Below are 72,089 nucleotides of genomic sequence, written 5' to 3'. Positions count from 1 at the left end.
GTACACTGGGAAACATGCAACAAATGGCTCTTGCTCCTTTATTTTATATATATATATACACACACGCATATATATAATTATAATTTATGTTATATATTGTTATATTTATATTATCATTATATGTATATATAAATTATATATATATGTATATATATATAAAATGAGCTTCCTGGTGGCTCAAATGTTAAAGAGTCTGCCTGCAATGTAGGAGACCCAGGTTAGATCCCTGGGTCAGGAAGATCCCCCGAACAAGAAAATGGCAACCCACTCCAGTATTCTTACCTAGATAATCCCGTGGACAGAGGAGCCTGGTGGGCTGCTGTCCATAGCGTCGCACAGAGTCGGACACGACTGAAGCGACTTAGCATGCATGCATGCATTGGAGAAGAAAATGGCAACCCACTCCAGTATTCCTGCCTGGAGAATCCTAGGGACAGAGGAGCCTGGTGGGCTCCCATCTATGGGGTCACACAGAGTCGGACACGACTGAAGCAACTTAGCAGCAACAGCAGCACACATATATACTAAAGTGAAAGTGAAAGTGTTAGTCACTCAGTCATGTCTGACTACAATTGCACAGACTGTAGCTAGCCAGGCTGCACGGTCCATGGAATTCTCCAGGCAAGAATACTGGAATGGGTTACCAATCCTATCTCCTGGGGATCTTTCTGACCCAGGGATTGAACCCGGGTCTCCTGCATTGCAGGCAGATTCTTTACTGTCTGAGCCAGCAAGGAAGTCAGGTATTTATCTTTTCATTCTTAAAACACAGCTACTAAGACTCACAACTATAAAACCCATGAAACTGATGCTAAATTCAATGTCATGCTTTCAAGTGTTGAGCTCATTATTTTGCATTCTGCTTCTGCAGAATGAACAGCACCGATGCCCTCTGAGCCTGGGCCTTGGGGATAACTGACTGACATCCGGATTCTAATTGGCCTCTTGTCACTTTTTATTTGCTCAGCCATGTGTCTCCTTTCCTGCAGGGCTATAGAGCTGACGGAATGAGTTTTAATTTTCGGAAACCGGGGTTAAGATAATGCAAGAATCAAGCACGAACGTAGTTTTCTGTCATCATTTTTCATTCCCTTTCATATAAAATTAAGACATCATAGTTGATTGATGCGAACATCAATCAACCATTGATTGACACTAACAGCTGATTCATTGGGAAAGTCCCTGATGCTGGGAAAGATTGAAGGCAGAAGAAAAGGGCATCAGAGGATGAGATGGCTGAATGGCAACACCAATGTAATAGACATGAACTTGGGCAAACTTTAGGAGATGGTGAGGGACAGGGAGGCCTAGCATACTGCAATCCTTAGGGTCGCAGAGAGGTGGACATGACTTGGCAGCTGAACAACACAGTTGATTGAACCAGGTGCCTCCATCAGGACACTTGGGGCATTTGTGGAATCAAACAGCTTCACTGGTCTCAAGATGCTCGTATGCCAATTATAATAAAAACAGTGCCTCCCAAAGCCTGATGCTCACCTGTGGGCAATGGCATACAAACAGGTGCGTTCGACCTGACAAGACCTGGCAGAACCACTGGGTGGAGGCCAGTCTGACAGAGGCTGCCTGGCAGAGACTGGCACCTTGAAGCCTGCTACTTGGGGTGGGGGCATCAGAACAGACCTGTGGTATAAACTCATGCCACTTAGATTCTGCAGGAACAAGTTTCCTTCTCTTTGAGGCTGACCCAACGTCTATGGCCACCAGTCCAAGGTAGTACCTGCACACAGACTGAAAACACGCCACAGTCTTCACCATCCCTGTTCTGATTTACGGAGATCATTAAAAAGTAAGGAGAACTGAAGGGACAACAACTTTGTAATCAAAATAATATCTTACTGTGAAAATGCATGCCTTTGTGTGTCGTTAACTGCACTGTCAACCTTCTGACCAGCATCAAGAGTGGATGAGTCAGCAAAGCCAGCCCCAGCTTGGCTACCCTGTATGGCTTTGAAAGTTGATTTCACGATGGAAAATATCAAGCCGACCTTGAAGTTAAGAACGGTGTGCTATAAATGGTGTTGTAAAAACTTCTAAGACAATAACAGCGTTATACACTGTCGACATGATACTGTCCACTGCGGACAAGTGGGCAATTATCCTAAAGTAAAGCTCCCACCAAGCATTATTTAGGGAATTAAAGCATTCTAGAATCTGGTAAAGCTGTGTGAAGTATTTCCTCTTTTACAACCCTGATTCAAATAGGACTCAAGCACATTAGCAATTTGTCATCTTGGGCAAGATATGAAAAGCCTATCTCTTCTGCCACCTTGCTTTAATGTTAAACATTAAAACAGAGTAAATATTATTACAACCCTATGGATATTTCTTAAAGCAAGAATTGAACTCTCAGTAACATTTCAGTGAAAAATAATTCATGCTGTTTCTAGAGCTCTTGAAAGTGTGAGAATTCTGTCAAGTTCAATATTATAGACAAAGGAGCTTTTCACTTAGAGTTGATAATCTTTGACATAGTAAATTTTCTCATGATGATGGTTCAAGAAGTTTAAATTTAAAGAAAAATATGAAATAAAAATGATCATGAATAAATATTTTAAATACATATATGAAAAATAATTAAGCATACCCATATTTTTAGTTCATTTTTGAGGATATTAAAAATATAACCAATATTCTTAACATTAACTCTCACTTTTATGTCATTTTAACTATCAATTTTTAAGTTTCCTAGTTTTAGGGTAGAATAAAGTAACCTTTTTATTATTCATTTGGATTCAGTATTGTTGTTTTTTTTTTTTTTTTCCGTACAAATTGCAAAGAGATTTCCTCAGAGCAGCACTGTTTTATGCAAAACAAGTTCAGTTTATTGTGGCACATTAGAACAAAACAATACTATTAATATTTTATTTGTCTCAGAAATCTTCTCAATTAATGACATACAGAAGAGAATAATCAGGAATTCTGAACATATTTTCCATCTTTTCACACACAGTTTTGCAGAGGTGGAGGAAGAATGAGATCGTTTTCCTTTGTTAAGTCTTGGCATTAACAGAAACGGGGAAAGATCTCAGCCAGGTTACATAATAAACTCTCAAAAAAAGAAAAAAAAGGTACAGATGACCCTATCTGTAGGGCAGGAAGAGAGATGCAGATGTAGAGAATGGACATGTGAACACAGTGGGGGAAGAGGAGGACTGGACGAATTGAGAGAGTAGCACTGCCATATACCCACTACCATGTGTAAAGCAGACAGCTGGCGGGAAGCTGCTGAGTAACACAGGGAGCTCGGCTCCGCGCTCTGTGATGACGTAGAGGGTGGAGGTGGGGGGAGGTGGGGGGAGGTGGAGGGAGACTCAAGAGGGAGGGGTATATGTATACTTAGAGCTGATTCACTTTGTTTGCTTTTTTTTTTTTTTCACTTATTTTTATAAGTTGGAGGCTAATTACTTTACAGTATTGTAGTGGTTTTTGCCATACATTGACATGAATTGGCCATGGATTTACATGTATTCCCCATCCCGATCCCCCCTCCCGCCTCCCTCTCTACCCGATCCCTCTGGGTCTTCCCAGTGCACCAGCCCCGAGCACTTATCTCATGCATCCAACCTGGGCTGGTGATCTGTTTCACCCTTGATAATATACATGTTTTGATGCTGTTCTCTCTAAACATCCCACCCTCACCTTCTCCCACAGAGCCCAAAAGTCTGTTCTGTACATCTGTGTCTCTTTTTCTGTTTTGCGTATAGGGTTATCACTACCATCTTTTTAAATTCCATATATATGTGTTAGTATACTGTATTGGTCTTTATCTTTCTGGCTTACTTCACTCTGTATAATGGGCTCCAGTTTCATCCATCTCATTAGAACTGATTTAAATGAATTCGTTTTAATGACTGAGTAATATTCCATTGTGTATATGTTGTGCAGCAGAAGTTAACACAACATTGTAAAGCAGTCATGCTCCAATGAAAAAAGAAAAAAACCCACCAGAATGTCAATTTATAGCACAGGGAACTCTACTCAATGCTCTGTAATGCCTATATGGGAAAAGAACCTAAAAAAGAGTGGATATGTGTATACATATAAGTGATTCACTTTGTTGTACAGTAGAAATGAATACAACATTGTAAAGCAATCATACATATAAAAAAAATAAAGTCCAATGGACATCAATTTTCAACACCGCCTGTGTGTCTGTGACCTCCTCCCCCCCCCCAACCCCGGCCCCATCACTTCCATGGAGGATAACGTCAAGGCTGAATGTGACTCCTTGCAGGAAAAGGGAGCTGGGTGTGGGGACAGCCAGCTGCTCTGGGCCCATCGAGTTGAAGGCCTGGCTCTCGGGACAGGGGACAGACCTGGGCGGAAGGACGGGAGCTGTGCCCCTGAGGCCAGGCTCACCACAACGTACCGAAAACTCGGCAACAGCAGCTCCTGCCACAGCTGCGGAGGGGACTGAGTACTCTTCACCCCTCTCCCTGCCCTACAGAAAAGCAGCCAGGAAATGTAATGCTCACAACCAAGCAGGTCTTTTCACATTAAATCTCCCTGACAAAGACAACCCCTGACAGTTGAGGGTTGTCCTAGGGAGCCAGGTATGAATACCTCCAAGCACACAGCCACTAGCGACTGCCTCTGTGATGTGACTGCCTTTGAACAGAACAAGGCTACCTCTCTCACCGTCTCGCATCGTTAAAAGCACAGGTAGTCATTGCCTTGCAGGCTCCACTCTTTCTTCAGAGACTGGGAAAGGACAGACAGCAACTATTTGCTTTCAGATTTTGATGTTTGAGAGATGTTATTTATTTTGATGATTTTTTTTCTTTATAATTTTTAAACTGTCCAAAATCTGGAAATGCTAGTTACTGATCTTGAAATTTAAAGTTTTGAAAACACATGGCTATCTCAGAACAGAACCCATAGATTTTAAATCAGAAAACACATGAACTCATAGAGAATAACAGAATAAGACCAGGATTTTGTAACATGAAGAATTACCATTTGATAAAGAATTTCTGATCCTATTGCTGGTTACTAGCTACACTGTCATAATTCAAATAATAATGTTCTACAGAGAATTCATTTTTACCATACACTATTATAAATATGTGAAGATTGATATTGCACTAATAAAAATATATTCTTTATATAAAAGACCCAAAGAAATGGAATATGTACAAGCTTGATGTCTCAGAAGAATTTGCCAGTGGAAAGACCTAAACCTATTGATATATGACTTCCTATATGATAACAAAACAGTGACATCTTCAAAGGGTGCAATTTGAGTAAAGAAGCCTATTATATAACCAGGCCTGTATTTATAATGAGAAAAGTTACTCAATATCTTTTATAGACCCATAAGATCTGGGAAAACTAAAAGGAAAAAACAAATATGCAAAACCCTATTTAGGAAATCTGCCTATTTCTAAGAAACCCAAAAAACAGGCAAGGCCCATAACAGCACTCCATTTGCTGAACTCATTTATTTCAACTGCTGATTGTCAGCAAGGCAAAAATGCCTAAACTCATCTGCAAAAAAGCACTTCTGGTGTCAGCTCACATGTGCAGACAGGCTCCACGCAGGGATATGGCACTCAGGCATCTGCATTCCTAGGACATGGCCAAAGCTGGGTTCAATCTCCAGGAGTCTGCCTGTAAATGGACTCTCTTACCTCCAGGTTGAGCTGACTGACTGAGAAAAAGGACTTCATTTTGTATAAATCTATGACAATCTATCTTTTTAAACAGTCACCACTAATAATCAACTCACAGAGGTCTACAACACTATAACCAGAGTGACGATAAGATGTAAAGCAATACCAATAACATTGGCCAAGTATAAATGCTTCCAAATATTGAGACAGTTGTGCTTACAGCGGCAAATCTTACCTTGAAGCTTGATTAATTAATTACTAATTTTAATGTGGGGTTAAATATACCAGGCCAGAGTAACTCATGTGTGCTGAATTCCATTCATCCTTAAATCTCTGGTTCCACAATTGTTTGGCTATAAATGCATCTTTTGTTCTACCATTTTTCAATCCTTAAGAAAATATGATACACATTTGCAAATTCCTGCTTTTCCTATTTCCTATGGCATTATTATTTTTGCTGTTTGACACCCATTTAACATAATTTACACTGAAGAGCTTACTTTAATACATTAATATAGTTCTGATCCACCATTAATGTATAAGGGAAGGAGGGCAGTGAGGTGAATGGTTAGTATTAGGAGCAGAAACTGTCCAAGGACACTCCCTCTTGTGTGTGAGGAGCTTAAACACTTTACAGTGATGCCAAGAATCACTGGCCACAGTTAGACCAAAGGGAGTCAAGTTACACGCTCATATCACCCTTGGTCAGTGGGCCCGACCTCCACTGAGGACCTGGAACTCACTGCCCTCGGGTATGGAACCCTGCCTCGGGGTGAAACAGAATGGTCCCTGGAGGAAAGATGACTTCTTTCAGAATAACGTCTGTCTAATTGATACAGTGTCATTTGTTCAACAAATATCCCCTGAGCATGTACTGTGTGTCAGGCAGTGGATGAAGAAAAGGGGATGGAGGGAAGGAGAGAGAAAGGGGGGTGGTTTCCAGGAAATGTGGTGTCTCTAATCAAAATAAATATGACATGCAAAAGTTCATGCGTGTGATTGTTCAGTATGATGATTATTTTAAAATTACATTTCAATGACTATAAATATTTGTTCATGTCCTACTTACTTCTAAAAAAGAATTTCTGAAATCAATAAAGGCAAAACCTGAAAAGGATAAAACTTCACAAATCCACCAACTAAAATATATCAAAAATATTTTCACATTTCTGATTTGTTTCTATTCGTTCTTTCTATGTACTCACAAGTTTTGTACAGCTGTATGGTAACTATAACAACGAGCCAAGTTGTTTCAGAAAACAGCTTTGTAACACTTCACACACTTTTATTTTGTCAAAATTTTCATAAAAACTGCCATTCAAATGTATGCAGGTTTGTGTATATTTTAGGAACAATAGAATCTGAGGCCAATCACCTCATTTTGATGAAAAACTTAAAATGGAAGAAGCAGTTATGTTGAAACTATATGACCCAAAGGAAGTAAGACATATAATAAGGAGCTATTATTTCTTTAGTCACTTAAGTTTTGAACACACAAAGTCCTGTTTTTCAAGTCAATTTGTTTTAGTATCAAGATTTTTATCCTCTTTTGTTTCAGCTCATGACCCACTTTCAAACCACTTCTGAGTTATTAATTCAAAATGGTCTCTTGCCAGTCACTAAAACTCTTAATTTATGCAAGACAAAAGCAATTTTTCCTTAGAGGAATTTAGTTTTGCTTATGAAGCTTTCATCATTGAGCAAATGAGAAAGAATAAACTTTATCAAAAGCCCTGAGGCAAAATCAGATACAGTCACTTTAAAAAAAGAGAGAGAGAGAGAAAGGAGAAGGCAGCAGATCTATTCAGTGTAAAAAGTATTACTTGCTAGAAAAAATCACAATGGCAATAAATCAATCTAAGAATCATTACTTCATTTCAGCCAGGCAATCCATCTGCGAGTGTTCTAACACTGTGGTACTTTTAGTAGAGATCTTACCTTATTCCATGTAACTGTTGACTGTGGTTCTCCCTGAGCCTGACTTGACATGTCCACATTCTTTCCATCTTTACACATGTGTCCCTTGATATTCTAGTAAACACTGGGAGAGCTTCAGAAACAACCCCAAATAATGTCATGTGCTATCATTTTTTTCAATATGTGCCAATCAAGTCAAGCAGTTCAAGCAGCATAAATCTGTGGACTGTATTGGTCAATCATTAAAAGGTTTTTTTTTTAATCAATGACTTTGACATCTAAGAGAATAATAAACATCAAACCCAGGGTAGTGGTAATAATGCTAGAGGTGAGAGCAAAGAAAAAGCAAGTAGAATGCACAGCCTTTAATCATATTTGTATATTTATTTCTTAGCTGAGAAGTGGCTACAAGGATTTTCATTATTCTTTCTCAGCATCTTTTTTATCTTTGAAATAAGGATATATGATAACATCAAAAATTTATCGCTGGCTAGGATGAAAAGATTTAATCTTACTTCATTTTCACAAAAAAATACAAATTACCATGACTCACTTAATAATGAAATAGATAGTTGAAATAGTCCTATTGCTACTTAGAAAATCAAATCTGTAATTTTTTAAACACCCAAAAAATAAATCTCCAGGAAAATCTTTTTACTGGAGAATTTTACCCAACAATTGAAAATGAATGGTATACATGGTTGAGTACCTTTTATGTTCACCTGAAGCTATCACAATATTGTTAATTGGGCTATACTTCAATACAAACTAAAAAGTTTAAAAATAAATAAACAAAAAGAATGAACACTGATTCTATACAATGTCATCTAGAAAATAAAAGAAGAAGGCATCTTCCTGACTCTTTTGAGGACATGAAGACAGGAAGAAAAATAAGCAGAAAAAGAAGATACAGAACCAGTACTTCTCATGAGTAAAGACAAAAAATTCATTAGCATAGTGCATTATTCTTTCATAAGAAAGAATAATGAAAATCCTTGTATCCACTACTCAGCTAAGAAATAAATACACAAATATAAAATCCATTAATTGAAAAAGATTTTTACACTATGACCAAGAGACTCTATTCATTTAAAGGTGATATTGTCTGTGTAGAAAATCCTAAGAAACCTATAAAAATACTTCAAAGTGAGCTCAGCAAGATTGCAGGATAGAAGATAAATGTAAAGGAAAAATCAATAGCATGTGTATATTCAAGCAATGAGCATATGGACACAGACATTTTTTAAAATAATACCATTTACAAGTGTTTAAAACATTAAAATATTTAGGCAATATATAAATCTAACAAAACATATATAGAAATTATTTGCCAAAAACTGAAAAATGCTAATGTAAGAAATCAAAGGCTAAACAAATAAAGAGACATATTGTCAATGCTTGGACGTCTCAAGATAATAAAGAAGTCGTTTCTCTGTAAGTTGACACTAGGTTTAACACAATTCCTATCAAAATTTTAGCAAGACTTTATTTGAAGAATAGACAAGATTATTCTAAAATATGGAAATGCAAAGGAACTGGAAGAGATAAACAATTTAGACCAAGAAGAATAAAGTGAGAGGAACCAGCCCACCAGATTTTAAGACTGATTCTACAGCTGCAGTAATCAACACTGTATGGTATTGATGAACGGTAGACACAGACATGTATGTCGATGGAACAGAGTAAAGAACTGCACAAATATGCCTAACTGGTTTTGACAAAGGTACTAAAACAACTCCATGGAAGCCTTTTCAACAATGATGCTGGAGTGACTGGGTATCCATAAGCAAAATAATGAACAGCAAAGTAAGTCTCACCCCTTACACAAAAATTAACTCAAAAAGGACAAAAAACTTAAATATAAAACAGAAAACATTTAGGAAAAAAAATAGGAGAAATCATTGGAATCTAGGGTCAGGCAAACACTTTGCATTAAAATCACAATTCACCAAAGAGAAAAATGACAAAGTGGACTTCACCAAAATTAAAACCTTTTGTGCAGGGCAGAAGAAGATGATGGAGGAGTAAGATGGGGAGATCGCCAGCCTCCCCACAAATACATCAAAAACTCATCAAGATATGGCACAGGTCCTACAAAGCAACCTCTAGGCAACAGCAGAAGACCCCAGGCCTCCAGGGGGACAGGCTAAGCTCCCTGAAATGAGGTGGGAGAGAGGATGAAGACATGAAAAGGGAAAACACGGAGAATTTCTGGAGAGGAGCTTGTGCCCTGAGGGAGGGAGGGAGTCCTGAAACAGGAATTTACGTGAACAAGGAAGCTCCCTTACAGGCAGGCCCAGGGGGAGCTGTGGAATCTTGGAAAACCGAACAAAGCAGGGACTTAGAGGGCAGAAAACGGAGAAAGCTGCACTTCTCAGCCAGTTAATAGCTCACAGACTGTGGCCCCAACCAGACGGCAGGCTCGGGGAACCGAGAGTGGGGAGGCATATAAACCTCGCCAGCACACACAACCCTTGCAGTGCAAAGGGCCGGCCGGGGCGTGCAGAGGGGAACACACAAGCCCCACAACAAAAAGGGCAGGCCGGTGAGACAAAACAAGCGCACACAAGCCTCCCGACGCAGCGGGCACATTGGGGAGCTGAGAAAAGGTCCACCCAAGACCCTACCTAGCAGGCTTCAGCCAGCAGTGCAGGGCAGAAGCACCAGCAATGATCCCAGAGACAAGTGGGGAACTGGCGGCTCTGAAGATATGCTGAGGGGGCCACTTTGAAGCGACTGCAGAAATAGATGTCTAATACTACCAAAACCAGAAGGACTACCCAAAGATACACTGAACCCATAGACACCAGAAAACTTACTATTGGACGCTGAAGTGCTCTTCAGAGAGATGAGATCCAGCTCCATCCACCAGAACACAGACACAAGCTCCCCCAACCAGGAAAACAACACTGGACACCAACCCAGCTCCATCAACACGGGCAGACTCCACAACCAAGAAGAACTACAACTTTGAGAACCTTTTTATTTTTTATTTTTTTTAAATAAATCACACTGTTTATTCCCCCTGAATATTTCTACCTTCATACAAGCCTTTTGTGCTGCTGTGGGGGTTTCCTTTTTATTTTTCTTGTTTAAAAAAAGAATCATTTTAAGATTTTTTTCTTTTTTAACCTTTTTTTTTAACGAGTTCTTTGATTTTGTTTTTTATATATTCAACTGTTTTTCCTATAGTTCTTTACTGGCTGTAGCTATTCATGAATATATATAAATCTTTTTTACATACTATTTATCTAGTATTCACATTCTATTTATCTTTGCTTTTCTATTTTTTCTTTTCTCTCTTTTTTCCCCACTTTTTCACTCCCTCATTTTCTCTGTTCCCTCCCTTCTCTTTTTTTTCCTCCTTTGTCTTCTCCCTTGTTTCCTTCACTCTTTCTTTTTTCACCAAATAAGCTAAATTGTTGAGCTCTCTTTGCTATATTCCCCAATTGGCACTCTGTTCATCTCAGATTTCCAGATTGAACATTGGCTAGCTCTGCTGTTGATTGGCCAATATCATTTTTGGTTTCCCTTGTTCACCAAGTCAATGTCCTGTACTCTTTTCTTTAGAATACTTTGGTCATAACTGTATGTGTGGAAGTGTGTGTACACTTCTCATTATGTCTATAATTACCTGCTTGATCTGCTTGATTTCCTCCCATTAGAACACAGGCACAAGTCACCCCTAATAAGAAATCAACACAAACCACTCAACCAACCTTTCCCTCCAAGAGCAAAAACCAAAAGGAAGAAGGAATACAATATTACTAAAGCCTGGGAAAATGAGACCTCAAGAGGAGCAAGTTAGAAAAAAAAAATTATAAAAAGACAGATAAATACAGCACAAATGAACAAACAAGATAGAAACTCACAAGACCAAATAAACAAAGAGGAAATAAGCAACTGATCTGACAGAGAATTCAGAATAATTTGGAGTAAAGATGCTCCAAAGACTTGAAAATAGAATGGAGAAAATGTAAGAACTATTTAACACAGTTAATACAATCACAAAGAACATAGACGAAATAAACAACAAGCAAACAGAGATGAATAATACAATTACTGAAATTAAAAATACTCTAGAAGGAACCAGTAGCAGAATAACTGAGGTTATTCCTCTGAATGAGGAGTGAGCAGGAAGAGAGAATGGTGGAAATAACTGCTGAAGAGCAGAATAAAGTGATAAGAGTTGAGGATAGTCTCAGAGACCTTTAGGACAATATTAAATGCACCAACATTAGAGTTATAGGGGTCCCAGAGGAAGAAGAAAAAAATAAAGGCACTGAGAAAAAATTTGAAAAAATTATAGTTGAAAAGTTCCCCAACATGTGAAAGGAAATAATCAAGTCCAAGAAGTACAGACAGTTGCTTATAGGATAAACCCAAGGAGAAACACATCAAGACACATATTAATCAAGCTAACAGAGATTAAGCACAAAAAAAGAATATTAAAAGCAGCAAGGAAAAAAGAACAAGTAGCATACAAGGGAAAACCCATATGATTAATAGCAGATCTTTCAGCAGAAACTCTGCAGGTCAGAAGAGAATGGTAGGATATATTTAAAGTACTGAAAGAGAAAAATCTGCAACAAAGATTACTATATCCAGCAAAGATCTCATTCAAAATTGATGGAAAAATCAAAAGTTTTACAGACAAGCAGAAGTTAAGAGAATTTAGCACCACCAAACTAGGCTTACAATAAATACTAAAGGGACTTATATAGCCAGTAAACACAAGAGAAAGGAAAGACCTACAAAAACAAAGCCAAAACAATCAAGAAACTGCCAATAGGAACATATGTATCAATAATTACCTCAAATGTAAATGGATTAAACACACCAACCAAAAGATATAGATTGACTGAATGGGTTAAAAAACAAGACCCATATATATATTGTCTACAAGAGACCCATTTCAGACCTAGAGACACATACAGACTGAAAGTAAAAGGATGGGAAACGATATTCCATGTGAAAAAGTCAAAGTGGTAATCCTTATTTCATAATAAATAAACTTTAAAATAAAGAATATTATAAGAGACAAAGAAGGACACTACATAATGATCAAGGGATCAATCCAAGAAGAACACATAACAATTATATATATGCACCCAACATAGGAGTACCTCAATACATAAGGCAAACATTAAGAGGCATAAGGGGAAATCAAAAGTAACATAATAATGGAAGGAGACTTTAACACCCCACTTACACCAACAGAAAAATCATCAAAACAGAATCAGTAAAGAAGCACAAACCTTAAATGAAACATTAGACCAAATGGATCTAATTTATATCTTTAGGACTTTCCATCCAAATGCAGAAGAAAATACTTTCTTCTTAAGTGCACATGGAACATTTTCCTGGATAGACCACATCTTGGGCCACAAATCAAGCCTCAATAAACTTCAGAAAATCTTATCAAGTATCTTCTCTGACTATGACACTATAAGACTAGATATCAACTACAGGGGAAAAAACTGCAAAAAAACACAAACTCATGGAGATTAAACAATAAGTTACTAAATAACAAAAAGGTTACTAAAGAAATAAAAGAAATCAAAAGATTCCTAGAAACAAATGACAATAAAAACACGATGACCCAAAAAAAAAAAAAAAATTAAAAAAAAAAAAACCACGATGACCCAAAACCTATGGGATTCAGCAAAAGCAGTTCTAAGAGGGAAGTTTATAATAATACTATCCTACTTCAAGAAATAAGAAAAGCATTGAATAGACAACCTAACTTTACATTTAAAGATTTAAAGCAACTGGAAAGAGAAGAACCAAAAAAAAAAAACAAAAGAAAACAAAACCCAAAGTCAGCAGAAGGAAAGAAATCAGAAAGATAAAAGCAGAAATAAATGAAAAAGAAATGAAGAAAACAATAGCAAAGATTAATAAAACTAAAAGCTGGTTCTTTGAGAAGAGAAAGTTGACAAAGCACTAGCCAGACTCATCAAGAAAAAAAGGGAGAAAATCAAATCAACAAAATTAGAAATGAAAAAGGAGAGGTTACAATAGACAACACAGAAAGACAAATGATCATAAGAAAATATTATGAGCAACTATATGCTAATAAAATGGACAATCTAGAGGAAATGGACAGATTCTTAGAAAAGTTCAACCTCCCAACCTGAACCAGGAAGAAATAGAAAAAATGAACAGGCCAATTACAAACACTGAAATCAAAACTGTGATAAAAAAAAAAAAAAAAAAAAACCTCCCAAAAAACAATAGCCCAGTGCCAGATGGCTTCACAGAGGAATTCTATCAAACATTTAGAGAAGAACTAAGGTTGTTTTTCTGAAACTCTTCCAAAAAATTTCAAAGGAAGGAACACTTGAAAACTTATTCTACAAAGCCATAATCACCCTGGTGCCAAAACCAGGCAAAGAAAACACACAAAAAGAAAATTACAGACCAAGATCACTGAGGAACATAGATGCAAAAATCTTCAACAAAAGTCTAGCAAACAGAATTATCAACACATTAAAAGGTTCATACACCATTATCAAGTCAGATTTGTTCCAGGGATGCAAGATTCTTCAATATATGCAAATCAACCAACATGATACAGCATATTAACAAATTGAAAGATAAAAACCATATGATAATCTTAATAGATGCAGAAAAAAAGCCTTTGACAAAATTCAGTATCCATTTATGATTAAAATTCTTCAAAAAATGGGCATAGAAGGAACTTACTTCAACACAGTAGAGACCATATATGATAAGCCATAGCAAACATTATTCTCAATGGTGAAAAACTAAAAGCATTCCTTCTAACATCAGGAACAAGACAAAGGTGTCCACTTTCACCACTATTATTCAACATAGTCCTAGCTATGGCAATTAGAGAAGAAATAGAAATAAAAAGAATCCAGTTCAAAAAAGAAGAAATATAACTCTCACTGTTTGCAGATGACATACTATACATAGAAAACCCAAAATAACCTACCAGAAAATTACTAGAGCTAATCAGTGAATTCAGCAAAGTCACGGGATACAAAATCAATACATAGAAATCTCTTGCATTCCTATATATGAACAATGAAAAATCAGAAAGTAAAATTAAGGAATCAATCCCATTCACCACTGCAACAAAAAGAATAAAATATCTAAGAATAAACCTAAAAGAAACTAAAGAGACCATAGCAAAAATCAACAAAGCTAAAAGCTGGTTTTTTGAAAAAATAAACAAAATTGACAAACTACTAGCAAGACTCATTAAGAAACAAAGAGAGAAGAACCAAATTAACAAAATAAGAAATGAAAAGGGTGAGATCACAACAGACAACACTGAAATACAAAGGATCATAAGAGACTACTACCAGCAGCTCTATGCCAATGAAATGGACAACTTGGATGAAATGGACAAATTCTTAGAAAAGTATAACTTTCCAAAACTGAACCAGGAAGAAATAGAAGATCTTAACAGAACCATCACAAGCAAGGAAATCGAAACTGTAATCAAAAGTCTTCCAGGAAACAAAAGCCCAGGACCAGATGGCTTCACAGCTGAATTCTACCAAAAATTTAGAGAAGAGCTAACACCTATCTTACTCAAACTCTTCCAGAAAATTGCAGAAGAAGGTAAACTTCCAAACTCATTCTATGAGGCCACCATCACCCTAATTCCAAAACCAGACAAAGATGTCACAAAAAAAGAAAACTACAGGCCAATATCACTGATGAACATAGATGCAAAAATCCTTAACAAAATTCTAGCAAACAGAATCCAACAACATATTAAAAAAATCATACACCATGACCAAGTGGGCTTTATCCCAGAAATGCAAGGATTCTTTAATATCCGCAAGTCAATCAATGTAATACACCACATTAACAAATTGAAAGATAAAAACCATATGATTATATCAATAGATGCAGAGAAAGCCTTTGACAAAATTCAGCACTCATTTATGATTAAAACTCTCCAGAAAGCAGGAATAGAGGGAACATACCTCAACATAATAAAAGCTATATATGACAAACCCACAGCAAGCATCACCCTCAATGGTGAAAAATTGAAAGCATTTCCCCTGAAATCAGGAACAAGACAAGGGTGCCCACTCTCACCACTACTATTCAACATAGTCTTGGAAGTTTTGGCCACAGCAATTAGAGCAGAAAAAGAAGTAAAAGGAATCCAGATAGGAAAAGAAGAAGTGAAACTCTCGCTGTTTGCAGATGACATGATCCTCTACATAGAAAACCCTAAAGACTCTTCCAGAAAATTACTAGAGCTAATCAATGAATATAGTAAAGTTGCAGGATATAAAATTAACACACAGAAATCCCTTGCATTCCTATGTACTAACAATGAAAAAACAGAAAGAGAAATTAAGGAAACAATACCATTCACCATTGCAACAAAAAGAATAAAATACTTAGGAGTATATCTACCTAAAGAAACAAAAGACCTGTACATAGAAAACTATAAAACACTGATGAAAGAAATCAAAGAGGACACAAACAGATGGAGAAACATATCGTGTTCATGGATTGGAAGAATCAATATTGTCAAAATGGCTATTCTACCCAAAGCAATCTATAGATTCAATCCAATCCCTATCAAGCTACCAACGGTATTTTTCACAGAACTAGAACAAATAATTTCACAATTTGTATGGAAAAACAAAAAACCTCGAATAGCCAAAGTAATCTTGAGAAAGAAGAATGGAACTGGAGGAATCAACCTGCCTGACTTCAGACTCTACTACAAAGCCACAGTCATCAAGACAGTATGGTACTGGCACAAAGACAGAAATATAGATCAATGGAACAGAATAGAAAGCCCAGAGATAAATCCACGAACCTATGGACACCTTATCTTTGACAAAGGAGGCAAGGATATACAACGGAAAAAAGACAACCTCTTTAACAAGTGGTGCTGGGAAAACTGGTCAACCACTTGTAAAAGAATGAAACTAGATCACTTTCTAACACCATACACAAAAATAAACTCAAAATGGATTAAAGATCTAAATGTAAGACCAGAAACTATAAAACTCCTAGAGGAGAACATAGGCAAAACACTCTCCGACATAAATCTCAGCAGGGTCCTCTATGACCCACCTCCCAGAATATTGGAAATAAAAGCAAAACTAAACAAATGGGACCTAATGAAACTTAAAATCTTCTGCACTACAAAGGAAACTATAAGTAAGGTGAAAAGACAGCCCTCAGATTGGGAGAAAATAATAGCAAATGAAGAAACAGACAAAGGATTAATCTCAAAAATATACAAGCAACTCCTGAAGCTCAATTCCAGAAAAATAAATGACCCAATCAGAAAATGGGCCAAAGAACTAAACAGACATTTCTCCAAACAAGACATACAGATGGCTAACAAACACATGAAAAGATGCTCAACATCACTCATTATCAGAGAAATGCAAATCAAAACCACAATGAGGTACCATTACACGCCAGTCAGGATGGCTGCTATCCAAAAGTCTACAAGCAATAAATGCTGGAGAGGGTGTGGAGAAAAGGGAACCCTCTTACACATTTGGTGGGAATGCAAACTAGTACAGCCACTATGGAAAACAGTGTGGAGATTTCTTAAAAAACTGGAAATAGAATTGCCATATGACCCAGCAATCCCACTTCTGGGCATACACACCGAGGAAACCAGATCTGAAAGAGACACGTGCACCCCAATGTTCATCGCAGCACTGTTTAAAATAGCCAGGACATGGAAGCAGCCTAGATGCCCATCAGCAGATGAATGGATAAGGAAGCTGTGGTACAAATACACCATGGAATATTACTCAGCCATTAAAAAGAATGCATTTGAATCAGTTCTAATGAGATGGACGAAACGGAGCCCATTATACAGAGTGAAGTAAGCCAGAAAGATAAAGAACATTACAGCATACTAACACATATATATGGAATTTAGAAAGATGGTAATGATAACCCTATATGCAAAACAAAAGAGACACAGAAGTACAGAACAGACTTTTGAACCCTGTGGGAGAAGGTGAGGGTGGGATGTTTCAAAAGAACAGCATGTATATTATCTATGGTGAAACAGATCACTAGCCCAGGTGAGATGCATGAGACGAGTGCTCAGGCCTGGTACACTGGGAGGGCCCAGAGGAGTCGGGTGGAGAGGGAGGTGGGAGGGGGGATCGGGATGGGGAATATGTGTAACTCTATGGCTGATTCGTGTCAATGTATGACAAAACCCACTGAAATGTTGTGAAGTAATTGGCCTCCAACTAATAAAATAAAATTTAAAAAAAAAAAAAGAATAAACCTACTTAAGGAGACATAAGACCTGTATATTGAAAATTATAAGACATTGATGAAAGAAATCAAAGATGATATAAACAGATGGAGGGCTAGTCCATGTTCCTGGGTGGGAAGAATCAATGTTGTGAAAATGGCTATACTACCAAATGCAATCTACAGATCCAATGTGATCCCTATCAAATTACCAATGGCATTTTTCACAGAACAAGAACAAAAAAATTTCACAACTCATATGGAAATACAAAAGAACCTGAATAGCCAAATCAGTCTTGAGAAAGAAGAATGGAGCTGGAGGAATCAACCATCCTGACTTCAGACTATACTACAAAGCTACAGCCATCAAGTCAGTATGGTACTGGCAGAAAAACAGAAATATAGACCAATGGAATGAGATAGAGAGCCCAGAGATAAACCCATGCAAGTATGGGTACCTTAGTTTTGACAAAGGAGGCAAGAATATACAATGGGGCAAAGACAGCCTCTTCAGTAATTGGTGCTGGTAAACTGGACAGCTACATCCAAAAGAATGAAACTAGAACACTTCCTAATGCTATACAAAAAGATAAACTCAGAATGGATTAAAGACCTAAATGTAAGACCAGAAATTATAAAACTCTTAGAGGAAAACATAGGCAGAACACTCAGTGACATAAATCAAAACAAGATCTTCTATGATCCATCTTGCAGAGTAATGGAAATAAAAACAAGAATAAACAAGTGGGACCTAATTAAACCAAAAACTTTTGCACAGAAAAGGAAACTACAAATAAGATGAAAAGATAACCCTCTGAATGGGAGAAAATAAGAGCAAATGAAACAACTGACAAAGAATTAATTTCCAAAATATACAAGCAGCTCATACAACTCAATACCAGAAAAACAAACAACCCAATCAAAAAGCAGGGAAAAGTCCTAAACAGACATTTATCCAAAAAAGACATACAGATGGCTAACAAACACATTTTTTAAAATGCTCAAAATCACTTATTAGAGAAATGAAAATCAAAACTACAATGAGGTATCACCTCATTCCAGTCATAATGGCCATCATCAAAAAGTCTACAAACAATAAACACTGGAGAGGGTGTGGAGAAAAAGGAAGCCTCTTGCATTGCTGGTGGGAATGTAAATTGAAACAGCCACTATAGAAGACGGTAGGGAAATTCCTTAAAAAGCTAGGGATAAAACCACCCCTAGCAATCCCACTCATAGGCATATATCCTGAGGAAACCAAAATTGGAAAAGACACATGTACCCCAAAGTTCATTGCAGCATTATTTACAATAACTAGAACATGGAAGCAGCCTAGATGTTCATCAACAGATGAATGAATAAAGAAGCTGCAGTGTGTATACACAATGGAATACTACTCAACCATAAAAAGGAACACATTTGAGTCATTTCTCATGAGGTGGACGAACCTAGAGCCTATTATGCAAAGTGAAATAAGTCAGAAAGACAAATATAAATATCATACACAGGCACATAAAGATGGAATCTAAAAAGATAATACTCATGGATTAATTTTCAAGGCAGCAGTGGAGAAACAGACATAGAAAACAGACTTATGGACATGGGGAGAGGGGAAGAGAGAGAGGGTGAGATGTATGGAGATAGTACTATGGACGTTTACAATACTGTATGTAAAATAGATAGCTAATGGGAATTTTCTATATGACTCAGGGAACTCAAGCAGGAGCTCTGTGACAATCTAGAAGGGTGGGATGCGGAGGAAGATGGGAGGGAGGTTCGGAAGGGAGCGGACATGGGTGTACCTATAGCTGCTTCTTTTTTTTCCCCCCATTTATTTTTATTAGTTGGAGGCTAATTACTTTACAATATTGTAGTGGTTTTGGCCATACATTGACATGAATCAGCCATGGATATACATGTATTCCCCATCCCGATCCCCCCTCCTACCTCCCTCTCCACCCGATCCCTCTGGGTCTTCCCAGTGCACCAGCCCCGAGCGCTTGTCTCATGCATCCAACCTGGGCTGGTGATCTGTTTCACCCTTGATAATATACATGTTTTGAGGCTGTTCTCTCTAAACACCCCACCCTCACCTTCTCCCACAGAGTCCAAAAGTCTGTTCTGTACATCTGTGTCTCTATATGCAAAACAGAAAAAGAGACACAGATGTAGCTGCTTCTTTTTGATGTACGACAGCAAACCACAAAATTCTGTAAAACAATTACCCTTCAATTAAAAATTTTTTTAATTTAAAAAAACCTTTTGTGTTGTGATAGACCTTGTTAAGAGGATGAAAAGACAAGTTACCAACTAAGAGAAAATGTTTGCCAACCACGTACACAAAAAGAGTTAGTATCTAGAATATACAAAGAAACCTTAAAATTCAACAGTAAAAGACCAAACAATTCACATAGAAAATGGACAAAAGGTATGATCTTGCCATGAACAGACTATTCAGGTGACAAATAGGCACGAAAAATGCTCAACATCCCACCCAGTCACTAAGGAAACCAGAAAAATACATATCTGGTTTGTAAGCAGAAAAGCAGTCATCAATAAGAAGGAATTATTCCTAAATCTTGTGGGAGCTGCTCATATAATTGAATACTCACAGTTGTTATTTATTTCAATGTCTACTTAAATAATAGACATTTAAATACAAATCATAACTGAATCATTGACAAAATTTTCTATAGACTCTCACACAGTAAAATTTAAAACAATTTGCCCTATTTATTTCAGAAAGAACAAACATGCTCCTTAAGATGAATGAATGTCCATCCATCCAACAAATGATAGGATCCTTTTGAATAAATCACATTCAAGTCAAATTCTAAGGATTCCCAATATTCCCAGATCTTTTACACTTGAGTTTTTTGTGAATAGCCAATAGCTACATAGACACTTATAAAATCTGTTCATGACTCCTGAATTAATATAGAAAATAAATCCACAGGGGCCATTTAACAAGGACTCTATGATCAATAATAATATCTAAGTGATGACTTTCTCAAAGAACTTTCTGAGATAACCTGAGAGATCCCTTGTCTCTGTTGCTCCATCTTCCCACAATCCCTGCCACTCCTTGCACTTGCACACCCTCTGAAAATACAAGAAAATGACAAGATAAATAATATTTAGCAAAGTGTACTTGTTTCAGGTTTCACCTTGTGTGCAAGTAATAAAGCTTTTTAAAAATCTCCAATTCTTAAAAAAAAAAAAATCTCCAATTCTGATGGCAGATAGTCTCAGGTCCCAACTCCACAAAAGGGAATGTCTGCAAGATATTAGGAATCAGGTCCCAGAATAGCTGACATGGTCCCTGTTCCACGGATGAAGGAATTCAGGCCTGGGGAGGCTGGGGAACAACACTCACAGCTAATCCACAGTGGAGACAGTATGAGAATCTAGGTCACTCAACTCCTGGCCTGCTGCTCTTTCCAAAACATTACACTCGCTCTTAGAATTACCAGGAATCACTTCCAATGAACAAAAATATTTCTACATTAAAAAAAAAAGTGGATTAGTGACACAGTGAAAGCAGGTGGTAAGTAGTCATCTAGTCAAGGCATGGGTGTTGGGAAATGCAATTTCAACTTTTTAATGGTAACTAAAACTCACAATAAGCCAAGTCAGGGTGAAACTTTTGTTAGTCAATGTGGTCTCATACACAAAGTATTTTTTTTATTTCCTGGACTCAACATGTTACCAAAAATAGAAAGAAAAAAAAAACACTAAAATGACCAACTTGCTAGATCATTGAAGAAATTTTGATATAATGGTGAGAAAATCCAAAAGATCTAAACATGGAAAGTGGGAAGTATGGGCTAGAGGAATTAGACTGGAATGGTGTGCTGACAATTCTGGGTCTTTTCCTCTCATGATGGTGGCCAGGAGCCCCACTCTCAATGCTATTTTATTAAAACTCACTCTTTTGGTGGATTTTACAAAATCCATGACCATGATGCCTCTCCCAGAAGAGTATTTTTATTATTCACACTGTTGATGACTATAGGCTTGTTCACAAAAGTGCCCACACTCGGATTCACACCTCTCTTTGAAGCTCTTTTAATTTTTAATTTTATTTATCACTTGCTCAGCCAGTCTAGGGAGTGAAATTCATCTTTGGGTAATTGTGATTTTGGCTTAAAAGGACATTAAAAGAACTAAAGAAAATAGATAGAACATCTGTTAGGATGCCACAAAAAGGGTACATCTTAAAATATTTAGCCTATGCACCAGTCAAATAAAAGAATCCTCTTTTATAAATGTAGTGAATGATTAATGGGCCATTTCAAGGCCAATTAAAAATCTCGATACACAGATCTACAAGCAATACAAGTGCACGGCTGCAAGAGACAAAAGATAAGCAGATGGCAATTTCAGTGCCAACTGACTGGCAGAATGAAACCATTAGCATATTGTAGCTTGAAAAATGAATAGGAACAGAAAGGTGATCAGAGTTCAGTTAGACATCAGCTAATGCAGATGAGCAAACAGAAAAAAAAAAAAAAACAGAAACTAATGCAAGAAAGTAAGAACCGAAAGGACTAGCTGGGTGTGAAACGAAGGAGCCAGTCACAGGACAGATGTCTAAACAGGCACCTAGCTTCCCAAAAGCACCCATTAAATACAAAATAATGCAAGTGAAACAAAAGCTGGCAACATTCCTCCAAAAAGATTTTTCAGTCTCGGCACATTGAAAGTCTGAAAATAATGTCTGGGTCTTTTAAAAGTAATTTCCCCCAGGAGTTACCAGGAAAAATTTTCATTTCTATACCTTCTTTTCAGAGCACAGAAAAGGTTTTCATGATATTAACATTTCTGGGGGAAAAACAATTCTTTACTCAGACATGTCAATGGAAACAAGAAATTATTGATCTATTGTTACTTACAGTGTGAGTTAGTCACTCAGTCGTGTCCAGCTCTTTGCAACCCCATGGACTATAGTCCGCCAGGCTCCTCTGTCCATGCAAATCTCCAGGCAAGAATAGCAGAATGGGTAGCCATTCTGTTCTCCAGAGAATCTTCCTAACCCAGGGATTGAACCCAGGTCTTCTGCATGGCAGGCGGATTCTTTACTGCTGAGCCACCAGAGAATTGATGCTTTGAGAAACAGTTCAGGGCAGAAAACACTGACTGGTGAGTTGATCCAGGCTGGGTATAGTACTGCACCTGGGATGTGGGCATGAAGCTGGGTTACAGGAGCTACTTTATGGCCAAGAAGCAACTGCTATGAGGAGGAAAAAGAGGCCAACATGAAAGGGAATGAATAAGGAAAAGATATCACTGCACCTTGGGTAATGCAGCAACTCTAAGCAGACTTACCCAGCACTGTGAGGGGCATAAGAATAAGCCATACACATGGACACACAGGTACACAAACACAGGCACACACACACCATGCGTTTAAGATATCTAATCAAGTTCTCAGTTACTCTCAGCCAAACATATTGCAAATTGATTCACCAAGTATTCTTGAAAACACCTAAGTTTCAATTTCCATATAAGGTGTAGATTGATTCATGAATGGAGTTTCACCTTTTCTGGGAATTTCAAGCAGAAATTGAAGACTTATTACGGTGTTAAAGGGCTTCTCAGGTGGCACGAGTTGTACAGGAGACATAAGAGACGCGGGTTCAAGCCCTGGTTCAGGAAACAGTTCCTGGAGGAGGGCATGAAAACCCACTCCAGTATTCTTGCCTGGAGAATCCCATGGACACAGGAGCCTCGTAGGCTACAGTCCATGGGATTGCAAAAAGTCGGACACAACTGAACAGACTTAGCATGCACACTCGCATGCAGAGTGTTAAAATGCCTAATTTGGGGGGCTAAGTTTGGGGGAGTCCTTAATTCCTGAGATGAATATACACTGAAGAGTAGAGATATATTGACTTAACCTATTTCAGCAATAAAAACTTGATGGATTTTGACAATATTAATGCCTTATGCATGTTAGTAAAATGATGGATACTGGACAGAGATGAAGATCACAAATACCTTCCCTCACATGCTCCTGAGGCAGCCACAGGGGCACAGGACAGGACACGGAGCCTGTCTACAGACTCCATACTACTACTGTAGTCAGACTACAGTACTGCTTGACCATCAGTATGTTAGGCTTCCGTGCAAGCTGCTGCAGAGAAATAAAGGGCCAGCAGAAGGGAAGGGCGAGCACAGAGAAAGCTACTAATAACCCAGGTAGAAAGGCTTGGATGTGAGTGCCTGACAGCAGAGGTATAAAGAAAGAGAATCTGATATATGTCAGAATTAAACTTCTAGGGACTTGATGAAGAAAAGGTAGCTGAGAGGATGACTGCCTTTAATAAAAGTTATTGCTCATTCTTCATTAAACCAAATATGCTTACTGGCATATTTTCAAGGAAAAAAAAAAAGCCACTAAGTAAATTCTACTTACACAAACCTGAGTTTTTACATCAGACACCACTTTATCTTTAAAATTATCTCTCCCCCACCCCCATTGCTTCTTGGCCTTTTGGCCAAGATCAAGTGCAATATCTGTTCTTAATCAGTTTAAAATTATCTCTCCTTCCCCGGCGGCTCAGACAGTAAAGAGTCTGCCTGGAAGGCAGGAGACTCAGGTTTGATCCCTGGGTTGGGAAGATTCCCCTGGAGAAGGGAATGGCAACCCACTCCAGTATTCCTGCCTGGAGAATTCCATGGACAGAGGAGCCTGGCGGGCTACCGTCCACGGCGTCGCACAGAGTCGGACACGACTGAACGACTAACACTTCCCTTTGATTAGATTGACACAGTTTTCTTTATGTACTCTCCCTCCTAGCATGGAAGTGTTATTCTCTTCTTATTTTTTAGTACTTACATAATTTTTAGGAAGCCATCCTAAGGTACCAAAATCCAGAGTTAGTATTACTCTCCACCACAGAAAAGAGGCGTGGCAATGATTTAGTGATGTCTTCTGTCCTTACAATGTTTCCTTCGTGTGGTCTAACTGTTCACTTCTCCCTCGCTTAAACTTGATCAGTGCTTAATCTCAGTTCATTCATATTTATCAACATGTTTAAAAATGCTCTGCTTCTGCTTCCACCTTTGCTTCTTGCATATCGTATCTTATGGACTCAATTTCCTACTTACTGAGACACATGTATTCCTAGTGCTTTTAGCACATACCCCTAAGCTTCTAATGAACTCACAGTGTAAATTATGAATGAATTAGGTAGCTTCTAATGAATTGACAGTGTGTTTTTTTTTCCACCTGCTTATGTTAAACAGATATTTATTCAAAGTAATTGTTATGGCTTTCCTGGTGGCTCGGTGGTAAAGAATCTGCCTACCAATGCAGGCGACATGGATTCGATCTCTAAGTCAGGAAGATCCCCTGGAGAAGGAAATGGCAACCCACTCTTGCCTGGGAAATTCCATGGACAGAGAAGCCTGTGGGGTTGCAGAAGAGTTAGACATGACTTAGTGACCGAACAATAACAATTTTCTACACTATATTTGACTTCTCATGAACTTTCAGTATATGTTTTATCTTTCTATGAAAAAAAATGCTCAGTAATAACAGTAAGTTAAGATGATATCTGGATATTAGACATTTCTTGGTATAAATCCTTCCCTTTCACCTGTAATTTTTCTATATGACATGATTAGTATTTTAACACATATTTCCACTTCTACTTCACTTTTCCCTCATTTTATGTCTTCCTTTTAAATGTTTTGGTTTCCTTTTTAATGATTTTAGTTTCTTTACTCATTGTATTTAAAACCTTTACATCCTACTGTCCATCAGGCAACATGATTCTTGACTTGTCCCTTTCTGAACACTAGTCAGTGCCCTTGTAACCTTGAACACATAATGACTGAATTTAAACTATAAGAAGCCAGAGCAAGCAGTTTTAGGATGTTATAAGCAGCAATTTCTGTTTTCCAAGCACTCCTGAACACTCTCCAGATGGAAATAAATTGGAGTCTTCTATCAATTGAAGTCTTTTTCCCGGGCTAGATGCCAGATTTAATAGTATTCATAATCACCTTCTTGCCAAATTGTTTTTAACCTACATTTGTTTTTTGTAAGAATTAAAAACACATTCTACAAACAAGTCTGAGTTTCTGACTACAATTACAAATTCAAATTATATACAAAAAAATACAAACTATTTATAATATATCTTAGAATATTACACGAAGAAAAGCATAAAAATTCATACTTGATTATATGCTGACTTGTAAGTAAATGGAGCATTAGAAAAAAAATTTCCATCAAAAGCTACCATACAAGTAAGCTTCCAAAGATCCCAAATGTCACACTCATACCTACACATGGGCATGTACACACACACACACAAGTATGTATGCATGCATTTATATTTGTTGATTCATATTTAAAACTATAGATGAAGTGATGTGTTAGCCACTCAGTCATGTTCAACTCTTTGCGACCCCATGGACCGTAACCCACTAACCTCCTCTGTCTATGTAATTCCCCAGGCAGGAATATTACATATAAGAATATATAAAAAGGTAGATAGATAATTTATAATTTATATTAAAAACTTGAAATGAAAATCAAATAATATCCTAAGAAGTAATAGTCAGCTCTTTAAGAAAGATCTGATAGCTTAAATAAAGCTGTTGAAAACACATGCTTGCTTAATGCAAAATTTGCATTATCTAAAATATACAAAGTGAGATTAAAACAAATTTTCATACTTTAATGATATCTGTGGTCCTATCTTACATGAAAGAAAACATGGATTTCTTGGATGTTTCTCCTAGCAATGAATATTCATGGTATTTGACCTAAAGTTGGGAAATATAATTAATTATTAGCACTAAGTGACACTAAGTTATAAATGGAAACTTTAATATTGGTCACAATATCTGTGATCTTGTTGAAACATAATTTTCCTCAAGATTTTTTCCTCTAAAACTTGGGAGTTGGATTAAATGACCCTCAAGCATTCTCTCAGTTTTAACAGTTTATGATGATAAAAAGAAAAAATTCCTTAAATAAAAATGCAGATGATGAAAAGGAAATTGACCATATTTTTCACTAAATCACTAAAAAATCATTTCTGATATGATGCTCTTCCAAAAGCAAGTTTATATAACACACTTTATAGAATGCGGACAAAGAAAGGCATTTTACAGGCAGGAAGAAAATTACACACTGCCGCTGAATTTCTCCACTGTAACCAACAGGCGCGGCCGCCAGCGAAGTCCTCTGGGGTGTCCACACGTGGCCACCTCGGGCAGCGTCTCAGTGAACTCCCCCGGCCACAGGAAGTCATGGTCACACTACAGCCCTGAACCCGGATTCTTGGGCTGGGGTGCAAGGCTTTCAACTGTTAAGTGACAATCGATGTTTATTTTAAATCTCCTGAGTTAAAGTATTTGATTTCTTCTAGTTTACCTTCTCTGTGCATTTTGACTCCAGTTTTAGTTACCAATCAACAGGTAAAAGAGAGGCTCACCTGGAGACATATTCTCAACAGAGTAGATACATTTCTATATTTTTATGTTCCTTTCTATAATTTTTAGCTCATGTATGTATTTCTGGCTGTGCTGGGCCTTCATTATTTCAAGGGCTTTTTCTCTAGCTGCAGTGAGTGGGGGCTACTCTCTAGTTGCAGTGCACGGGCTTCTCTGTATGCTGGCTTCTCTCGTTGCAGGGTATGAGTTCTAGGGTGTGCAGGCTCAGGAGTTGCAGCCCTCAGGCTGCAGAGTACAAGCTCAATGGTTGTGACACTCGAGCTTAGTTGCTCCAAGACATGTGGGATCTTTCCAGACCAGGGATCGAACCTGTGTCTCTTGCACTGGCAGGCAGATTCTTTACCACTGAGCCACAAGACAAGTCCTACATTTCTATATTAATGTGATTTTTGTAAAGCACTGTATTCACTGATTATACATAGACAACTTAGATGAAATGAACACACATTTGCCTTTTAAAGGTGCTCCTGCATCCTTATCCCACCAGCTGTGCTGAACAGAAGGCACCCGCCTTCTGACAGTGTCCAGTCAATAGCCACCGAACAGAAAGTCTGACTCACCAGGCCTCTTCACTGCCCCGCGGGCAATTTCAAAAAGTGAAAATGAAAGTGTTAGTCGCTCAGTCAGGTCCCACTCTTTGTGACCCCACAGGCTGTAGCCCGCCAGGCTCCTCTGTCTACGAAAGAAAAAAAAAAGCATCAGATAAATTAATCTCTTCTATTTGAAAATAGAGGAATATATCACTTGACTTAGAAAATCCCTTTCACTTAAAGGTCTCAAGGTACTTTTTAAAAAGCATTTCTTTAACTTTCCCATAGGTGTGTGAAGAACACAGTGGTCGTGAGTTAGAAATGATAGAGAACAGGTGGAGAAACCAAGGCAGGTGCACACGCAGACCCCAGTGTGACTCCCAGGGAGGAACCCTCTGGGTGAGGATGACATCAGTGTAGGTCCATCACTTGTAACACGTGTGCGAGCTGGTGGGGACATTGACAGGGAGGCTGTGCACAGGTGGGGAAATCTCAGTCTTTCTCTTCAGTTTTGTTGCAATCCTAAAAGTCCTTTAAGAAACAAAGTCTATTCAAGCACTGAACAAATGAGAATGGGTGTGTGTGTTACCGCACGTGGCTGTGGTGCAACCCATTCTGACAAGTGAGAAAACCTCTGGCGGAAAAAGAGGGTCATCTGGAGAGACCAACAGGACAGGCGGAGGAGGAAAGCCTGAGGCAGTGACAACAACCAAGAAGAGAGGGAGCATAAACCTGGAAAAATGGGCCAGGACTGAACGGATGGTCCCCGAGATCGTTCATGATCCTCTAAACACAAAGATTCTGAGCACTATTTCCAGGCACCAATTAAATAGAAACGTGTCACCCCAGTGTCTGATTTATAATATTTAATCTTCACCTCCCCTTGCTCACAGTCCTTGGACTGCAACAGGATCAAACCAGTCAATCCTAAAGGAAATCAACCCGGCATATGCATTGGAAGGACTGAGGCTAAAGCTGAAGCATCAATACTTTGGCCACCTGGTGCAAAAAACTGACTCACTGGAAAAGATCCTGATGCTGGGAAAGACTGAGGACAGGAGGAGAAGAGGGTGGCAGAGGATGAAATGGTTGGATGGCATCACCAACTCGATGGACATGAATTTGAGCAAATTCTGGGAAATAGCGAAGGACAGGGAAGCCTGGTATGCTGCAGTCCGTGGGGCTGCAAAAAATCAGACACAACTTAGCAACTGAACAACAACCACCTTCGCACCCATGTACTAATGGTCCTGGATCTGGGCACATGGCATCTTAAGGGCAAGGGCGGCAGAGCGGCCTCGGGTGGGAGACGCCCCCTGTGCTCCCTTCTTCCACATGGTGCCCAGCAGCTGGCATCGGGAGCAGGACGCTGATTATCACCTGATAATTTGTGTGTTTTTGGTGTGCAGGGAAAAATCACAAACAGGAAGACACCAAGAGTGCTAAGCGTACACACAGATGGGGTGAAGGACAGATCAGAGCAGAGGAGTCAGAGTCACCTGGCAGAGCTGTGAGATGAGGGGACTGGATGGGGATTTCGTTCAGTCTGCCTAACGAAGGAAGAAAGGAACTGAACTGACATCGCATGAGAGACGAGGAAAGCTTCGCGGCTTGGCCAGAGGGTCAGGCTATCTTTGGAATGTCTCTCATCTCTTCTTTAATAAAAAGTTAAAGAAAAAGGAAGTCTTGGGAATCTTTAGATTTATCAGCAAGGAAATTGCTGAGAACCGAGGAAAATGTCTGTCTTCACCATTCTCTTTGAAAGTCACTTCTAAGAGAACACATGAAAGTGCAGTGCACGATCTGGGGCTGCGTGAATCTGGAGCTCACAACAAAAGCTTTCTACCTAATGCGCTGGACTCACAAGAACCTCTCTTGGCAAAAGGAGATAAAGGCACACCATAGACCGGGATTTATTTATTTTGGAGAAAATCATAGATTTTTGTACTTATGCATTTGCTTTCACTTATAATCTCTTTAATGAGTCCACGTGAAAAGAGCTCCCAGCAAGGATGTTAGACAATTTGTTATTATGCGAAAATCTGAAAAATGAAAAATAACTTTTAGCTACCACTGAGTAATGATGAGTTTAAGGGGCAATTTTTTTTCACTTAATTATGAACGTAAATACATTTAAAAGTATTGTCCTATACTTCTCAATGTTGTACATTCATAATCTTTGATAATTAAAAAAAATTCAATAACAACAACAAAAAAGTATTTGGGGGAGAAAGGGTGAAAACAAAGCAGAATGTCAACTATGCAAGGATTTGTTTTAAAGAGTTACATGTACTCATCTCTCGCTGTTTGATATTTTCTCCTTGCTCCTTTGAGTTTTTTGTTTTGTCTATTTAGAGATCACAAATGCTGAAGAAAAATTCATAGAAATAAGGTTTTAAGCAGATAGGAAATCAAGATGGATGGTGTATTCATCAAAAAGAGCAGCACAATAAAACATTCATGATGCAGCAGCCTGCAGAGGAGCGCAGGTTACGGGGACGTGGTGGATGGCAGCCCTGTGCACTTCAGCTTTCAGCCAGCTGACGTTTTACTAAACTAGAGTCCCAGCTGGTGCTGCTGTGGTCTCTGGTCCCTCCAAGCCAGTCCCCTCCCCGGCCCTGGTTATGCTATCCAGGGTGCCTCCAGGCTTCCTCTCCCTGGTCAGATTCCACCAGGAAGTGATGGAGAAAGTTGAAGGTAGTGGAGACCCAGAACACAGGATTTCCTCCTCTCTGCTCCTCGGACATCCCTGCACCGTCTGGCCATCCCACTTCCCCTGCTGTGGCCAGAGAAACTATGGCTGCACTGGAATCAGCTAGGGACTGTTGGGTCTCCAGCACCAGTGAACGCATCTTCCACAGAAATCACAGGGCTAAAGGAGACAGCAGTCTCCACAGCACAGAGGAAAGACAACTCCAGGCCACTCACCTCTGGAGCCTGGAGGATGGGAGGAGAGACCCTCAGACATGTTTAGGAGATGCCAACAGTCATCCATACCAACTTTTCGCTGAGTCCTCCTTCACAACAAGTGTTCCCGCCTCAAAATGAAGTGAGGTCATCTGACCACGCTCACTCATCAGTGCCTGTAGCTTCACTCTGACTGTTTTACCTGTTAGAAGTGAAGGTAAAGGGCAGCCACCAGAGCCATTCTTTTTATGGCTTTAGAGACATGATGCACAGCTGAGTAAATAAACATGTTCCCCTGACTCTTTCTATTTTGATTCCTTATACTCATCTTCCCCCACCCCACCCCATTCACCAAAGTCCTAAGCAATGATTGGAGAAGAGCAACGGACAGTTAGGTTAGGGAAGATGTGCATGAAATTCCTTCCCCACCACAAACCCTAACCCTACCTTAGGGAATACTGGAACAGAATCTCAACAGTGGATGGAGAAATAGCTCATAGCACATGGTGGCTCAACCTTGGGGAAAGCCACATCATTTGGACAATTTATGCATGTTTCATTTTTGCCAGGCTACAAGCTCACTTCATTATTTTACAACTAGTGTAGTTCAATGTGATAACAACATAAAAATAACTGTTGTTCATTCTCTCACCATCTTTAAAAGGCTGGAAATTGCATCAATAATCAGAGAGAATACGATATTATTTACTTTCTGAGACAGTGGGTGGTGGTGGTTTAGTCACTAAATCATGTCTGACTCTTGGGATCCAATGGACCATAGCCTGCCAGGATTCTCTGTCCATGGGATTCTCCAGGCAAGAATACTGAAGTAGGTTGTCATTTCCTTCTCCAGTGTATCGTCCTGACCCAGGAATCAAACCCAGGTCTCCTGACAGTAGACCAGAATTAACTGTTTATCCAGCAAAACAAATCAAGGAAGAAAAAAAAAACACAGCATTTCCATCATTACTGATTTTGAATCAAGGTATATAAATACTGAAAAATCACTGTCAAAACCTTTCCTTAATTTTATGTAAATGGTGACAAAATGTTCCAAATTCATGTTATCTCAGCATTAGTCTGTGTCATACACTTTATTATATTCCCCAAATCAAAGATTACTTCTACTTGTTAATTCTGTAACTGCTTGTCTCCAACAGATTAAAGATCACTCTTTAAGTCTCAGTATCGTCTATAAAATTGGGACATGATATGATAATAATAATTATTATTTACCCCCTGTACTACTGTCTCTGCAATAGCACTAAAACAGTAATATTGTTTGGGGAGTCTGTTTAGCAGGGATGCAAAAATGTATGCCTGTATTCTGTTTTTTCTTTCTTTTGTCCAGCTTCCTGAAGTTACTCTTCAGAACATTTCTGCAATGTTTCTGGTGATTTCTGCTTGCAGAAGCTTTCCTTTGATTGCTTTACTCCCAACACAGACTTAAAGAGCACTTCTTCCTGTATTGTGAGGGTTGTGTAATTGTTTGCTGTTGATGTCCTCTGTCAAAGATACTTGGTCAAAAAAGTAACATTGTGGCAACATCCTCCGCCTGGAAATTAATATAAGAACTGACCGCTCTCCTGGGGTAGAAACATACATGTTAAGAAAGGAAAACTGTGAACGAGTTTTCTTAGGAAAAATTTCTGAGGAGAGAAAAATGAATCTTCGGCCTGAATTTTAGGTGAATGTTCCAAAAAGCACCCATTGGAAATTAAAGAGACTTCTGAGAAGGAGAGAAAACTTCATACTCAGCTAAGACTCCCTGAGAAAGCCTCTTAAAGATGCCTCGGCCTTGGTAAGGTGAATGCCTGGTAATGAAGTCATTTCCTGGGCTGGCCGGCTCTGGGTCCATCCATGACACTTCATAAACCCCCTAGCAGGACGTGGTTAGGAGTCTGTTCTCTCCAAAGCAGCAAAATCAAGGTGTTTGCAGGCACAGCCAGTGTTCCTTCTGGACACAAAATACCAAGGTCTTCTTCTTCTTGATGTTTTACTTTTTAAACTTTTTTACAGACAGAATCACTAAAGATTCCAAAAGAAGCATACAGCAATAGAGATGCAGATGTAGAGAACAGATGTGTGGACATGGAGGGGGGTGGAAAGGGGAGGGTGGGATGAATAGGGAGAGTAACACTGACATAAATACACTTCCATGCATAAAAAAGACAGCTAGTGGGTAGCTGCTGATAGCACAGGGAGCTCATCTCGGTGTTCTGTGATGACCTAGAGGTTGGGACTGAGTGGGGAGGGTGGCAGGGAGGCTCAAGAGGGAGGGAATATAAGTATACACATGGCTGATTCACACAGGTGTACAGCAAGAACTAACACAACATTCTAAAGCAACCATACCCCAGTAAAGAGAGAGGAAAAAAAAGAAAAAATAGGGCACTAGAGCAATACTGTTTCAATTTTATAAAAATAAAAGTGTATGTAAATATGTATCAAAAACAGAATAAAAGTACATACACCAAGGAAAAAAAAAAGCATGCAAAACACTTGGCTTGATGAGGTTAGGGTACATGTGCAAGATAAACACAAGGAGCCGATGAACCAAGGATGCCCAGATCTCACCAATCTGCAAACCGCAGGTGCCATTGGAGAAGAACAGCCCAGCTGTCAGGGTCCCTAGTACCAACTAGGAGTTATTAGACCAAACATCAGAATCCTGAGCAGCTTGGCAGAGGCCTTCCTGCAATTTCCTGCCTGTGTGCATCAAGCTCTAAACCTGCTTGAGCATTTCAAGCCATGTGGCTCCAGCAAATGTGCAGAGATTCCTTTCCTTGGCAATGTGCTTTTAAAAAAAAATAGTTTATGATGCTTAAAGATACGGCTTATCTACCAGAGAAAAGCCTAACTTTGGTAAAGTTCCAGGATTTTCCACCCATTCCTTCTGTTCACAGGGAAGATGAAAACAGGGGTTCTGTGCTGCCTGTGTGGGCCTCCTGCCTCGCTTAGAAGGCTGTTCCCATGCAAGTGCAGGGGGGAGGGGGAGGGCCTGTCACAGGACTGTCCCACAGGGCTTCCATCAAGTCCCACCAATGAGGACCTAGTCTCTGTATCCTGCTGCTGCTAAACTAGTTATGTGAGGATGTGGGGTGACAGGCAGAGTCTTCCTGAATTTCTTCATACTGAGAAGAAAAGCTGTGACAAATCTAGACAGCATATTAAAAAGCAGACATTACTTTGCTGACAAAGGTCTGTCTAGTCAAAGCTATGGTTTTTCCAGTAGTCAAGTATGGATGTGAGAGTTGGACCATAAAGAAAGCTGAGCACCGAAGAACTGATGCTTTTGAATTGTGGTGTTGGAGAAGACTCTTGAGAGTCCCTTGGACTGCAAGGAGATCAAACTAGTCAATCCTAAAGGAAATCAGTCCTGAATATTCATTGGAAGGACTGATGCTGAAGCTCCAATACTTTGGCCACCTGATGTGAACAACTGACTCATTAGAAAAGACCTAGAAAGATTGAAGGTAGGAGGAGAAGGGGATGACAGAGGATGAGATGATTGGATGGCATCACCGACTCAATGGACGTGAGTTTGAGCAAGCTCTGGGAGTTGGTGATGGACAGGGAGGCCTGGTGTCCTGCAGTCCACGGGGTTGCAAACTGTTGGACAGGACTGAGCGACTGAACTGAACTGAGAAATACCTTAGTAGAATAATTTTACTTTAATATTTAACATCTTATTTCAACGAACAATTTCAAAGTTAAGAGGAAAAAAATTCTGATTTGAAACTGAGCTGTGTACACCAATTCACCTCATTCTCTTTCGAGATTCCACGGAAATAACAGCCCAGATGGTCAATGCAAATAGATAAACACATAACAATCAAAAGGCCAGAATGGGGGAGATCACCAACAGGCAGAAGATTTCAGCAAATTCTGGAAACACATGAAATTCATGGGAGAAGGCTGACAGATGAAATGGATGAGATGCTCCTGCTCAGAGAGAGCCCTGAGGCAGGAAGCACTTGACTGTCTGGGCAGAGACTCCACCCTCGAGGGTGGGGGCAGGCATGGAGGAGGGACTGCAGAGGCCCTTGGTAGAGAAATACAGCTAACTGGTACCTGGAACGCCTATAAGGACACCAGCTGCTAACAGGAAAATATATGTACATGCCCAGTTGCTTCAGTCCGACTGAAGTATCTGACTCTTCGCAACCCTATGGACTGTAGCCAGCAAGCCTCCTCTGTCCACGGGGATTCTCCAGGCAAGAGTACTAATGCAGATTGCCATTTCCTTCACCAGGGGATCTTTCCAACCCAAGGGATCAAACCCAAGTCTCCTGCATTGTAGGCAGATTCTTTACCATTGAGCCACCAGGGAAGCCCAGTAGGAAAATATACATATATAATCCTTATTGTTAGTATAAATGCCTCTCTAAAGAAGCTGAACAAACTGACAGAAGAGAAGTAATGGATTTTGGGTGAAGCTGGACTTGAGAGAAATTCCCTCAGAGTATGTTGGGAGGAGAAATCTATAATTTTCCCACCCAATTATCCAAACTAAAACTCCCACCAAGGGGAAATTTTGTAAGAAAACAGACCTGCCTAACAGAGGGCAGGAGACATTCAGACCACCTCCCCAATATCTTCAGTTATGAATAGACAACCAAGGAGAGCAAGAAGGAGCAGGTTAGTCAGGACCAGGACAAAGACAGGCCAAGACAGACAGAAGAAAACTAGGCAGGACTCTGAGTCCACCCATGTGTCTATCCACACATACTGTACCCTTTTCCTCCCAATAAACACTCTACTTGTTTCACTGCTTTCTACCCCTATGTGGAAATTCCTTTCTACACAGCTGACGCCTGCCCCCCTCACCTTCCCAGGACCATACCCTTCATCACAGGACTCCAGCAAGACAAACACAGCTAAAGTGTATTAAAATAAATTAATTAATTAAAAAATAAAAAAAATTTAAACTAAAGGATGTGATTATATGTGTTTTGATTCCTCTGCTTCTCTATGCAAACATGCACTGGAACAAAGACTTGAGGAAGTGGCTAACTAGCTTTTAATTTTACCATTTTGTATATTAACATTAAAGGACATCCTTGTAGAAACCTTCAAACTACTAGTTCACACTGTTTTTCAGATCTATTTTAATTTAGGTAGATTTCCAATTAAGTTGAGCTGTGTAATTCTTCATTTGCTTTCTTTTTGGAAAACATACCATATTTTCAGGACTCGAGCAGAGTCACCACTTAATGCCTCGTCCAGATTGTAAAAGTGAATATTCTGGTTTACAAACAACGTAGGCCTGCTTTTCCTCTTTCCCACTTTCTAGGCTTCTTTTGAACAAATTCTTGATTAGAATTGTCACCATAAATAAAACTGAAGTTTAGCAGAGGTACTTTTCATTAGCACTATTCCCTCCACCACCATCAGCCGTGCACCCTGTGTGGTCTGCATGGGTTCCTGGTCCCCAGACAGAAGGTCCCGAAATCAACAGAGCTCTCTGCTGGGAGGGTACCTCACATACCGAGCCCACTACAAGCAGGGTCAGAGAAAATGGACGGGTTAAAAGAGCACGCAGTGTTTTATTTGATATCATACTGTGATATCAGGAACAAGTCATACAGTTACACTTCTCATCAATAGAATTGTATTCCACAGTAATGAAAAGAATCGACAAATATTAACTTTCACAGTTGAATATTTTATATGAGCAATTTATACTAAGTCCTTCATAAGGAACGCATAGCTTCTTCCAGCACAGACCTACTAAGAACCTGCTGATCACAGCCTATTTTTTCCCTCCAGTGTGCCCCTGGAATAAATCTCCCTAGGTCCAGACTCACCTACCAGGATGCTGGTGGATTGAATGCTTTCTGCGGAACTTCAATCTCATACACGGTAGGATACACCACTAGTGTTTGAATTCACTACTAATGAATGTGGAAAATGCACAAAAGCAGATTTTGTTCCCAGCAGGGAAATAAGACAACCCAGAGAGTTCTATCTGATTATAAACCAGACGTCTTTAAACTGTTTGTCCACATAATTTGACAAATTTCTAACAAAATTTTTTCAAAAAATATTTTTATTACTTTATACTATTTCTAAAGTGTTAGTCACTCAGTTGTGTCCTACTCTCTGTGACCCCAAGGACTGTAGCCTATTAGGCTCTTCTGTCCATGGAATTCTCCAGGCAAAAATACTGAAGTGGGTTGCATATGATATTTCCAGTTTGGTTTGTTTGACGTATGTTATGGCTTTAGCCCTGTCAAGTAAGGAGAGATTTAACTTCAGTTTTCACTGTCTTCTCAACTTGATAACATAACCTGCCTACCCTCTCCTGTAACCTTATTTTTACTATGCTATTGAAAATCCTGACATTTCTAGGCATACATTACAATTAGATAAATGTAAATGGTGACTTGAAAGAATCTGAAATCTGTTTAAATCATTTCAAAGAATTTCGACATTAATGAATTAGTAGCTATTTCTTCATATGTTGAAAGCAGAAAGCCATCACTCATATAATTTTGAAAGTGAAAGTGTGAGTCTCTAAGTCGTGTCCAGCTCTTTTCCATCCCCTTGACTGTAGTCCACTAGGCTCCTCTTCCCTTGGAATTCTCCAGGCAAGAATGCCGGTATGGGTAGCCATTCCCTTCTGCAGAGAATCTTCCTGACCCAGGGATCGAACCCATGTCTCCCACATTTCGGGCAGACTCTACTGTCTGAGCCACCTGGGAAGGCAGAAAGTCATCACTGTTGTCATTTTTTATTTTTCCAAATACAGCCTCCTCAGACAATTTCATCTATACCCACGGCTTCAGTTAGTACCTCTATGCAGCAGGCACGCAAACTACATCTCCAGATTAACCCCTAAGATCTAGATTCATACACCCAACAGCTTTTTCCATATCCCCTGGATACCTACCATGGTGCCTCAAACCCAGTGTGTCCAAAACCAGGTCATCATCCTTCACAGTACCTGCTTTGCTCAGCTGTTACTGTCTGGTCAACAGAGCCACCATGTAGCCACATGTGCAAATGAAAATGTAGCATCACCACCTCTGCCCTCACTCCATTGTTCTATTCGGCTCCACATCATTTTGATTTTGCCTCCACACATCTCCTGAATGCATCCCAGTCTCCTCCCACCCACTGCTTCCAATCTAGACCAAACTTCCCCTCGGGTGCTGTGACATAAGAACCGCCCTGTTGGTCCCATATCCTGTGCCCCTCTCCTGTGCAAACACTTCTTGAAGCTCTTAAAGCTTTCAGTTTATAACAAAGGTACAATTAATTCCTTGATAGAGCCCAAGTCCCTCCATAATCCTGCCCAAACACGCTTTTCCAGCCTTCTCTCCAGCGTCTCTTGCCTCTTCCCACTCCACCCTGGCCTCCCAATCTCGTATTTGCTATACTCTGCACAGCTGTCTTCTCAGCCTGGTTACCTGTCCCTCCAGGTTTGCCCGCTGAATTCCTACCCAGGCTGTGGGTCTCAGCTGTGTCTTCTCCTCCAGTAAGCCCTCCCTGAGCGCTTGTCAAGTCCCCCTACTCCAGGTTCTCACAGCAACACACAGTTGTGGTTTTATTATACCTGAGCAAGTCTCTGGCCCCCATCTCTCTCCCCCAACTAGATTCTGAGCTCCATGAAGACAGGCCACGCCAGGGATAAGCTCATCTCCACATCCCCAGGGTCTTAGCACAGGCTTTGTAGACAGCCCTCAGCTTACAGAGAATGAATAACCAGCCAGTGTTTTTATACAAGCTTCACCTACACAAACATGAACTCTTAGCCACATCCTATGGAATAAGACAGAAGATGGGTTTATGAACCTTAATAAAAAATTAATATAGGCTCAGCATCCTATTTCCCAGGGGTTCAGTGGTAAAGAATCCACTTGTCAATGCAGGAGACCCAAGAGACATGGGTTCAATCCCTGAGTCAGGAAGATCATTTGGAGAAGGAAATGGCAACCCACTCCAGTATTCCTGCCTGGAGAATCCCATGGACAGAGGAGCCTGGCGGGCTACAGTCCATGGGGTCACAAAGAGTCAGACACTGATTAAGAGATTGAACAACAAAGCCTCTGAGAAGGAGCACCGAGGTGGCAGCTGACTTGGGGATCCACTGTGTCCTGTTCCCACATCCACATGCTGGATGTGCCCTGTGACTCCAAGTCTCCATACAAATCAGGTAACATTAAAATATGCATTTTCAAGCTTCACTGGACAACAGCAAGTAAGAACGATGTGTTACAGCAATAAATTATTCATACAGTTTAGAAGTTAATTAGGCTTCTGAATGGAGATCCTTATTTCAGAGCACAGTAAATTATTCTAAGTGATTTTAAAGGAAAAATAGACTGAATTATCATTATCCATTAGGTTCAAGAGAAAAGCTTTCTAGTATCTTCTTTGCATGCTGTGCCAGAATCAATGACAGTGGACACTACCAAGGTGTATCCTACAAGGATTGTGTTTATGCTTAAATAGTTAACATCAGTTAAAAATCACACAAGTTGGACTCCTTAAGAACTTACTTCAATCCAAAATCAGAACAGTTATCAAAAAAGTCATGATTCTAATACACTTAGCTATAATCCAATTGAGAATTGTAAAACTCTTACTTCAAGTCTATATATTTTTTGCCTGAACTAATAGCTATAACTGACTTGATGGACATGAGTTTGAGCAAGCTCCAGGAGTTGGTGATGGACAGGGAAGCCTGGCATGCTGCAGTCCATGGGGTCATAAAGAGTTAGACACAACTGAATGACTGAACTGACTAACTGAATAGCTATAAATGGTCCATCTGAACCATCTCTTCTTCCCCGTCTGCCATATTGGATTATCTGGTAACTCTGGCAGAACACATGTTCATGATACCATGGCCTTGTTAGGATTACAAATGTCTCCCCAACATCTTCCACTGGAGTGAAGGGTCCCTAAGATCTAGTGCCAACATGTGACTCCCCTCAACCCTCATAGTCTAATGACTGCTCTAACAAAATGTCTACATGCCTATCTCTGAATCTACCCGACTCTTTTCTTTCTACAATGTTTAATGCTTAAAATATTTTCTCATGCATATAGGCTCAATTCAAATGGTACTTTCTCCACTGAGGGCTAGATGGTTGCTCATGCCAAAGGTAACTTCAGTTCGCCTCGATCCTCTAGCATATTAGACACTAGTGAGCTATACTGAGTGTCTGTGAAGTGTGAGACAAGATCTTGACCTTCTCAGAGATTAGAGTCTGGCAAGAGGAAAAAGACAAGAAATCAATGATCACATCTAACAGATACGTGTTCTGATAATGGGATGCAAAGAAGACCACAAGAGGACAGAGGGCTTGAGTCTGATTTAAAGATAAAGGTGTGCAGAGAATAGGATTCTTTAGCTAGTTTTTATGGACAAGCTATGCTTACTGGATGTGAAAGAGGAAAGACAGTTTAAGAAGTGGGAAGACAAGTGTATGTGGGCTCTGAGGCAGGAAGGCGATGACTCCTACAGAATGAAAGGCATGGGTCAGAGGCCTAAGAGCTTCGGAGCTTCAGGATGATAAGCTGGGCGGGGAGACCACTCATCTCTTCTGTGCTCAACAAGGAAGCTTGAATTTAACCTTGAAAGTCATCGGGGCACATTGAAAGTTTCAAAGAAAAGGAGCTTCTTTTTAAATTTTATTTATTTGGCTGCACTGGCTTCTGGCTGCTGCATGGGCTTCTGTCTACTTGTGGTGAGAGGGTCTCTCACTGCGGCGGCTTCTCTCGTTGCAGAGCACGGGCTCTAGGGCGCGTGGGCCTCAGTCGCTGAAGATCCTGGACCTAGAGCACAGGCTCTTGTGGCACATGGCCTCAGCTGCTCCACTGCTGTGGGATCCTCCCGGACCAGGGGTCGAATTCATGCCTCCTGCATTGGCAGGATCCACCAGGGAAGCCCTAAAGAAAGGGAATTCCTTAATGAAATTTTCATTATAAAAACATTATTCTGGTAGCAGTGTGAAAAAATTGGAAGTTAGCTTAAGAAAGAGACATACACACACAAGCTAGACAAGTGGTTTCAATTCAGGAACAAGGGACATTTCACAACATGGGCAGTTACGGCTGTTGGTTACAACCAGAGCTGATGGCACTATGGGCATCTCATGGGAAGAGGTCAGGAGATCATTCAGAGTCCCACACTTGCAGGATGGCTCATCTGTCCACATACCCAGGGAGCAAAGTGCTGAGCTGGAGCCTGGCTTGATCTTTAAACAGAAAAGGGTGGTGGTGACTTCTGGTGACACAGAAGTCGTAGCGGATGGCTGCTTCTGAGCCCGGAAAAAAACAACAGAAGAGGAAGCAATTAAAAGGGTGCCAGAGAAGACGACGTGGTACATATACACAGTGGAATACTTATTCAGTCACTCAGTTGTATCTAACTCTTTGTGATCCCATGGACTGCAGCACACCAGGCTTCCCTGTCCTTCACCATCTCCCGGAGCTTGCTCAAACTCCATTGAATCGGTGATGCCATCCAACCATCTCATCCTCTGCCGTCCCCTTCTCCTCCTGCCTTCAATCTTTCCCAACATCAGGGTCTTTTCTAATGAGTCAGCTTTTTGCATCAGGTGGCCAAAGTGGAATGCTACTCAGCCATAAAAAGGATGAAATCATGCCAGAGTGTAGGCATGTTGTGCGGACAGTGTAGACGAGGAAGATGTGCGATTCGGAACCTAAGGCGATGACAAGCATTCTGGGAGCGGTCAGGCCCACTTGTTGTGGGAGGAGCTCCTTCTCCTGAGCCTCTAGTTTCCATGCAGATAAAATCAGTCTTAGAGGAGCACCAGGAAGTTGAGGTTTGTCTAAACAGAATGGACTCCGGCCAACAGGGAGAGTCACAGGTGACAGGTGAGGTGGCAGGACGCTGGGGCCACAGATGCCGAGGGCTCCCGGCCATTCCAGGCCCTGGGCTTCCTGCCTTGTCCCCCACCTAAAGGGTCAGATTAGAGGGCAGAAGCTCTGAGGACAGAAGCAAAGAGCAGGCACAGGAGGCCAGCATCTAATTGCCCCAGCCTCACATCTGAGCCTTCCCCAGCTCCAGGGCCTTGTCCCTTCTCTTCCCTAAATCTCACTTCAGAAGCAGCTGAAATAACCTGAGGTGAGGTTGGGGGCTCAGCTAAGGGATTGGGGGTGCTGAGTCAGGCTTGGGGCGGTGGGGTTGGCAGAGGACCCTCAGTCCTCACCAACACACCCTCCTGGTTTTCACCACTAGATCCAAGTATGACATGTGACCACTACACCCACAGCAACACTCTTCAGAAGAAAACAGGATGAGGCTATAATAAAAAGATCCTCAAAAACCAACATGGGTCGCTGGATGCACAGTATATATAAATTTGCTATAAACATCTCTGCTCCAACAGTGAGAGAATAGCGCACTATGGGTGATTGTCTGCATGTGATGCAGACCAAACCAAAGCCAGCCTCCTTTGGTTTTAAATTGGCTGCAGAAACCCAAATTCACTCTCCAAATGCATCTATAGCAATAGATTTTAGTCTGTTCCATGAGACTCTTACCAACTCTAAAATTCCACAATTCTTTCAATGTTCTGGGCTGGAAGACACTTTCAACTGAACCGTTAAATCCAATTTCCGACCACGGTTGATTACCATGTGGGGATTTACACCTCAGAGGGAGCTAGAAATGCCTTTGACCAAAGCTTCCCATAAATAGATACTGTTTCCTCTTTGCCCATAACAAGGGCTTCATTTTATATTTCGTTTCCGGATTTAAGTCACATATAGATTACAAAAGGCCTGTCAACCAAGAATAGAGCACTTACCACAACTAGAAAAGAACCCAGAGCTGTATTCTTCACCAATGAAGCTTTGCCGCTATTTAAAATCCTGGGAATATTAGCACTTCTTTAAGAATCAATTGCTTCTGTCTTACAGCCCTCAGATTGGGAGAAAATAATAACAAATGAGGAAACAGACAAAGGATTAATCTCAAAAATATACAAGCAACTCCTGAAGCTCAATTCCAGAAAAATAAACGACCCAATCAAAAAATGGGCCAAAGAACTAAACAGACATTTCTCCAAAGAAGACATACAGATGGCTAACAAACACATGAAAAGATGCTCAACATCACTCATCATCAGAGAAATGCAAATCAAAACCACAATGAGGTACCATTACACGCCAGTCAGGATGGCTGCTATCCAAAAGTCTACAAGCAATAAATGCTGGAGAGGGTGTGGAGAAAAGGGAACCCTCTTACACTGTTGGTGGGAATGCAAACTAGTACAGCCACTATGGAAAACAGTGTGGAGATTTCTTAAAAAACTGGAAATAGAACTGCCATATGACCCAGCAATACCACTTCTGGGCATACACACTGAGGAATCCAGATCTGAAAGAGACACGTGCACCCCAATGTTCATCGCAGCACTGTTTATAATAGCCAGGACATGGAAGCAACCTAGATGCCCATCAGCAGATGAATGGATAAGGAAGCTGTGGTACATATACACCATGGAATATTACTCAGCCGTTAAAAAGAATTCATTTGAATCAGTTCTAATGAGATGGATGAAACTGGAGCCCATTATACAGAGTGAAGTAAGTCAGAAAGATAAAGAACATTACAGTATACTAACACATATATACGGAATTTAGATAGATGGTGGCGATAACCCTATATGCAAAACAGAAAAAGAGACACAGAAATACAGAACAGACTTTTGAACTCTGGGGGAGAACGTGAGGGTGGGATGTTTTGAAAGAACAGCATGTATATTATCTATGGTGAAACGGACCACCAGCCCAGGTGGGATACATGAGTCAGGTGCTCGGGCCTGGTGCACTGGGAGGACCCTGAGGAGTCGGGTGGAGAGGGAGGTGGGAGGGGGGATCGGGATGGGGAATACATGTAACTGTATGGCTGATTCATGTCAATGTATGACAAAACCCACTGAAATGTTGTGAAGTGATTGGCCTCCAACTAATAAAATAATATTAAAAAAAAAAAAAAAAAAAAAAAAAAGAATCAATTGCTTCTGTCTTGGATAGAAGCCTAAGAAGTAAATGAATAGTGGATAAGCTTTTAACAAGTAGAAGATAAGAGGATAGGAAAATATACGAAGACCAAAATCACACAGTAGTTGCAGGAAATAGTTAATGAATAAAACTGCAAAAATGATTCAATTGTTCAATCATCAATGTGACTTATCTCTAAATTATAATCCTTGTTACTGTCAAGTCATTCATTCCAAATGTAGAAGAAAGTGTCAGATTTCTTAATGTGGAATGTCATTGGAGGGAGCTTTCCAAATGCAAAATTTAAGACCCTCTTAGGTATAGTCAATATTATGTTTTGAAAATTCATATGATTTGATCATTGAGAGATTTTTTTATATACTTATCTGTATCACACTGGCCTTCCAGGTTACCCTTTCCAATAGAACCATCTAAATCCCTTCCCATACAGAGGAGTAATAAAGGAAGGTAAAACAAACCAACTTGGGTTGCTGAGCCTCTGAAGATCTAACACTTCAAACAAACGGCCTCCACCTACGGGTGGGCACCGCCCCCATACAGGGCATCACCCCAAGTAGAGAACAGGCGTGAAAGAAGCTCCAGGTCTCTGTGGAGGACCAGCAGTCCCAGTAAACACAGTGCTAGAAGATGGGGGGAAATTACATGCCCACATTGATTTCTAGAAGCCAACAGTAGTGAAGAAGAGATGCATTTGTGAAAAGTCAATGTTCCTTTTCTGCTCTAAATCACTGCTGCTATGTGCAAAATTCCTGTTTGCTAGCATGCACTTTGAGGAAACATGCTTTGAGAAACATTGGTCGGAAGCACCATGATATTGGGCTTCCCTTGTAGCTCAGCTGGTAAAGACTCTGCCTGCAATGCGGGAGGCCTGGGTTCGATCCCTGGGTTGGGAAGATCTCCTGAAGAAAGGAAAGCTATCCACTACAGTATTTTGACCTGGAGAATTCTATGGACTGTCCATGGGGTCTCAAAGAGTCAGACACGACTGAGCGAGTCTCACTTTCACTTTCACCATGATATTATCTCAGACAGAGAAACACAAACACAGTAAAAAATAAGAAAACTGTCAGACCTGAAATCACACAAAAACAACTGAAAGAGCCATGGGGAGCTGGCAGCAGGCTGCATCCTCACCTGAGCCGAGCTCTACCAGGCAGGGGTGGAGAACGCTAGGCTTGGAGAAGCAGAGCCCAATTCCAGCGGCTTGTCTCTTCAAGGTGGAGTGTGTTCCTTCATGGAAAAGCCTGGAGCTATGGAAGCAGTAGGTCTCCAAGCCACACAGCCCTCTTGGGCACAGTGGAGGGGAGTGTGGACGGGAGATAAAAAGGGAAGATGGGCAAGGAGGTGGACACCCCCTAGGGAGGGTCAAAGGCAAGGAGCACAGTCAACGGGAAGGTGACACCCTGGGGTGCCTGGCATAGATGTTTTCATGGCACTTTATGCACACATCCATCCCACATTTATCCAGTCCCAGCAGAGAAGCTTTTGGGGATGTCCATCTCCCTGCTCCAAAGCTGACATCCCTGGGAGTCATGAGGAAACACCAGCTTCTCCTTCTCTTTCTGCTCATCTCTTCCCTCCCTCCCTGGAGAATTTAACGCAGGGCTGCAGGAGAGCAGTCCCCCACAGAGAAAGACTATGATTCCAGCGTAATCTGTGTCACTCTGGTGCAAAACCAAAACTCTGTGAGATCTAGCACCCTTGCTTGTGACAAGTGGAAATAAAGTTTTGGAGGTTCAATGAGGGTGAATAAAACATAATTTGTATCGTCACAGACACACAGTACAGACTGACACTTAAAATCTGTGACCATCTTGACACCATATTTCTATTACTTCCTCCCTTTTCCCTTACTTTATATTTTGTGAGATTTTAAAGTACTCATGTGGTTCATGTTTCTATATTAATAAAGATATACAACAGTTTTTGAAACCCAGTAACTTTTTAAGCCACCTGAATGTGAAACTTCAATTTAGAATCATAACTGAGGTATAATAAGTCCTATTCTTTTCAATAATAAAACAATTGAAGGGCTATACAGTCAGCTTTAGGTAGCTTTTCTTTATTTCTGACTCAGAAAGGATATTATTAAAGCTTTCTCTGAAACAAAATTATGTAGCTTTAAAAAGTAAATTTTATATTTATAAAAATCCTTCTGAGATAAATGACAGGATCACACAATTCAAAAAGCCCGGTCTTATTTCTTCCATTCAATTTATGTGGAATAGCATGGTGCACAATTGAGCTCTGAGGGTGAAAATACTGCAGAGCCACTTCTGATTAGAAATGTAAGTTCAAGTCAACCCTAGAAGGAAGTTGATTTTCACTTGGCCCATAGAGCAGATAAACCGGCATTTAAGCCTGAGTCGCTGAGAATCTTGGCTTTGACAGACATAAATTACAGTCCTTCCAAGAATATACTTTCATTTATATTTCTCCTTCAAAGTAAAAGGATTGATAGTCAGAAAATCCACTGTGATAAATAACAGGAATTTTTTCATGGCTCTTCATTTTACTTTCAATTGACATTCCATTCCAGTATATTTCTAGATAAAATTAGTTTTAATATATTAGCATTCCTGAGCGATTACAGTATTACTCTCTTTTGCCAAAATGAGGTGAGAAATATAAAGAAATGATAGAATTTGCCTTAAGTCACACATCCATCCCTGTTCATGCCACTGGCTGAATTGTAAGTCACTGCTGGTAGTAAATGCTGTCAGAAGGGCTTTAACTGTTTCACAACACTGGGGATCAATTAACCTGTACAAATTATGTATTAAATGGACATCCAGTGCCCTAAAGGAGTGAAAGTACTGCTAAGGCCTTAGTTTAAAAACCAAAGCTTGACAAAGATAAGAATCAGAAGCTATCAAAGGCATAGAGCATGAGGCTGCAAACTCCTATTATTTATTCCAATTATCAAAAAGCTCTAATTTTCCAGTTTTTGTTTTAGAATTTTCCATCCTTTTCTTTCTTCAGAGAAAAAATATACAAAAGTAATTAGAACAATATTTGAAAGTCACTTCAACTCCATGTAACCTTTCATCACTAAGTCTCAACCTTGGTTGAACATCATAATTGTTTGGAGAACATTTTTTTTAATGTGAATGTGAGGCTCCCACTCTGAGAGGTCCTAACTTAACTGGGGCTGGTGGGATATGGTTATTGCTTCCACCCCCCTTCCCCACCCTACAAATTCTCCAGGTGATTCTTATGAAAGTTCCAGTGAAGAACCACTGTTCTACCACAATAAGCTGTTTTGTTTAGCCACTCAGTCATGTCCAACTCTGCAACCCCATGAACTGTAGCCCTCCAGGCTCCTCCGTCCATGGGATTCTCCAAGCAAGAATACTGGAGTGGGTTGCCATTTCCTTCTCCAGGGGATCTTCCCCACCCAGGGATCAAACCCAGGTCTCCTGCGTTACAGGTGGATTCTTTACCATCTGAGCCAACAGGAAAGTCTCCACCACAGTACAACCAACAAATATAATCCATACTAGGACTACAATTTGCTTAAATATACTTAAGGACTTTCTGAAACAAATGTGAATTTTTTGTCTTTTTATTTTATATTGAAGTATAGGTGATTAACAATGTTGTGTTAGCTTTCAGGTTCACAGCAAAATGATTCAGTTATATATACACATGTATCTCTTCTTTCTCAAATTGCAAGTGTGAATTATATAACGTAACACAAAGTGCTTTTATTGTACCAAGAGTAGTTTAAAATCAACAATGCATATAATATATATATAATATGGCTCAGAAAACTAGAGTATCAGTTAATAAAACCCTTCCCTATTAGTTTCTGATGGACTTGACTTTGTCTCCATTGTGGTTCCTAAGACTTGGTCTAACTTCTTTGCCAGAGATTTGCTCTTTCTACAATGTGAGTGCAAAAAAAAATTCATCATACTAGCTCTGTGTGGCACATCAAAGATGAGTGATAATATAATTATATGTGTAATTGCTCTTTCTGTGTTTTACCAGGAACATTTTTACACAAACTTGTTCCCTCTCCTACCTGGTGACAAGCTTTCAACCAGCCTCAGAGGAAGAACAGAGATTAACTGCCCTCTGGAAAACTGTAACTGTTGCTTCCACCATGCCAGAATCAGCATCTAATCAATAATATATTAATGACTGTATGCTTTGAGTCCTTGGAAATGAACAGCTAAAGGCAAAGAGCTGTTTTTGTTCTCCATGCTACTCCTGTAGAGTTTAGCTCAAAATGAAAAGAAACACTGCGTGGGTTTGGGTTACTGTGAGCAGATTGCCTCTGCTCAGTGTAGTGAGTTCCTCCGTTTATCTTCCCATCACGGCAGGGCTGTGTCCCCAGCAAACGTCTCTAAGGCCACAGAGTTGTCTCTTAGCAGAGCTCTTCTTGGAGGTTGCAGGCAGTGTGCCTTGTCTGGGCTTTGTCACAGGTTTCCTTAACATGCTCGTCTTTTCTAAGTGCAAATAAGTCACAGTTTAAGGTGAGTGCATGTGAGCTTGCCCTCTTTGTACAGAAGGTTCCTCATGCCAACAGGGAGCCTGAACAAGGAAACGTGGTGAATTTAAAATCAATGCAAGACTGAAAAAGACCAGGCTAGATTGATTGGTGGTTTTTTTTAAATCCTAGAAAATCAGAAAACTCTTTGATGTTCCACAGATGAAAATAAAGGTTGGAACAGGAAAATCTCCAAGATTATACATTCGTGTTAGAAATGCTGCTGAGCTGAGCAAAAGTCACTCAATCATGCCTGACTCTTTGCAACCCCATGGACTGTAGCCGGCCAGGCTCCTCTGTCCATGGGATTTCCCAGGCAACAATACTGGTGTGGGTTGCCATTTCCTTCTCCAGGGGATCTTCCTGATCCAGGGATCAAACTCACATCTCTTGCACTGGCAGATGGATTCTTTACCGCTGAGCCACTAGGGAATATTAGCTATTATTAAATCAAAGTTATTTTCCCTGAGAAACATGCCTTAGAACTTAGAAATTATTTTTATTAATAGCTTGTAGGTCATGGACAATTGGTAGGCTGCTTTTCTCTAAAAGGGCAATGCATCTAAACTATTATGATATGAACTTTTTAAAAACCTGCTTTAGATGGTTCAACATCTTCACATCACTTAATATGAAACACCACATAGATAAAGAATAAAAAACACATTATCATTTATTAGAAAAGATGCTTGCACCTCTGTGTTCATTGCAGCATTATTTGCCATAGCCAAGATATGGAAGCAACCTAAGTGCCCATCAAGAGAGGAATGGGTAAAGGTGATATGGTACATGGATACACTGGAATATTACTCAGCCATACAAAATGATAACATCTTGATATGGAAGTTATTTGCAACAACATGGATGATTCTAGAAAATAGTATGCTAAGTGAAATAAGTCAGACAAATAAAGACAAATACTGTATAATTTCACCAACATACAGAATCTAAAAAACAAAGGAACAAATAAAAAACAGAAACAGTCTCATAGATACAGAGAACAAACATGTGGTTGCCAGTGGGAAGTGTAAGGGCACTAATGAATGAAATAGTTGGGGAAGATGAAGAAAAACACAAGTCTCCAGGTATAAAATAAATGAGTCATGGGTATGAAATGCATAGTGTGGGAAATACAGTCAATTATATTTTAATATCTTTGCATGGTGACAGGTGGTAACTGAATATCATGGTGATTACTTGTAATGTGTAAGAATATTGAATCACTACGTTGTACATCAGAAACAGACATAATACCATAAGTCAATTATATTTCAATTTAAAAAAAAAGAAGTCCTCAAATCTCTTTCTCTAGACTTTTCAAAGATCATGTTGACTCTCACCACTGAGCTTCCCAAGTGGCTCAGTGATGAAGAATCCACCCGCCAAGCAGGAGATGTAGATTTGATCCCTGGATCGGGAAGATTCCCTGGAGAGGGGAACGGCAACTCACTCCAGTATTCTTATCTGGAGAATCTCACAGACAGAAGAGCCTGGCGGGCTACAGTCCATGGGGTCACCAGAGAGTCAGACGCAATTTAGCAACTAAACAGCGGCAGCACAATTCTCAGCTTTCAGGCAAAACTTCCCACTTGGAGTGGAGTCAAGGGCATCATACAAACATGTGACAGTGCACTTTCATTGTGGATGTGAAATTCTTCTCCTGATGCCACCAATAAGCAAAAAATACAGCTGTTAATATAAAACGTTTTCCTCAATTAATTCACTACTTGTCTTTCCAAAGGTACCATTTGGACAGTTGGTGTGTGCTCTCACAATGCTGCTCTTACTTTCAGTTTGCGCCTAGTTACTGAATAGGAAATCATCAAATTCTATCATGTGGTCACTGTTTCTCTCCTGAAATAGAAACAGCACAATTTCATAGGAAATTGCTCTGGGGAGTTTTCCAACCCAAGGTTGCAATCTTGAAACTTTTGGAATCTTTGAAAAAGTTTAAGGTTAGAAATGCAAAAGCTCCAAACCATTCCAGAAAACACTGAAATTTTTGAATTGCACACCCTGCTTTATTGAAATGAAGGCGGCTTGGACTATTCTTGATACAGTGCAATCCCAGAAGGTTGAGAAAGAAGAACAATTTTAAAGCAAATGCTGCTTTTGTTTTTTAAAAATCGTTGGTTGAGTTTATATGTCACCTTCATCCAAAAAAATCTTCTAAAAGTCCTCCACATGCACCACTTTTCCACCAGAGGAGAAGTACAGGAAGGCATGCTCTGTGAAGCCTATCTTTTTTTGGTCTGACCCGCCCATGATTTTTAATGGTGTCATGGCTTTTGTAAAAATTACATACTGCTTTAAATGGGTGGATTTTATGGTATGTAAATTATACTTCAACAAAGCTGTTAAAAAATGTCATGTAGCTTGAGAAAAATTCAAACAATACAGGAAAGTACATTAAAAAAACTCTAAAAATTTCACCACCCAGTAATTACCAACTGTATCATTTTGGGGGTTGCCATCCTTCTGCTTTTCTCTATAATTACACATACTCAGAAATATGTATCCAGCCTAATGCTGTGCTTAGGCACTCATCGTGGCCATCTCTTTGCAATACCATGGACTGTAGCCCTCCAGGCTCCTCTGTCCATGGGATTCTCCAGGCAAGAATACTGGAGTGGGTTGCCATGCCCTCCTCCAGGGGATCTTCCCACCCCAGGGATCAAACCCAGGTCTCCCACATTGAGGGCAGATTCTTCACCATCTGAGCCACCAGGGAAGCCCAAGAATACTGGAGTGGGTAGCCTACCCCTTCTCCAGGGAAACTTCCCGACCTAGGAATCCAACAGGAGTCTTCTGCATTACAGGTGGATTCTTTAACAGCTGAGCTACCAGGGAAATTCAGTTCAGTTCAGCCGCTCAGTTATGCCTGACTCTTTGCGACCCCATGGACTGCAGCACGCCAGGATTCCCTGTCCAGGGCAAGAATTGTGCAAATAAGAGACAGGAAAGCCAACCCAGGTACACTGCTTCAAGTAAGACAGCCCACTAGTGGCTACAAACCTGCAGATGGGGGGAGTTACCAAAAATCCAGACATCTCTCCATCTGAAGTTTTACTCCATATATAGTTTATCCTCTTCATGAAACTAAGAATGTCACCAAAAATTTATAAATGCCACCCTCATTTCACTAAAACACGTCCTTGGGATCTTGCTAAGGTGCAGGCGCTGGGCAGGCGGGCAGGTGTGGACTGTGAGGAAACAGCGCCACCTGCAGGAGGGATGGGGAATAACCACGCCTCAGAGGGGCCGCCCGGCCAGTAAGCCTGATGAAGAATCTGGAGGTTCTATCATTTCAGGTGGAAGACGGTCACGGGGGCAATGCCCTTGTTCACACTCAGCCTGGAGAGCCAACACTGTGTAAGCCGTTACCTGACAGCAGCTGAGGTTGCAGATCTATCTAGAACAGACGTGAGGAAAGGAAGGTGTCTGTCTCTGTTTTCATGCCTGTCCTCTTCTTCCTCCCCGCCCTCCCCTCTTCCCCTTCCCTTCCCTCCCTCCCCCTCCTTCTCATTTATTTCTGCTGCTGACCAGCTACACCTCCTGTCACTTGCATCTGCATTTCCAAACACACGTGCCCTGCTAATCAGTCTCCCCCAACACAAGACTGAGTGAACACCGCACTGGCCGGGTAGGTGCTGTGTAAAGACGGGGCTCCCGGGGACCATCACGGCCACGTGACCCATGTCCACCTATGCTGACGGCGTCCCACCATGTCCTCTCAGGTCACACCTGAGCTTCCAGCTGCCTGCCAGCACCGCCCCCCCTCAAGGTGTCTTGTAGGCCCCTCCGGCCCAGCTTGGCATGGTGCCCCCATAGCCCTGTTGGGGCCTCACCCAAGGCTCAGCATCACTGTTCACTGCCAACCGTCCTCGTTCACACCTGCCCACTCAGGGCCCCTGTGGCCTCCAGCCCCCCCACTCCATCCGCAATGCACTTGTCTTCACTCTGACTCTTTTTTAAAACTAGTTCCTTTACCTACCTCTCACTTTGGACACATGCAAACTTTTATTATATAGCTACCAAAGACTTTCTTGAATCACTTCTCAGCGCCTCTTTATCAACAAAACACCTTAGCACGCCACCTAGGCCCCCTTGGATCTAGAACTTCACACCTCGTCCAGCCTGCCATGAGGCAGTTCTGAAGGCCCCCAACCCACCACCCTTCAGCCCCCACACCTGGCCTCACAGGTGCCCTCGTGCTCCCATCTGCTTGCGGTGCTCCCCTGCCCCGCTGTCCACCCTCGGATTCCAGTCCGTAACTGGTGCACACTCCCTCCTCCAAGAGTGTCCCCAGAACCCCAGTAAGAACAAACTCCTCTGCAGCACGTACTGTCTGCCAGGCACAGCCAGACACTTCATACACATCGCCCTGCTTACTCCTTACAGCAGCTCGCGGGGAAATACCATCCTTATCACCGGGAGATGCTCTGGTCCACGGCTCAGGACAGCTGTCTAAGGGGCCGAGAGGTCTCTGCACATAAACACCTAACGCAGTAGTAACCATGGTCGTTAGTGTAAACACAGGTCCCCGTGATCCTCACAACCTGGAAGTGGTAGTAGAGCCCTCCCCGGGAGAGTGACACAGAGGGAGCCCAGGGGGAGAGACAGAGGCATCTTGGCCTTGGCTTTGAACAAAGGTGGGAATGCAGAGAAGGCAGTATTCGGAGAGCCTGGAAGCACAAATCTGAACCCAGACTCCAGCTCCCTGGCCGTCAGGTCCTGGCCAAGGAGCTGACACATGAGTGCCCAGCCCCTGCATCTGATCGGTGGCTGTGTGCCAGGTGGTTTGAGAAAGGGAAACACCAGAGCCATTGCAATACCACGGCCATGAGTGTATTAAAATATTAATTTTTTTAAAAAGGTCACTGAACTCTTCTTTAAATTATTAAGATAATTGCCCTAGGGCTGAAAGTGACAGACCACGGAGGACAGGACTGGAGGAAGCAGAAATGAGGATTAAATAAGCTCAGCCAGCTGGTGCCAAAAAGATGTCAATAGGTGCACTTAAGGATGTAACAAAAAATGAAGGGAGAAAGGATGTCCCCACCAGCACCCTCCGCCTGCAACCCTGATGTCCTGGGGGACTGGTGCAAGACGTGCTGTTTTCACAAGCTTGCCAGGTGGTCCCAACATGCTGGGTGAGTCCTGCTGGGTGACTCACCTCATTCAGTCTGGGTGAGTCCTGCTTTGGCATGACCAGGCTCACTGCAGAGCAGATGAGGGTTTTAATTTAAGAACACTAATCCACAGACTACCCTCTTAAAACGGAAGTCAGAAAAAGAAATCCCATTAAAACCTCAAATGCAGGGCTTCCCAAGTGGTTCAGAGGTAAAGAATCAGCCTGTCAATGCAGGAGACTTGGGTTCGATCCCTCATCTGGGAAGATCCCACGTGCCGCGGAGCCACTGAGCCCGTCCACCACAACTACTGAACCTATGCTCTGTAGTCCCGGCGCCGAAACTGCTGAGCCCATGCGCCTAGAGCCCGTGCTCCATAGCAAGAGAAGCCGCTGCAATGAGAAGCCCATGCACCAGAAGTAGAGCAGCCCCTGCTTGTCCAGCTAAAGAAAGCTTGCCCAGCAACAAAGACTTGGCACAGCCAAAAAATATATAAATAAATAAAATATTAAAAGTAAGATAAAAAACTCAAATGTAGGTGAAGTGTAAACAGCAACTGCTGTTTACAGAATGACTTCAAAACCTACTCAGACCCATGACTCTTCCCCTTCAGACATCTGCTTGAAGCCCCAGAGAGCCCGTCCCCCTCGCTGATCCCCTGGGCCGCAGCACTCGTGTGCGGGCACAGTGACCACAGTCAGGAGACGCTCCTTCCCCAGCACCGACGAGCTCTCAGTGTGAGAGTCTGGCCTCCCCCAGGAGCCCTCGGAGAGCCCAAGGGTATCAGAGAACGACTCTGTTCCTGACATCCACTTCCTACTGAAGAACAAACTTGGACATTTTCACAGTCAGGTTATTCTTTATCTCATACAGATTTTGTCTGGGATGGTGCAGAGATGGAAGGTCCTCAAAGCCTCCTTTCATGCAGTGCCCATAAATGGCTCCCAGAGTAAGGCTCCTGCTGGGGCGTGTCAGCGAGGAAAAAGGATGAGGCTGTAAGATTGATCAGAAAAACCCTGCCACATTGCCCCAGTGGGCAACCAGTCCTGCCTCCCAGCCAGGTGCTCTGGTATGAACCACGGGGAACACAATGTCGCTATTTTCCATCAAATGTGTATCTCAGACCTGCTTACAGAGCCAGTTGGAAAGACACAAATAATGCAAGAGAAAAACTATTCCTGGAGAGGAGCTAAGAAACTGAATTTTAATGATGCTCAGAAATAGGATCAAAGTGCAGTCCCTAAAGCTGCACTCCAACCCCCAAAAGCCTCAGATCCAGGACAGTCGCCCAACTGCAGCACCCAAGGTACAGGCGATGCTGCTATCTGTGGAAGATGGACTATGATTTCACCCAAACTGTTAATGCGACAAAAACGTCCTACCAAAAATAACCCATTTCTGAAAAGAGTTTGAAAAAGAATACATGTGTCTATCTGAATCACTTTACCGCACACCTGAATCTAACACAACATTGCTAATCAACTGTACTCTAAAACAAAACAGAAAGCTAAAGGCACTATCTCAACAAAGTGAGTAACCCATTTCATTCTGCCTGGTCTAAATAGATGCATGGCATGTTTGGTGACAGACATCCCAACAAACTGACCCACAGATTCAATGTAACTCCAATCAGAATTTCAGAGGGCTTCAAAGGGGAGGAGGGGGGGATTGAAATAAACAAGCTAATTCTAAAATATATATGGAAATGCAAACAATTTCTTAAAAGAAGAACTCAGAGGCATTTTACGTCTAACTTCAAGGCTTACTATCAGCCACTCTAGAAGAAGACAGGTATGGCAAATGAAAACAGGAATGAGAGTAAATTCAGAGAAATATCTGGTTAATAATAATGAGATATTTGTATGTGTCCTTTATGGTCAGTCTTATTGAGGTATGATTTAGGTATAATAACTATTCACCAGGTTTAAGTATACAAATAAATTAGTTCTGATAAACATATATGTCTTTTAACCAACATCACAACTATAGCATGGAATAGTTCCATGACCCAAATAATACCTTCAAACCCTCTGCATCCAGTCCTACCCCTGTGCATGCCTGGTCCCAGGAAACCACTGATCTGCTTCCCATAACTACAGTTCACTCATGTGTTCTTTTGCTCCAGTCAAAATTTTTAGATTTTCAAAGTATCTATAAATTCAAAAGTAAAATGCTAGTTATGCCATCCCCTGTAGCATTAAATTCTTAAAGAATTTTAATTGGGTTTCTGAAGAAGAAAACAAGATGCTTAAATAAAATCCTTGAAATATTAACTTTATAATTAGAGAATATTTACAAGTTTAAATTTTTAGCATTTACAGCCAGTTATGGCTTAAGAAATAAAATTAGAAAGTCCTTTAAGATAAACCAGACAGATCAAGAAAAGTCAAAGAAATAAAGCTAATGATACTTTATATCACTGGCTAAGTTTAATTTTGTATTTAAAAACACACCACTTTAAATTAGCTGCTTCTTTAAAGAAGTTGTACAGAAAGTAATCGGGAAATAATTATTACAAAATAATGATAAGAATAGCAACAAATATAATAAATATTTAAGTATTATTATTTCAGGATTTACTCTTCCCAAGTGCTCCATGTGTACCATCCCCAGATCACAGGGTCAGTCGGGCAAATCGCCATGATGATCCTTATTTAAAACAATAAAAGGAAACTAAGGCTTAGAGTTCTTAAATGAGATGCTCAAGATTAAATAGCTAAGAAGTAACACTCACTTTCGGCCAGATCAAAGGGAGTTCAGTCTGATTTCTTCCACATGAGCTTCTCAGCAACCCTGTACTGCCTCTTTCCACAATTGCAGTCAATGATGGATAAGACATTCGTGTTTAAGACACAGAGTTACTCATAACAGTTTAATGCAAGTATGAAAGCCTGCTATGACCTAATAAAGATGCTCCAGAGGGAAATATCCCGTTTAGGAATAAATACACATCAAAACAAAAGGAAAAATAAGAAATATAAAGTTGTGCATTGACGAGAAAATGCAGGTTAAAAAATAATGACAGATTAAAATGAATAACATCCCTTCTAGTTCAATCGTCATATGAGGAACACGGCTTGAAGGTATTCGGGTCCTACGAAGCAAACAAGGGCAAAGAAAAATTCATTGGCAAAGGAAAATATCATCAATGAAAATGTGTCAGACAGAAATTTTAGCTGAAAAAAAATGAAAAGCAGGTTAATAGACTAATAAGACAAGAAATGTTAAACTATGCTTCCAAAGAACACACCAGCTGTTCTTGTTCTGAAAGATGGGGCTCTCTATGTCATTTGTGGAGCAAAAGATGTGCTTCAGAGGTGCTATCCACCTTATCAGGGTGTTCAGCTATATATAAAACAGAAAACTATATCGAAGACAATGGTCTTTACATTTCGTAAAAATGCATCACATTCTCACAAGTTTCTTCACTTTAACATACACTCTTCTAATATGTGGTCATTCTGTTTCCTCCATAAAAATTCAATGTTTATAGCTCTTAGAAAAGACAATTACTCCTCCCTACAACAGCTACCCCTGGAGAAGGAAACGGCGACCCACTCCAGTATTCTTGCCTGGGAAATCCCGTGGACAGAGGAGCCTGGAGGGTGACAGTCCAGGGGTCGCAACTAACAACTAAACACAACGTAGCAACTAAACAATAACAACAACACACTACTTACAGCCCTGACACAATCACTGTAAGAGCAAATCATGCTGAATAAATAGCTACGCCTTATTAATGCTTAAAGTAACATTTGTGTTTTAGTCTAAGCCTTTGTTGTGTTTAATTACAAATTTCTCTTTACATAACCAACATGTAGAAAATGATATAACAAAAAATCCTGTATTCTTGAAGCAGACTGTGATTTGACACTATTTTGTGTAGTAGATATCTTGGTTTTATTCATTTCAAATAACTGAAATGTTGCACCTTTTGATCAGTAATACCTTTACATTTCTTCTCCCCCAGCTCCTGACAATCACTACTCTATTTGTGCTTCTAGGTCTTTGACCTCATATAAGTGATATCACGAGATATTTGTCCTTCTGTATCTGGCTTATTTCATTAAGTATAATATCCTCCAAATCCATCCATGTTGCCAAAACTGGCAGTGTTTCCTTCTTTTTAAGCTTGAATAATACTTCATTGTACGTACATACCACATTTTTTCATCCATATGTCTGTCAGTGGACAAACCGCTTCCATGTCTTGGCTATCGTGAATAAAACTGCAATGAACTTGGGGGTGCAGATCCTCTTCAAGATTTTTATTTCAATTCTTTTGGATAAACACCCAAAAGTGAGATTGCTGGATCATAGGGAAGTTCTATTTTTAACTGTAAAATGAGAGCTTAGATCTTGTGTTCTGGAAGTTCCCATATCAGCTGAAAGTCTATGAGCTAGTTTCATAAATTAATAATAATCACAACCACCAGTTAGCATCAGTAAAAGGCCAATTTGGGGGTCAAGCAATAAACTCATTCCTCCAGGCAACATCTCAGTCCCCAGGAAAACTGTCTTCGTTTCAGAGATCTGTGATTCATGCACAATCAATCATCATGGGGCGGGGGCTCCATCTGAATCGTCTATCTTCCTGCCCTCATGCTGACCTGACCGCAAGCTCTGGTTTTATTCAACAGATAACAGAACACTCACTCATTCAAGCTGCAGGACAAAGCTTAACATAATGGTTCGACTCTTACCAAAAGTGGCATTTCAAAGCTTCTATTTGAACCATAACATCAGTGATACAATAGGGAAGTTTTTCTTACTTACAACTGTTCCAAGAACCTCAGTCCTTTAGATGTTTGCTTTTCTCGTGTACAAATTTCACCCTTGTAGAGGCACCTGGAAAACACATAAAATGTCATTAAACTATAAATTAGCATAGATACCACATGTCTAGATCAGTACTTTTTAATGATTTCTTTTGGGCTGCGTCAGGCTTCAGTTGCAGCATGCGAGAGCTTTGTCATTGCACACAGGCTTAGCTGCCTCATGGCATGTGGGATCTACTTCCCCAACCAGAGATCTAACCCATGTCCCCCTCATTGGAAGATGAATTCTTAACCACTGGACCATCAGGGAAGTTCCCAGTCAGGACATTTTAAACTACAGTGGACCTAAGGAGCTTCGAGGTCTTAACAGATTCCCTAAAAATAGAGGGAAACTTTGATTTCATATCAATATATTCAATAGTCTGTGTAGGAGAGCTCCAAAGGGATCCTGGACCAAAAATTAAGAATCACTATCTTAGCCTCTAAAACTTCAAATGGTCATGGAGAAATTCTGACTAATGAAGTCACGTGCACTGACCTCATAGAAGATAGCAACTTCTCTAAGAAAATGAAAGCTTAATGATAATTATTTTTTTAAATCCTTTCTATCACACTGAATATATTGAACTGTGAGTTATATTGCAAAGCTGGCAAATAATACCCTAGGACTCAAGCAGACAGGGAAGAAAACATATTCACAGAACCACAAGATGTATTTTATATTTCAGTTCTCCCGTGGCTGCTGCGGAAAATCTGTAGGAAAGGAAACTGTCATAGATTTACAGATAACGATGTAACTCATCTGAACCCAAAAGTGAATGGAGACAAATCATATCACCTGTGAGCACCTTCTCTGCCTTTTTTTCTTCAACTAGAGGATCGCAATGATATCTCCTCTCTAAATCTCTATGGTTTTTGTGAACATTGTGAAAGTGAATCTCTTTTTATCAAGTCGTTGTAAGCAGAACGGGATTGACTCCAAGTAAATCCAGAGACTGAAGAGAGATGGCAAAGGCCAGTTAATGCTCAGTTAACAAGGACAGAGTCAACGACCCAAGAAGGTGAATTTGCAGATGGAGCCATGCTTAGCAGCAGGAGTTCCTGAGACAATGATGCAAAAGCTGAGCCAGAAGGAGGAAGAAGCTATAATTTGGAGAAGAAACTGAACCCAGGAAACAGAGCTATGCCAAGAACAGACTCACCGATCTGAGTACGGAATAAATTTCCTCTTTAAACACTATCAATGAGGCTCAGTGTATCTCCCACCTGCAAACCCATTTAACCGTTTCTGCCCAGCGGATATTTTTTTAAATTGTTCAATGCTCATAAGTGATGAGATCATTATCATTTTGTAGATTCCAGATGTAATTAGAGGAGCACTGTTCCCAAGTCCTGTGAAAAGGTTTTTCTTGTTATTGCCCAGAGCGTACGAAGCGCTTGCGCATGTAACTGACCCAGCCCCAAGCAGTGTTGATCACTCATCGGATCCAAAGCTGTGTTTGTTGTTCAGTCGCTAGGTCGTGTCTGACTCTTCACAGCCCCGTGGCCTGCAGCCTGCCAGGCTCGTCTGTCCTCCACTACCTCCCAGAGTTTGCTCAAAACTAATTTCTCACTAATAGCTGTCACTGTGCTAGGGTTCTGAGTATCCCACTAGTAACAAGATTTCTTTATAAACCATTATTTATAAGTTATAAACTACTTTGTCTCATACTGTTTATTAATGTGTTTGCTTTACTGTTGGGGAGAAACTTCTTACACCCCGGGAGCCCCAGGACCAGGATGAGACACAGGGAGGTCAGAAGCAGACCTAGAATCTCGAGGGATCCTTAACGACCTTTAACACATGGGGACTGGTCATGACGATTAGGAGAATTAACAGAAGGGGCTGATTCTAAACAGGAACCAAGGTTTTAGGACTGAGAGATGAAGAGTTGTGGGGAGGCCATGTGTAATAGCCTGGGATATTCCAGGTGAATATGACAGGCTGCAAAGCTCTTGAGCTAGGGTGTGAAGTGAATTCTAGTGACTCGGGAAGATGCTATGATCTTTGTACAATTTAACTGTGAGCGAAAGCATCGGGATAACATCTTCTCTTTAAAAGAATAACTTCAGGTTTTTTTTTTTTTCAGCTTGTCACAAAAGACATTTCAAAAATAATTTTTATTTAATTAAATCACCCTAAAATACCCCAAAAAGAGTACTATAAACATTCTTGTTTTCCTGAAGTCTATCCTTTAAAATGAAAATTATCACCATGGTCATGCTAACAATGGAGCATATTCTTCAATAAACAGATGGAGAGTTACACACATTCAGCTTAAACATTTTCCTTGAAAAAATAAACTGCACAGCTCTTGGCACTGAGTGAACTCTCATTGTGCATTTGCTGAACTATCAAACCCAGAGTCAACTACACACAGAAGGGGGGGCTTTTATAGGGTGATCAAATAGTCCAGAAACAACTTCTCAAAAATCCAGGCAGAAAAATAACAGGTGGTAGAAATAAATTGTGTTTGAACAGTCAAACAAGTTACCAAAAAGTCACCTTTCAGCAACTTGGAAAGCTTCAGGAAATGCACTTGGGCAAATGAGAAGTACAGATTGTTTTGGATAAAAACACTTAAAATTTCAAAGTTAAATGATTGTGCCAGGTCTAAATGTATAGGGAAAGTCAGCTAATTAGATTGGCACACATGTTTCTGAATATCCTATAACAGCTACAAAAGGCAAAATTTCTAAAATCTCCTGCCAGCGTCAATGCTAGAGGGTTCATTTATAGTGTATTTTAAAATCTCTGTTCTGTGCTTTTTTGATGATGGATTAATATGACAGAAGTGTGCTGGTTAATGGAGCAGGTGATTATTTTAGCCATTACACACAATTACCCAGACAGCCAGGGTCCAGAACTCAACAGCTCCTGACCTCTCAGCCCTAAAGATTCAGCCACAATGCTCCAAACAGAACCTAGAGCCACAGACACCTCACCTGCGGTACCAAGGCCACTTCTCATTATTTACGACTGCCCAGTGCTGGGCCGTTGGGGCTGGCAGGCAGGCCAGCCAACCTATGGTCTGCAGTAGAGCTGATGCCATCCAGGGATAATGGCCCTCTTTATGCACTGTTCCCAGCTCCAGTCAATGACCCAGTAAACTGCACAGTCCTCCGTGTGTTCCAGGAACTCCTATGCTGGCTGAAAGCCACGTGGCCAGTCCACGGCGAGTTAACCCCGGACGCTAACTTTCTCCTGAGAGAATTTGTCACATTTCTTTCTCTGAATAATCTCTTTAATGTTCAAAAATCATTACTATTCTTCCTTGAATTCCCAACTCTACCACCATACCAACATTTCTAATTAAAGAATGACAATTCTGTTCCCCTACCTTATTAAACACACGTATCAACGCATGCAGAAGTGTATGTATGTATGCACATGTATATGTCTATATACACATGTTTGCAGATGTGTGTACGTGCATGTATGTACACATATGTGCATGTTGCTTATGCACATAATGTAAGTTGTGGTCTGCAAGTGTGATGTGTGTGTATGTGTGGGATCTTGTACACATTGTATTCTCAGTCTCATCTGAAACACATGATGCAGGAAATAGTTTGATTATTTTCATAATTCTCCCAAGGATGGGGCCTAGGAGAGAAACTGATTCATTCCATACAAAGAATGCTTTTCAGTCTTACTCCTAATTCTCCTTCCATACTTCAGTTGAGAAAGGAAAAGATACTATCTATCATAATTCACATTTCTTCAGTATATAAATGCGCTTGATGTCTGTTTCTGAATATTCTTATACAGTTATCTAGATTTTGGTAAAAATAAAGTGTGAAATTTCTAAAAATTGCACTGAAGTTGTTTTTATATCTTTAACATTATAATTCAGTATGAATGTGAATACTCTAAAGTATGAGATAAAATATTATGAAACAGAAAACAGACTCAGACTCTTGGTTGCCAAGGGGTGGGGTAGAGGAGGGATGGAATGGGAGTTTGGGATTAGCAGACGTAAAATATTATATACAGAACAGATAAACAGATGAAAGGTCCTACTGTATAGCACAGGAAATTATATTCAATATCCTGGGATAAACCATAATGGAAAAGAACATGAAAGAGAGCGTACATAAATGTATAACTGGATCACTTTGCTATACAGCAATCAACACAACATTGCAAGTCAATTATTCTTCAATTAAAAATCATAATAATAATAAAGTATGAGATTAAACATTTAATTCACAAGTTTTCCTGGAAATATTTTTATTGCCAACAAGAAACAAATCCATTAAAATGATTCACAGTTGAACGTGTTTTCCAATCACAAGTACATATCTCTTGTCAAGGTTTATTCAAACATTATACTTTCCATCAAAATACCTTTGTTACAGTTTTAATGAATGGAATGTTTTCTGAGCAGTGTTCTGGTTAAGTGATTACAGATACTGTCATTTACATTATTTTTGCTTTATTTTTCATAAAGGAGACATATTCAAATTTTCTGAGAGATTCTACTGAGATTCAGGATACGAAACAATACCTAACACCCTTTCACCAGACATTAGCGCAAACTTGAGATGTGTATTTGTCTTTTATATTCTAGTGCTCAGTTGTGTCCAGCTCTTTATGACCCCATGGACTGTCCATGGGATTCTTCAAGGAAGAACACTGAAGTGGGTTGCCATTTCCTCCACCAGGGGCTCTTCCCCACCCAAGGATCAAACCCACATTTCCTGTGTCTCCTGCATTACAGGCAGATTCTTTACCTGCTGAGCCATCAGCGAAGCCCTCTAAATCTTCATTGCCTGTAGAGCCTGATTCCTACCAGCCCAGGAGCATCAGCTGAGCCAGAAGTAACTCTGAAGACACCTGACCCGGACACCGGCAGGCCCCTCGGGACGGCTCAGGGCCTCCAGCCCCTGCGGCTGTGTTGGGGGCTGACCTCTGCAAGTGGGTCTTGGGCGCCCAGCCCAAAAGCAGGCACACATCTGTCTCAGAGGAGGAGAAACGGCCTAGTGTGGTCAGGTGTCTTGCCCCAACTTGGCCACAACAGAAGTATTTATTACCAAATTTATTACGGTAATACTGGCTTTGAATTCTGCATTTTAACATTACTACTACTAAGAGTATTGTTTTCAGTCTACTGAATAGAAATAACATTTTTAAAAACCATCAGGAACTAAAAAATAAAAAGATGATTGCCAGCATTGAAAAAAAAATAGAGAGAAGAGCGTGATTAGAAGCCTATTTTATGTCACCATGTCATTCTAATACACTATGCCCTTTTCTCAAAGCAGATCCAGTATTGTTAAAATAAAATCCAACACAGGAATGTGACATAGCCAAGGGGGTCCTCAGTCTGAAAGTCCTTTTGAACATGAATCTGAATGAATCAAGATAAAACAATTTTTATCCTGTAAGATGACTAGTGCCCATCATTACTGTGTGTCTGTTTCATTAACACAACTTTTTTTTCAGTCACATCATGCAACTTGTGGGATCTTAAGTTTCCCAACCTGTGATGGAACCAGGCCCTCAGCAGTGAGAGTGCACAGTCCTAACCACTAGACCACCAGGAATTCCCTAATATATCTTTTAAAATAACCAACATTTTAAATGTTAAGTCGTAAATAATTACCATGAGCTCCAAATAATTTAAAACCTAAAAATAATTCTTACAAAAGTTATTCACTACGTTCAAGATATATTCTGAAGTCCTAGAAGATACAAAGATAATAAAGTATAGAGAAATCTGAACAATAACTGGCATACCCAAGAAGGTCTGACACAGTAGAAAGGATATTTAGTTTTGAATCAGAGTGACAAGCTCCTGCATATAACCCTCACCCTCACTGAGTCATTCAGTATTTTTGTTTCCAGTGAGTCCACCTGCTTCATCAGGAAACTTTGTTAGAATCCTTAAGCTACTAAGGTCTTCCCTGGTGGCTCAGGCAGCAAAGAATCTGCCTGTAGTGGAGGAGATCCAGTTCACCCTGGGTTGGGAGGATCCCCCAAAGAAGGGAATGGCTATCCACTCCAGTATTCTTGCCTGGAGAATTCCATGGACAGAGCAGCCTGGTGGGCTACCATTCATGGGGCTGCAAAGAGTCAGACGCAACTGAGCGACTGACTAATACTACTATTACTTAAGATACTATAGACTAGAACAAGAGAAGACTCATCTATGGGGGAGAAAAGTGACATCGGATTTTAAAATATTACTCCTATAAATTATGAAACACTACTGTGACTTCTAAATACCATCACCATCAAATATTTACAAAGACAAATACTAGTAAACAGATGAATCTTCAAGCTAATCCCAAGTAGGTCAAATCATGCTGACTCATCTGTCATTCCACAACCATCTATGTAGACTCCTCAAGATTCATCTCAACTGGAAACAAGTATAAAATATTAAATATATAATGATTTCTTTCTGATGGAGAAAAATCAATTTTTCTTGCAAAACATTAGGGCCCAGGTTATACACTATGGCCTGGAGGGAGAGCAGGAAGATGAGGGAAAATTTTTGACAAGACTATATAGCAGCACGTGATCAGGGTTACTTAGAGGTAAAACCAAACTGAGAAGCCAGAGAGAAGAAAGTACCAAGCTACAGTCACGATGGTAAAAGAGAAGAAAAAAAGAAAATGCACCATGGAAATGGTTTCACGGCTCAAGTCCAATAATTGGCTGTCTTTAAAATATTTATTTAGATTGATTTTTTTGTACACTCGGGGAAGCACTATGGTATGGAATTCTATCACCCGCTTCTTAAAAAACTAGACATACTAAGGAGACTATCCAAGATTTAAAGGTTTTTTTTAAAATATGCCAATCTTTGATCCTTCCCCACATAATGAGAAAATTAGGACTTCACTGTTTCATGCCCAAATTCAGGTCTTCTATAGCCAAATTCTGTCATAAAGCAACACCTCTGGAGACCCAACAAAATATGCATTATTAAAACTCAGATTTTATCTTTTATGTTAAAAATGGGGTACTTGTGCTCACTGCAGCAGCACATATACTAACATTAGAATGATACAGATAGATTAGCAGGGCCCCTGTACAAGGATGACACACAAATTCGTGAAGTGTTCTGTATTTTCAGCCAACGGGAATTTGCTGTATGGCTCAGGAAACTCAAACAGGGACTCTGTATCAACCTAGAGGGGTGGGATGGGGAGGGAGATGGGAGGGAGGGGATATATGTACACCGATGGCTGATTCATGTTGAAAAAAAAAAATGGGGTACTTGCCACCATCGAATGACCTGAATTAATGAGACAGTAAGATGGATTTTGTCAAAGATAATAACCAAAACTAATGTACATATTACTTACTGAGCACCAGCCACTGCTCAGTTAGCCACCTACCTACCTATCTACATACCCACCTATATCTATCATCTACCAGTCTTTCTGAACCAACATACCAACTTCTTATCCTCTCTGATATTCAGCTATAAAGCCAAATTTCTGCTGTAATAAACACACCATTCCCCACCCGATCCATTTTTCTGAAACCTCACGTAGTAACAAGGGTGCTCCAGTGTGGAGGCTGAGATTCTCAGTCTGGCAGACCTGCAGGCCTTCCTGTGTTTGTTCACGTGCATCCTCCATACACGTACTACTTCGTGGAGAGAACTTTCCCGGGTAGACATGATGCTCTGTTCAGAACCTCCAAACACACTTTCAAACTTGCTCTTCTTGGTTTTTCCTTAAAAGCAAGTGTCAAAGGTGGATCCTGTTATACTGACAAACGTTCAGAATAGCAGATCTTGTAAAATGTAAATATAACTGCTTTCAAAAGTCCATCAAGTCGTCATTGTGAAACAAACAGTCAATTTGTATTTTAACAAATAGTCAATTTTAACGCTCACATCAGTGAACCTAGTAAAATGTAAATATACAAGGCAATCATCTGCCATCATGAACCAAAAGGACTACTTTTGTTATCAAAGTTTTAAAGGGTAAACAACCCTGGAAAGACTTCAGGTTGTCATCATCTAGGCTATGTTTACACAGACAGTCTTACACTTTCTGTTCACACTGTTCTGCCATCATGAAGTTGTTCTGCCACACTTATACTGAACATGCATATTCCCACAGTAGAGATTAACAGAGGTTTCAGTTCAGTTCAGTTCAGTCGCTCAGTCGTGTCCGACTCTTTGTGACTCCATGAATCGCAGCACACCAGGCCTCCCTGTCGATCACCAACTCCCGGAGTTTACTCAGACTCATGCCCATCGAGTCGGTGATGCCATCTGGCCATCTCATCCTCTGTCGTCCCCTTCTCCTTCTGCCCCCAATCCCTCCCAGCATCAGGGTCTTTTCCAATGAGTCAACACTTCGAATGAGGTGGCCAAAGTACTGGAGTTTCAGCTTCAGCATCAGTCCTTCCAATGAACACCTGGGACTGATCTCCTTTAGGATGGACTGGTTGGATCTCCTTGCTGTCCAAGGGACTCTCAAGAGTCTTCTCCAACACCACAGTTCAAAAGCATCAATTTTTTGGCACTCAGCTTTCTTCACAGTCCAACTCTCACATCCATACATGACCACTGGAAAAACCATAGCCTTGACCAGACGGACTTTTGTTGGCAAAGTAATGTCTCTGCTTTTTAATATGCTATCTAAGTTGGTCATAACTTTCCTTCCAAGGAGTAAGCGTCTTTTAATTTCAGGGCTGCAGTCACCATCTGCACTGATCTTGGAGCCCAAAAAAATAAAGTCTGACACTATTTCCACTGTCTCCCCATCTATTTCCCATGAGGTGATGGGACCAGATGCCATGATCTTAGTTTTCTGAATGTTAAGCTTTAAGCCAACTTTTTCACTCTCCTCTTTCCCTTTCATCAGGAGGCTTTTTAGTTCCTCTTCACTTTGTGCCATAAGGGTGGTTTACAGGAGCACATTTAATTATACCATTAACATCAAGAAAACATATACACACACACACACACATATATACACATATATATATAATTTCCAATTACATAAAGGATCTCAGAATGCCATCTGAATTGTTTATACTTAGATATTATGTGTCTTTGTATGTGTGTTTGTGTGTATGTTGTTTAACTGCCCACTAACTTTTGAACTCCTTGAGGACAGAAAAGGATTATTCTCTGTACTTCCTCAACTTCATAAATTCCTCAGTTCCATCAAAACTTATCACTTGTTAATATTATCAACACCCAAACCACCCCTGCCTGTGTGTGTCATCCATATCCTATCTATGCAGCACAGTTTAAATGAGATGAACCAGATTTGTAATTTTTCTCTGTATATTCATTCGGCTCTCTAGTTTCTCCTCTGTATCTGGCCTACACCTGGAATGAGCCAAACCATGTTTAAGGCCAATTCAGTTCAGTTCAGTCGCTCAATATTATGTATAAATGTATACAGTATTTTTATGACTATAATAAACTTATCAGTTCAGTTCAGTCGCTCAGTCGTGCCCAACTCTATGCCACCTCATGAACTGCAGCACGCCAGGCTTCCCTGTCCATCACCAACTCCCAGAGCTTGCTCAAACTCATGTCCATCGAGTCAGTGATGCCATTCAACCATCTCATCCTCTGTCAACCCCTTCTCCTCCTGCCTTCAGTCTTTGCCAGCATCAGGGTCTTTTCAAACGAGTCAGTTCTTCACATCAGGTGGCCAAAGTATTGCAGCTTCAGCTTCAGCATCAGTATTTCCAATGAATATTCACGAATGATTTCCTTCAGGATGGGCTGGTTTGATCTCCTTGCTGTCCAAGGGACTCTCAAAACTCTTCTCCAACACCATAGTTCAAAAGCATCAATTCTTTGGCCCTCAGCTTTCTTTATAGTCCAAGTCTTATAGTCATACATGACTACTGGAAAAAACCATAGCTTTGACTAGACGGACCTTTGTTGGCAAAGTAATGTCTCCTCTTTTTAATATTCTATCTAGGATGGTCATAGTTTTTCTTCCAAGAAGCAAGCATCTTTTAATTTCATGGCTGCAGTCACCATCTGCAGTGATTTTGGAGCCCAAGAAAATAAAGTCTGTCACTGTTTCCATCGTTTCCTCTCTATTTGCCATGAAGTGATGGGACTGGATGCCATGATCTTAGTTTTTTGAATGTTGAGTTTTAAGCCAACTTTTTCACTGTTCTCTTTCACTTTCATCAAAAGACTCTTCAGTTTCTCTTTGCTTTCTGAGGCCAACTATTCACAGGCTAATTGTCAGCTCATGCTACAGTCCTTTGCTGGGGAAAACCTCTGACCCTGAAGAGTAGATTCTTCGTAAATTTGTAATAATTAAGCCCAAGGGCATCCTTAATCTCATCTGCTAACCTTACTAGAATTTCCCAGTTTATTATTTTTCTGTGAAGCTTTGTCATGAGCTTTATTATCTCCTGTTATCTAGAGCTTCTAACTGGCCCTGTTGCCCTTAGAGTTTTTCTAGCAGTTCTTACCTATATTTTCCTCTGAGTGGACTTAATAATCAACTTATCTCATTTCAGAAAAAAAAATCTGATGGTATTCTTATTGTGCTATAATAAATGCATAAGCTAACTTTAAAAAAAGACCTTTATGATGTTGAATCCAGTCTACAACCACACTACCCTGAACATGCCTGATTTTGTCTTTATGATGTTAAGTCTTCCTATTCAAGAATACATATTTATTTAAACAGATATATTTGATTTAACAATCACAACCAGTATATTTCCATTAAAGAAAGTAACCATTAATCATATCCATAATTGTAAACTAAACATACATGCAGGGATTTTTACATCCTAAATTTCTTCATGGATTTGCTTATAAAGGTTCTGGATAAATTTACATATTAGCATGTAACCAAATGGATAACAAGTTAAATGGATACATTTCAGAATAGAGCCTCCAAAAATGAAATTAAGATACTTGAAAAAATTAATAGATGAGTTTTAATAAGAAATCAACTGCTCCTAATTATTTGTAAATGATCATCCAATTTAGTGATAATTTAAAAAAATCTCCAGTTATCTCCATCACCAATTATATTCATGGTCAAGGAAAACACACTGAATTCTTTACCAGGCAAGCCCTATAAATAAATAAAGCATCGCTATGTTTGACTAAGTATTTCTAGAACACTATACCAAATTTTTTTTTTGTTTACTATTACTTCTCTTTGTTAATGGAGTAGGAAATGGCAACCCAATCCAATATTCTTGCCTGGAAAATTCCATGGATAGAGGAGCCTGGTGGGCTACAGTCCATGGCATTGTAAGAGTCAGACACAACTGAGTGACTTTAACTTCACTCTCTTTGTTAAACACCAATTTTTTGCTATTCCTTCAGAATTTTTCAATTCTAGCCATTGTATTATGTGTGTTTTTCTCTGTAATAGTGATTTTTTAAATATTCTCCTCATAAAGAACTCAAATGCTTCCATCACGAATAACTGACAGAAGACTAGAAAACACAGAAAAATAATTACAAGCTATACACTATCTGTGAATGTAAAGGCTCATTTCTATTTCTTCTTCACCCGATGAAAAGGTTCTTCATCATGAACCCAGATTGCTTTGTTTCCTGAAATCAGGGCCACCCTCCAGGATCAGCTCTCAGAAGACAGTGGGGCTCCCAGTCCCGACCTCCCCCTCCGACCTGCCCATTCTGGGAAGCCATTTTCTTCATCATCTTACGCTGGACAAGAATTGCATCTGTGCTTCTGGGTTAGAAATTTGATGTAAATGCTTTTGGCATTTGTTCTCATTATTTTGATCAGTAATTCAAGCTTCATTTGGTAAAGACTGTAGTTTTATCAGTTTGATCAGACCTGATAAAACTGTGGATTTGATGACAATAATTTCCTTGCTCATTTTCATTATTTTGATCAGTAGTAAAAAAAATCTAAATAATTTGCTATGTCCAGTTGTCTTGTTTTTATTGTTGTGATCAGTAATTAAACCCGAAAAATGTGTCATGAACTCTACAGATTTTATATAGGTCATGAATGGCAGAAACCTGCTCTTTCATTATTATCAGCTTTTAAAAATTTAAGCAGACTGCTTCTAAAACACTACCTTTCTGCTGCCATTTTCCCTTTTTCTGAGTTCTATTTTTGTGTCTTCTTTTCCAATCCTATCTTGTCATGTACTGTTTCTCAATGGTCTAAAGAATTTTTAAAACATGATTGTATCCAAAGACTATTTGAATATATACACATAAGAACCCAAGTTAAATATACAAAACAGAACACATTATTTTTCATACATATTTTGATAATTTTTTTAAAAAAATAACCTAAACTGAGCAAGATGACACAGTAGGAGACACCAGCCTTCATTCCCTGCAACAAAAAACAATTAGACAGCTATTCACAAATGAAAATAGCTTTAGGAGGGCTGAAGAGTCCAATTAAGAACCTATAGTAACACGGTGGAACAATGAAGGAGAAAAACTGCGCAGAAAGGACCGATGGGGAGACCAGCTCAGCAAATACACTGGAGGCAGCGAGGATCAAAGAAGAAGGCGGTCCAGCAACACCAGCCACACGGCAGGCACCACTGTGGGCCTGTGGCCCGGTTGATGGGGCCCGGGCAGCCTTTGCCACTGGGGACCCCAACAATACCTCTGTCACACTGTCCACAACCACAGCTGCCAGCACTCCACCCCAGAGTACACCCAGTCCCAGAGCCTGCTTGGCTTGCTCCGTGCTCCCCAGCAGACAACAGCTCTGCTCCCTCATCTCAGGCTCCCGACCCAGCTCTGCTGCAGGCTGGCCAGCATCCCGGGCACAGGAGCTGTGGCTGACCCACAAGGGCCCGCCCTCCAGACCCCAGGTCCACGGCCACTGCACGGGCACCCACACATCCACACCTGTGACATCACCACCATGAAGGTGACCACAAGCTGGACCAGTTACCAAAAAAAACCCCGCAGTTACGACATCGCCCATGGAAGGAAAAACAGTAGGTGGTCCCAGCAGACTCTGCCTTGGTGGTTCAGGCAGTAAAGAATCTGCCTGCAATGCAGGAGACTCAGATTCGATCCTTAGATTGGGAAGATCCCCTGCAGAAGGGATGGCAACCCACTCCAGTACTCTTGCCTGGAGAATTCCGTGGACAGAGGAGCCTGGCGAGCTATAGTCCATGAGATCACACAGAGTCGGACATGACTGAGTGACTAACACTTTCACTTTCTTTCTTCCACAGTAGACTCTGCATCTGTGCAGACGCAGCACTGGTCCTTAGGAGACCTGCATTCATCAACATCGTTCCCACCCGATGGCATTGCATACAGCCTACACACGGAGCAGCCCCCAGTCAGAACCACCATCCCCACCCAGCCAGGGCCTCTCACCCACACGCAGTCACGGTCTTCCCACACCAAAATCAGTCTGTCCAGAATGAGAGGTGACTGCTCCCCCAAGCAGGCAGTCATCAGAGTGAGGCTACAAAAAAACACAAACCCTGAGCAAACCTTGCTCAATCCAGCTCCTCCCAACATCCACTGGGTGCTGCCCCTGGGGATTCTTTTAGTCCAGAGCTCCAACTTCTCTCTTAGCTCTGGACTAATTCCCTGGAGAAAAAGGAAAAAGCTCAAATTTCTTTACAGTTAGTTTGGAATTCAAGATACCCCTGATGCTCTACATATCTGACAAGCAAATATGTAAGCTAATAAGTTATTAAAATTAAAAAGTCCATCAAAACTGACTCCTTGTCAGGACTAATTAGGAAATCTCTCATCCTTAACAAGTATAAGGGAAGTTAATTTTTAAATTAGATTCCTTAACTCCACATTCCAGCTGCTGGTTTGGTTTAATAAGATTATGGACCTGTGGGAGGGAACAAGACAGTTAATGAAGTTACTATAGCTCATAAAGTTAGAATGGCTTACTGAGCTGCTAAAAAAGAAAACACTATTTATGGTGGAAGTGCAATAAACAGCATTTTGTACTAAATATACATGCTGTTCAACAGACCCTTCAGA

The 72,089-nt window shown here is 40.4% G+C and overlaps 1 long non-coding RNA gene, 1 other non-coding gene and 1 pseudogene across 2 annotated transcripts; 2 read left to right on the top strand and 1 right to left on the bottom strand.

The window, feature by feature from the left end:
* Positions 1-24,269: 24,269 nt before the first annotated feature.
* Positions 24,270-24,343, top strand: LOC136145323 (U2 spliceosomal RNA; annotated as a pseudogene).
* Positions 24,344-36,250: 11,907 nt separating this feature from the next.
* On the bottom strand, positions 36,251-71,579 carry LOC136144808 (uncharacterized). Its single transcript, XR_010658636.1, has 4 exons — positions 71,460-71,579; positions 58,108-58,183; positions 42,490-42,603; positions 36,251-40,603 (listed from the first exon to the last, which is right to left on the bottom strand). It is a non-coding gene; the product is annotated as an uncharacterized lncRNA (long non-coding RNA).
* On the top strand, positions 65,133-65,238 carry LOC136145285 (U6 spliceosomal RNA). The gene has a single exon (XR_010658732.1). It is a non-coding gene; the product is annotated as a U6 spliceosomal RNA (small nuclear RNA).
* Positions 71,580-72,089: the final 510 nt, after the last annotated feature.

This window comes from Muntiacus reevesi, chromosome 12 (genome assembly GCF_963930625.1).
Source record: "Muntiacus reevesi chromosome 12, mMunRee1.1, whole genome shotgun sequence".
NCBI lineage: Eukaryota > Metazoa > Chordata > Mammalia > Artiodactyla > Cervidae > Muntiacus > Muntiacus reevesi.
Note: the sequence above shows the minus strand (reverse complement) of the source record. Positions and strands in the feature narration are given on the sequence as shown.